At 40.7% G+C, this 72,089-nt stretch overlaps 1 protein-coding gene across 2 annotated transcripts; it reads left to right on the forward strand.

Annotated features, from left to right (window-relative positions):
• Window positions 1-8,442: 8,442 nt before the first annotated feature.
• On the forward strand, window positions 8,443-52,809 carry KDR (kinase insert domain receptor; the record flags this gene model as incomplete). 2 transcript variants are annotated; one of them, XM_079153738.1, is made up of 30 exons in its annotated part: window positions 8,738-8,819; window positions 12,553-12,646; window positions 14,628-14,824; window positions 17,554-17,684; window positions 17,946-18,114; window positions 19,460-19,599; window positions 20,148-20,325; window positions 21,751-21,865; window positions 21,956-22,119; window positions 24,022-24,178; window positions 25,092-25,215; window positions 25,724-25,832; window positions 26,678-27,013; window positions 29,589-29,735; window positions 30,061-30,192; window positions 32,597-32,703; window positions 33,142-33,277; window positions 33,634-33,738; window positions 34,986-35,099; window positions 35,631-35,719; window positions 36,278-36,431; window positions 38,327-38,424; window positions 41,500-41,622; window positions 41,777-41,888; window positions 42,134-42,233; window positions 42,619-42,724; window positions 43,761-43,912; window positions 48,580-48,679; window positions 49,125-49,210; window positions 50,957-52,809. In XM_079153738.1, the coding sequence occupies exons 1-30, from the start codon at window positions 8,753-8,755 to the stop codon at window positions 51,177-51,179; spliced, it is 4,065 nt and encodes a 1,354-aa protein (XP_079009864.1). In that variant the 5' UTR covers window positions 8,738-8,752. The 2 variants fall into 2 exon arrangements, with proteins under 2 accessions (XP_079009865.1, XP_079009864.1); XM_079153739.1 differs by lacking the exon at window positions 50,957-52,809 and having other exon boundaries at window positions 8,443-8,819; window positions 48,580-48,683; window positions 49,134-49,210.
• Between the last annotated feature and the right edge of the window lie 19,280 nt (window positions 52,810-72,089).

Consider the following 72,089-nt stretch of genomic DNA (forward strand, 5'->3'; position numbering starts at 1 on the left):
GTACCTTGCTGTTAAAAAGTAAGCTAACACTTTGATGAATGAATAGCAGTTTCTCAGCAGTTTACTACCTGAGCTGCAGCAGGTTCCTGGGTACAGAGTATTGGGTGAAGCTGCCTGGTGTTAATGTCTTAGGAAGACCCTGTTTCAGTCACATGGCAGGAGAAGTTCTTGTTGCCAAGTGTGGTTGTGGAGAATCTTTTCCAAGATCTCTTCAAGATGCAACAAGTCAAGCACCATCTTTAGTGGCTAATGGTTGTTGACTAAAGACAGAAACCTGGGTTGTGTCATCTCTAGAGGGTCCACACAGCTCCATGAGTTCTATCTGGGAGGATAAATGACCTCAGAGTCAAATGCCATGCTGGCCCATAAAAATTGTCACATGCAGCTCCAGATCCAACCTAGCCTTCACACCTTACATATAGTCTCATTCTTTTCTGATTGTGAGCAGAAAGCATCAGCTTTGAATATTGGATCTGGAAGAAGACTGTTGAAGCTAGCGAGATAGTTTTGGGTGAAGATATGATTGATTCTCAAATACATTCTTCTAGCAGTCTAGCCAACAGATGGTCAGAACTTGGTCAGCTTAAAGTCAGAACAAACTAGGAAGAGTAGATATGTTAGAAAGGAAGAATTGGCAAGATTGAGCAGCGCTCTGGGAAGACTGAAATACAAGAAGGAACTTTTTAGTGAATGTTTTCCAGGAGGTGTTTCTTCATTGAGAAAACCAATAAATATGAACCAGGACAGGAGTTTGCTCCAGTCAGCACAAGGGACTACTGCAGATTTTAGACTTTGAATTTACACTGCTTTGGCTTAAATCCCAATTCTACTGTACATAAGCAACATGGCATCGGGAAAGTTACTTCCCTCTGAAGCCTTAGTTTCTGCATCCAGGAAATGAGTAGGTTGGCAATGAGTCAACCCATGAAAGATACTTGCAACATGGCCTGACATGTGGTAAGTTAATATATGTTAGTTACTGTTCTGATGATATTGTTGGATGAAGGCAAAACAATTTAGAGGAAGAATGAAAAGTTTGTCTTTATTTGGAAGTTGAGAGAAAAAAATTGTGAAAACTATGCTAAATCTGTGCTTCACCTCACAATATGATGAGGGAGACAGATATACAGTCTTCAATCTGATAGAAGGCAGGATATCATACATGCTAAAACAGAGGTTGAGCAATAGGGAATACAGTGGTCACTGTTCAGTTATGTCCTTAACATTTACTTCCCCTCATGTCCTAAAAATATCTTCAGATTTTTCTTTGAGAACCAGTCCCTTCCACATTTTAATTATGTAGTTTTGGTGTTATTAACCCCCCTCTTTATTGCAAAGGTGAACTTTGATTGATATAAGTCTATTGAATCCTTCTTGATCATGGTAAATGGCTTAGGGATGAAGCAGTAAGATATTTGCTGAGGGTAAAGTTTTCTTCTTTATTTCTCAAGAATTACTAGCAAATATATTTTTTCCCTGTCTGTGGACTCTGTGGAATGAGGATGTGCAGCCATTTTTTCTCCTATGAAAAGAACATGAGGACGGAACTGAGAAAATTGCAGAGGAAAATAGTAAGATGGTACAGTGAGACTGGATGAGACTGTGTCTGAGGCCAGTTCATCATCAAATGGTGCCGTACATGCAAGTCAGCTTGAGTTGATGTTACCTCAGGAATCCTGATCATTGCAGATCCAGAAGAGCAAGTCAGATGGAGGAGGAGGGATGACAGACTTCTTGAGGCCAGATGTAAAAGGGAGGCTTCCTCTAATAGGCAGATATTGGAATAAAGCACATTCTAAGCAAAGAGTCTACACTAAGCAGGTAAAAGCATCTTCCGGAATTGGTCAGTGGACCCTATACGGTTGGACCATAGAATATACATGTGATATTCTGGAAGGTGGGTTGGATGAGCAGCAATCAAACAAAGAATGAAGGCTTTAAACACCAGCCTTAAGATTTGGGGATTTATTTTGCATGCAAACGTCATTGACCAAAGGATAGTTGAGCCTCAAGATTTAGGAAGATAATTTTGGTAGCAGAAAGAGGGAGGGATTAGCATATTTCAGGGAAAAAGGTAAAATGATTATGAATCAGCATTGTCAAACGAATGAAACAGGAGATGGATAGGAGTGATGTAAACAATATAGACAAGATTGGATTTGGGTGGAAAAGAAAAGGCAGGAGAATAATATTGGTTCTATGGTATGGAATATAATCATTTAGAAGGTCTCTGAGTTTGAGAAGGCTGAAGGAGGCAGTCTGGGAGTACAGACACAAAGAGTTCTGTTCTGGACACATGGAGTTTAAGAAGTTGGTGAAACATATCCATGGAAATGCCTGGGAAGAACTGGAGACAGGAATGTGAAGCTCAGATAAATCAGAGCAGGAGAGCGTGATTGTGCAAGATATCCCCAAAATGAAGGTAGTGGACAGCACAAGGGGGAAGGAGATCCCTGAGAGGACATGGTGAGAGGAATGGATTTGGAGTTTCCCAGTATTTAGGGTTGAGCAAAGGAGCCTAAGTCCATGAAAGGCGCTGGCTGGATCGATAAGTGTGTCAAACAAAGTCAAAACCCAAGAAGGGGTGGATAGTGGACGAAGGTGTGAACATACTGGGCAATGGAGACTGAGAAGGTATTGTATTGAAGCAGAGAAGCTGAGAAATTACCTCTTCTTTTTTAGAAAATTTTCCAAATGAAAGGTAAAATTACCAAACACTGAAACGGCTTTAGGCAGAAGCAAAGTCAAGTTTTCGTCGGATGAGAAGATACAGGTGTTACTGAACCCTCCAATGATCACTTTAGCATCTAATATTTTTGATGTGGTGCTTTGTTACTAGACTCATTTTCTCCACATCTGGAATTTCTATTTATATTATGTGGTCAGATGCATGAAATGGTTCCTTTACGGCTTTTCATCTGCTTGAAACCAGCCTGACTGATTTTTGGATGATTATCAATTAGATCTTGAGTTGTATTTTTCAATTTATCTTAAAATTTCCCCCTGTGTGAGGCATTCCTCTGTGAGTTGTTTGGTTTATTAAGTGTGTTAGAAACAAACGTTCGGAAACCCTGCTCAAAGAGAATTTTTATTTGTGCCTCTAGGGAATTTTCACCAATGTTTTGGAAACTCATGTTTTTGGACATCTATATACAAAGAACATAAAACTTCTCTGCTGTTGTTCACTACCTCTCAATGTGGGCGCAGCAATGTTACTGGGAAATGTTATCTTTTATTCTGTAAAAATGTGAGCAATGCCCCAAACTAGCACAACTAACCTGGAGTATGTGTACCCTTTTTTTCTAGAAAACAGAATATTGGGAATATTAGTTAGTTCTTTGAAAACTTGATAAGTTTTTTGAGGGAAGATGGTATTAATTCACTGGCAAATGATTATAATCTGCAAATGTCACAGACATGAATTCAAATCACACATTTCTCACATAGCACATGTAAATCTTATCAATGCTTTGTTCCTTTTTTTCTTTAAAAGTCAGAAATAAAACCTTCCATCTCCACGAATGAGTTAAGAACTAACTCTGTGACTAAGTTAACATTGCATAGTTAGAGTTACTTCAAAAAGTTGTTCTCTGTGAAGATCGTTGTGATGGATGCCCAAGAATCATGTGATTTCAAGTGCAAAAAAAGAGGAAAACCAAACAAAACAAACAAAAAATAGCAGCAGCAACAAGTAGTAGAAGTGAAAATGACAAAAAATAAAATTTGAATGTCATGTGCTGAGAGGTATTAGACACTAGTGATAAAGACTTGATTTAATCCCTTCTTTACAGGAAGAAACATTGGCATAAGTATATTACTATATTATCACATATCATGTAAGTGTTGTATAAGGAAATTAATTCTCTAGTTCTGTAGATAATGAAATGTCCATATTAATTTTTCTAGGATAAAGTATAAATTCAGTATAGCTCTGGATATATTTATTAAAGCAAAACACATTACATGGGTTGGACATTGAGCTGTGTATTGGAGGAAGTACAGGAAGACAAAAGACACACACAAACACAAAATTCATGGAAGAAAAGAAATGCACAAAATTTGCAAGTGAACATTTATATAGAAGCAGCTGTTTTTCTTTCTTTAGAGGGGAAGTTTCAGTGTGCCTGGGGTTCCTCAGGGTGTGCAGGAGGAGGTCTAATTACCTGCTTTTCATTCTTCCTTGGTTAGCTTTTCAGAGTGCCTTTTCTAAGTCTGTCTTGGCCTTCCATTTACTTAAGAAAATGGAAGTGATGGTTGTGGAGAGGCAGGGGAAGCTGGTGGCCTCAGTTCACAGCCTCATGTCTTGAATGAGAGATTGGACCTCAACAAGACACTGTATGTGCTCAGGGTGGGGGGACTCTATCTTGAAAGCTTAATGCATCTTTTAAATCTTGATCCCACCACTTTACAGTTGTCAGACTTTTGAAGCAGTTGCTTAAACCCCCTAAACCTCATGCCCATAGGCTTAGGGCTTTTGTGAGAATAATATAATTATAGTATCTTCTCTATTGAGATATTGTGAACATTAAATAAGGTCATCTGAAGAAAACACCTGGCATGTAATAAGTGATCCCCAAATCTGCTTCTTTTTATTATTACTTTAAAATACAGTGTCTCGACTTTCATCATACTAATAACTAACGGTGAGAACTGCATTCATTGTTTGCAAGGAGATACAACGCTTTCTCCTTTGCAAGACTTTTAAGAAAGCAAAGGAGTATATGCTTACATTAAAAATAAAGAATCTCTTCTCTTCTAAGGAGTACTGATAGTGCTTGCTACCCTCATGGGGTATTGTGGAGATAAAGTGAAGAAAGAAGCTAAGTGTTTGGAAGAGTGTCAGCTCAATTGATGTGCTCAGCTACGGAAGACCGCTGCTTCTTTGCCTGGCTTGCTCCAAGCGGCTCGGTGCTGCTTCTCGCGCTTACGGCCCAACCAGCAGGACAGAAGACACATACACTTCAGAGGTTCATGAAGCAGCTTCCCCTTTATTCAAATAACACCCTCAATATATAAGCAGTCTCATGCATAAGCAATTGTAACCAGATATGTCCATCCAATCCTGTTAAAGGTCAAGCGCGCTGGAGCATACATGTAAAGTATATCTGTCCACGTGCTAGGCGGCTGAACTGATTATCATGCAGCCAATTGTAAACGCGTCCTGCCGTTCTCCAGGCATAATTAGGATGCTGTTTGCTCTCTGCCAGTCGCCATCTTTAGATACACGTGGTGTAACCCTGGGCCCTGGTTTCGCCCGCCACACTCAGCAATTATCGGCTGCTCTTACTATTTTCCAGTATCCTTCTCTGGTGCTGTGTGAACTTTTGGTTGACTCTTTAAATTCCCTGCATCTTTTACAGTCTTTTAAATGATTACATTTATCCTTAACGTGAGATATTCCAAGAAACTGTATGAGAGTTTGGCTGGATTGGGCATCACTTTGATTATACTTAACAAAAACAGTAAGTTTTATTGTGGAAAATTTCAAACATATAAAATATAATAGAAGAATGAAACTTTATTGTAGCTATCATCCAACTCTCATAATCGTTAGCCTGTTGCCTATCCTTGTATGTTATTTGTTATGATATGAAGTCCAAAGTAGTGATGGTGATGAAACCAAATTCGGGGGGCACAGAGTGTAAAATATGCAGTGTGTTGGATGTGCATATTGTCTATTCTGTGTGCAAAGGTCCAAAGAAATAGCCGGGGATGCAAACAATTCTGTGATTCAATTAAATTTTCCTTGGGTGAAGTTGTTGTGATGACTGCTCATTTCTGCTCCTATTACTATTATTTTCATCACTGTAATCCCAGCTCCTAGTATACTACCTAACAGATAGTAAGTGCTCAAAAAGCAACGAGTAAGCCTTATCTGCAGTTTGATCTTGGCAGCTCAAGGAGTCCGTGCACTGTAGTAGTATAACCAAACTTTGCAGAATGTTTCTCAAGGTGTATCAAGGTGAACACCTTGTCTGGGAGTGCCAGCTGCTGAGTCCTATTCTAAGTGTTTTACATGTATTAATTCACTTAATTCTTGTAAAATCTGTATGAAGAGGATGCTATTATAATCCTTTGCATGTTTTATAGAAATGTAACCCATAAGTTAGTCAAGATCATGTAGAGACAGTAAGTGATATATCTGGGAGCCAAACCCAGGCAGCATGGCCCTGGAGACTGTGCACTTAGTCACTCCTCTGCAGTTTCTCTGAGTGCCATCTATGGAACACAGAATATACTTGGGGTGCTTTGCTAGGTGATGGCCATTTTATAACATCAAATTAGCTTACAAAAATCAATCCTTTGCAATGCCAGAAAATGGGAGGCATTGCACATGGGACATACTTTTTTTTTTTTTTTTTTTTTAACAGACCTTGCCATTTTCACAATCACAAGGCACTTCTAAGTGCTGTGTGAGAGGGAATGTGGTAGACTGATTTCATTGAGATCCTGCAAAATTCTGGTCCTGTGGCCATCAAAGATACATCATTTCCTCCAAGACTTCTAAAGGGGCTATTACCACGGGGCCTGCAGGTTCTGGTTTGCATTTAGAGGAGACACTATCTTCTTAAGTAAGACATGGAAGAGGAAGTGTCATGAATTGTAAATAAGGCTTCCAGAGAGAAAAACTGTTTGGGAATGAGATGGAGAAACATTGCCTTCTCCAAACCAGGATCCATCTCCCTTCTCTTTATCCAGTTCTGCCAGACCCCATCCTGGTTTATTTGCTAACTGTACTAGCAGAAAGAGTTTCTTTAAGGATCTTCCCCTCTCTTCCCAATAAATACCTAGAAAAATATTAGTAGATCTACACAGTAGAACACTATTTTTAATGGTGTTACAATAATGAGAAGGGCTGATGGAGAAAAATCTCCAAGATCTATTAAAATTCAAAAAACGTGAAGGCTCAAAACTGTTTACACCAAGCCACTATTTGTGAAAAGAAGGGTGGGAAATACCTATACCTATATGAACATAGAATTTCCTTGGGAAAAGGAAACATAAAATGTTTGACTGCAAAGGAAGATCTTTCCACTCCAAAACTTTTCGTATTTTTTCTCAAAAATTTAACCATCATATACATTATTGTGTTTCAGACACTGATAAAATATTTCTAATTGTCAACCTGGAAAAGTAGAAGAGTAAATACAGTAAATACTTTTAAACAGAGAAAGAGAAAAACATTCCATTTTCTGTGTACAAGTAATCTGATTTGGATTAGATATAGAAACAACAATTCTGTTTCTTCATCTTGCTGAACGATGTTCAGCTTGTCATTTAAATAGCACCTGCTTATATCTGGGAAGTAAAAGACTATATAATCAAGAGGACATCTGATGTCGCTCCTCAGGCGTGGGAAGAAATAGAAAAGAAGGGACAAATGACCTAAAGGAACCAGGATTCCCCTCCAAACAGTGCTACACGAAGTCAACACATGAGAAAGTGGTGAAATTTGGTCAGTGTCCGGGCCCCCAGGGTCTCGGAGGCTTGGCTTCATTGCTCCTTCAAAGACACTGACTGGCCAATACCTCCTTTCCGTGGGCCAGCCGATATCTTGGTTGGATATCTTGGTTGGGGAATCTCTGCTCTGAAAAGGGCCTGGTCAAAGTCATGCTAGGGTTCCTTGCCTGGGAACACAGTAGACAAAAGCCTCTCCACAAGGCCAGCCTCACTGGAAGAACCAGTCATCTCCCTGCGACTGCGACTGCGCTGGAGCCCTGAGCACCTCCAGTTCTTGGGAGCCCTTCTGTAGGTTTTTGGTCAGAACCAGGCAGGAGTCCTGAACTGAAATGCTTCCTGGGTCTAGGAAGGTAACTTCAAAATATTTGAGGCTACCGGGTAGGCGAAGAAATAGCGGGAATGTTGGCAAATTGGACAAGTGTATTTTCTAAATAAAGCCGTTCAGATTGGATTTTTAAAACAGTCGTGCTGGCCAAAGTTGTCTAAAACGAACACTCTAGTACAAAACTCAAAACTACTGGCTGAGTCACTGCCAGGTTGCGACTCCACGTATGTGTAGGCTCATTATCCACTTCTCACCGGTTGCCCCAAGCTGCTGCGGATCCTCTGCCACTTGGGACTCACGGAGCGACGAAGTAGGTCCCACTTTTTGACGCGCCTGGCGAGGGCGCAGTTTCCCTCGCTGCGCTTCTGCCGATGCTCCCCAGATCTCCTGGGTCAGCCACTGACTGTATCTGGGAGGGCTTAGCGCCGGTTACTGGCTACTGCTTATTTCCACCAGAAATGAAGTTCTAGCATCTGGACTTTCTACTCCAGGGCGATTCGTGGCACAGTCCGGGACAGGTGCGGTAACAGAAAGTAGTGCGCGCTGGGAGCAGGGGATCCAGGCCGGATACCCAGTGGTGGGCCGGGCTGGTCGCAGGGGAGCCCCGCCTCGTCCCGCCCACAAGGCCCTGCCCCCGCGATCTAGAGTTTCAGCCCGCGCTCGCACTGGGCACTGAGTCCCGGGACTCCGGGAGAGCAGGCTTGGACACTGCATTTCTTCTGCCCGAGCGGGACATTACTTGCGCACTAGAGTCCAGATCCCCTCCCACAGCCAGCATAACTTCTCCTACCCGCACCCGCAGAAGCCCCTGCAGCTGCGGCCGGAGCCAGGGCGTCCTCACCCTGAGTATCCTGGGGTCCTGCGCTGGGGAGCGCGTTCCACCTCTGCGTCCTCTTTGCACGCCAGGCGCGGACAGAAAGAGCCTGAGCTCGAGTTCTGGGCACTATGCCCCGCGCCAGGTGCAGAATGGAGGGCAAGGCGCTGCTGGCCATCGCTCTGTGGCTCTGCGTGGAGACCCGGGCCACCACTGTGGGTAAGGAACCCACTCAGTAGGAGAAGGCGGAGAGGTCGGGTGCGGGCGGTGAGATGGGCTGTGAGAAGATCTAACCTGGAATCAGACAGCCAGAGAAATTGGAAAGACTTGACACGTTGGGGTCTTTCACTTACCCATGAGGGAAACTGAGGCTCAGAGACTGGCCCAAGTTTACTCAGTTTCCTGAGCCCTAGTCCAGTTCCCTTTCCAGGACTATGGTATCTTACTGGGGCCTCGCCAAGAGCTTGTCCTGCGGAGCCGAAACACCCTCGGGCTCTGGGGAGGCAGGAGTGGGAAGGCGCCTTGGGCTGGCGGGCTGGAGGTGCTCCCGCAGGCAAGAACAGGCGGTGAAACCTTGTTTGTGCACGACATCCTGAGGGGAGCGCAAACCTGGCTGTCTGGATCTCACAGTGCTCTGCGGTCCCTGAGGGAGTGGAGCAAGGTCTCCGAGGCTGCTGCTCCCTTTGAGCTCGAATACACACGCGCACCTATCCGATGAGGTGGGGTCCAAACGGAGGGAGACTTTTTTTTCTTCCTTGGTGCAGGGTGACACTTTTCTAACACAGAGAAGGGTAGGACATTGGGGCTCGTCCGCAGGTCTGTGATAGGTTCCCTAAGTGTCTCCAAGAAACTATCAACTTTTTTTGTGCAAAACAACTTAACATCTTACGAAGTTCTTTAATCGTTTGCTTAAGAGAATCGTCAAAATTCAGGTCTGCAAACCTCTGCGGAACTTAGCACCTAGTTCTAGAAGGTGCTCTCCTTGTCCCGTAAAATTTCCTCTCCTTTAGATTAGAAACACACAGGCTCTTGGTGTTACAGCCCTCCCTTCCTCCTCCTCCTCCTTCCTCTCTCTCTTCTTGCTGTCCTCCTCTCCCTCTCCCTTTTCCTCCTCCTCTGTTCCCCTCTCCTCACTCTCATTCTTTTCTGTAGCTACAGCTTTCCAATTTCCAGATTTCCATCCTTTGGAGGGTGAGGAAGGGGACAGGGTGCAAGAAAGGAATAAAAACCAAAAAATTCCTTATATCAAAAGAAAAGAATACTTCGTCTTAAAAGACACTGGCACTCACATACAGTACCAAGATCATCTGTCAGCAGTTATTGAATTTTCTTAATAATGACTTGGTTCACTGGGGCCAGCTCCACCATGGACACTCATTTGTCCCTGACAAGACCTCCATGCCTCACTCTCCCCCTTTCTTGGAAGAGAATGAAGGTTTGGAACATGTGGTTGTTCTGTATTCCAAAAAAAAGTGAGTGGCTTTAAAGCCTGGGGTGTTTCCTAGTGCAGCAGTGGTAACTGTGATCTGGTTGCCCTGAATATAATGGTGAGGTTGCCCTTTTGGAGTGTGCAACTTGCTTAATTGGATTGGGCTATAATTGGTGCCATCGAATTCTAGAGACAGAGCCACTGTTGTTTTTCCTGCCTGTCTTTGAGCTGGAAGGGTAACAGTGCACAAATTAATTAATATTGGTTATGGGATTTGGACATAAAAGGGCTTTTTATTGAGTAGTAGCATATGTACCTCTTATAGTCATTTTATTTAGAACTTTCTGAAGAGTAAGACTCAAATTTGCCAATGAAAACAAATGAAGCTTAATGGAACCGGAAAAAAAAAAAAAAAAAAAAAGAAAAAAAAAAAAAGGAAGAAAGGAGTCTTGGTCTACAGAGATAAATCTGAATTTATTATTGATAGCTTTGTTGAATAGATTTTTTGTTGTAGATAGGGCTCTAGAAGAGTATGGTGATGTCTTGGCTGCCTATGAATGAAGAACATGTCTTTAAAAAAATTACATAGCTAATACGTCTGGAGTATGAAATGATCTGTGGCAGTAATTTATGAGAGAACCTAAAGAGTATCTTGGGGTTGGGAGTGCAGTGTGGTAGTAGGGTGTTTGCCTAGCATACATGAGGCCCTGGGTTTGATCTCCAAGACTACAAAAAACCAACAACAACAACAACAACAACGAAAAAGACCCCAAATCTTTTACTTTGGTGGTGGAGTGGGCATAACTTATTGAGCAGCCAGTCATTTTAAAGTGTTTAATTTCTCACACAAATGTATTTAATTAAAGGTTTCTTTCTCATTTGGATCCTTGTGTGAATTGTGTTAAGTTAGTGTGTCAAGGGGAACTCCCTTATTGGAAGATTTTCTTTTGCTCTTAAACACTTTGCTCTGTTTTGCTTATATTGGAGACAATTATTTCCTTCATGTTGCAGAATGTTATGCTAATTAACAGACTGTCCATGACTAGGTACATAGCTATCCAAGAGTGGTCCTTAGACCTTCTACGTTAGGATCAACTGAAATGCTTTTACAATGCAAATTTTATAAGTCTAGGAATATCATAACTCAGTATGAAGTTTAAGAATCACTGCCCCAAATACAGGTGAACACTGATGTCAATTAATTTCTGAGATTAATTGATCTAACTTAATTTCCAGTGCTTTTTTCAAAATGTTATTGTTCAATAAATCCACAGTGATGTCAGCAACCTATTTTGCACATCTGTATGGGTGTGAGAAAGTGTGCTATCAGTTGCCCATTTTACCTCCAGTTGTTCTTGTTGGGACCACAGATTCAGTGCACTGAATATTTCTACTGGCTGTTTACTTACACTCTCTTTATTCATACTGTTTCATACTTATTCATGTTTGTTCATCCTCACTTATTTTCCCATCAGTCAATGACAGCGTAGGCCTAGGGAGTCATTTGTCCTTAATTGATTTGAGTTAGAAAGCTGGGGTGCTTGCCCAGTGTCAGTTACTTTTTAAGCTGATACCTTAAAGATCTTGATATCCATTAAGCGCCTAGCAGGGCGGACAGTTTTTCTCTGATGCTTTTCAGCACCTGCTGGCTTTTCACCATTAATTGACAGAGAACTCAGTTACCTTGGTGTGAAGTGACCCACAGTGAAGAATATGTCCTGTGGTATTTTGCTGCCTCCTCAGCCTTTAGATAAATACAAGTTTACAGGTTTGAGTTCCAAACTTGGTGTCAGGGTAAGCTTAGAGCTTTGATTAATAAGTTAAGATTTCCCACTTAGAGTTTATTTGTATTCCATTAGTTTTAGTCCAGCTCTCTAAGGGAAATTATATTAATATGCATGTGTATGTGAAATTGGGAGATGTTTTCTCTTCCTGAATTCCTCTGCTTCCATTTTAATGTGTGATCTTCATGAGCCATTATTTCAACTTTTGAGGTCCAGTTACCAGAGGAAGTGCACTAAAAAATTGACAAAGGAGAATGTGATGGGGTCATAGACACTCTCCCACCCGCTTCAGGGTACGTAGATAAGCTATATAGAAATCCCTCCAAGTGGTTTTTCATTAATCAGCGATTTGGTCAAATGTGTACATCCTATGTTTTATAAGAAATGTCAGCGGGTCCTTTCCCAAGGGACTGAGATCATCCGATGAAGGTTCATTTGGTTTCAATGTCCCATATCCTTTTGTAAGACCTTGAAGTTGGCAGTGCAGGAAAACAGGAACTCCACCCTAGCTCCATGAATTGCAGAACTGTTGTGTTGGTTTATGACCATCTGCCCATTCTTCCTGTTATGACACAGCTTGTGAACTTTTACTGAGAATGGTGAAAAGCAAATCCCAGTTTCATACAATGAATTGCTGAAGAGGCCTTTTAAAGTGTAGAGTATGCATTGTTTATGGAAGGTGTTTCCTATTGGGTCTAACTCAATGGCACCTACATTCATTTATTTAATTTGTTTCTAGGTTTGCCTAGTGTTTCCCTTGATCCACCCAGGCTCAGCATACAAAAAGACATACTTACAATTATGGCTAACACAACTCTTCAAATCACTTGCAGGTAAGGATTCATTTTAGATTAAGATATCCTGTGTTGAAGAACTTATTGTTTATTGAGGGAAAAACAATTTCCATTATAGCAGAATTATAATAGCATTATAGTAATTGTTCATCAGTTATGAGGTTTCTAAGCAGTGACGTAATCATGAAACTATGACAAAGGTCTCTTCTCAAGAATTATGTACAATTTTGCTGGTATTTTTTCTACTACTCTTTAGCATGCACGTATACACCCCCGCCCCCCACACACAGAGGTCAAAAACCAATATAGCACCTGGCATACCGCATAAATGAGGTTTGAGGACATAACCTTATAGGATAGAATTGAAGAAGTAAGAGTCATTATTTATTTTACTCAGTATGGCTTTTGGATATCTTTTAGTTCTTTGTAGGAACTTTATTTCATGAAAAAATTCTGACTGTAGTATCAGTTTAACATTAAGCCAGTGATATTATTGAGTGCATGTCCTGCGCAGGTCACGGACTTCATGCTCTGGCTTGCTGTTCTGGAATGTCTCTCCTCCCACTTGCCAGCAAGAAGTCATGCTATTGATTTTTGATAACTGCAAAAACAGATCTCTTGGATAAGAAAGGGCTTTAAATTTTGTTTTCTAACTAGAAAGCAAGAAAAGAAAGCTAGAAGACCTTGGATTGAATGTAGTGATCATTTACCAAAGACCCAGAGGCTTCTCAGGACTAGTATGCTTTTGGCAGAGAACATGACAGATTAAGGCAAGGTTGCTCTCTGACAAAGAGTTCTGGGCTCCACAAAGGATCTTGGGCAGCTAATTGCCATTGCTCCATACTTGCAGAATACCAACCAGTCAACAGAATGACACACATCTGTTTTAGATTGCAGAGCAGCAAGGGTATCCCCCTTATTCAATGGAAGGTCCCTACTGCCCATTCTGTGGGAAAAAACATAGTAGCAGGTGCTGCTTCTTTAGCTTTGCTAATTCAAGACATTCTCCAGAAACAAAATTATTTAAAATCCACCAAGATTCTACACTCCTTTTTGCAACTCTGCTTGAAAATTCCTTAGAGTCTGAAAAAGCTGTGGAATATGTTAAAAGTAACTTCATTGATATAGCTGCAATCTCATGGGGTTTTATGGGGTTTTGGAGTTCTTTGAATAAGGTTATGTTCTTCTTGATGTTAACTATTTTCTGTGGGGTCTTGCAGAGAAATGCTATGATAAAATTAATCTATGCTTCAATGTAGTTTTTACTAGGTCCTTACTAAGGTCCTGATCAGCCCTCGGTTCCACCTCCGTCCTTCCTAAACTCATCTCTTACTTTCTGCTTTGCCCACTCTTAACTGGTTACTCTTTGCCAGTAAAGGTAACTTTACTGTTCCCTCTGCCTGAAATATCCTTCCTCTCAATTTTCATATGGTCAGTTTCATCAGGCCCCTTCCCTCCAGGACCCTTTGTGCTCTCTTGCTCTCTCTCTCTCTCTCTCTCCGCCCCCTAGTTTCTGTATTTTTTGGCATAATACTAATCCGTGTTTTATACGATAAACTTTATTTTTTAAAATTGACTATCTCCCACTAGACTAAGACTCTATAAAGACATTGATTTTCTTTTTCATGTTGCTGGGGTTTGGACCCAGAGGCTTATAGCCTTTAAGCAGGGACTTTACCACTGAGCTTCCCCCATCCCTGAAGGCACTGATTTTTGCCTGACTTATTTGCTGCTATAACCTCAGTCCTCAAAAAATGATTTACACATAGTAGATGTTCAATCAATATTTGTTTAAGGAATGAATGTTTGAACTAGTTGAAAACTCAGGACTCTTGATAGCTGATTCCTGAAGCTAAGTCTATGGCCTTTTGTCATATGTCAGTCCAACTTGTTATTGGTAGAAGGCTCTGAATCTGTCTGCAAGGAGTTTATGTAAATTTGAAGAATTTTTTTGTTGTCTTAGAAGCAGCCTCATGGTGTGACACTTCCCGTCAATATCTTCTTGGAATTAATTTTTCAGGGGACAGAGGGACTTGGACTGGCTTTGGCCCAACAGTCAGATTGTCTCTGAGGAAAGGGTGGAGGTGACCGAGTGCAGTGATGACTTCTTCTGTAAGACACTCACAATTCCAAAAGTGATCGGAAATGATACTGGGACCTACAAGTGCTTCTACCGGGACACTGACGCGGCCTCCGTCATCTACGTCTATGTTCAAGGTGAGTGATGGCACAGAATTCATTTCCCACGTTAATTTTCCAGTTATAAAACACAATAGGCACAAAGAAGAATTGAGTCCAACAAAGACTTGCTCCAAAGGCTGATTGCCAAGCGGAATCTACAAAATTCTTCTCTCCTGGGGCTTCCTTTGAGAAATGACTCACTGGTTGGGTCTGGAACTTGGGCCACGTTTCATTGCTTTTGCCCAATTAGTTCAACTCTGATCTCTGTTCCTATGGTAAATCTGTGTCCCCATTGTCTGTGGAGCCTCATAAAGAGCCTTCTGGTGTTTGAGGGAAAAAAAGCTGAAATCTTTGAAATCAAGAAAGCTTGGAGGGTGAATTGGAGCGAGGTTTCTGTGGTGAGATAGGTTATCTACAGCAGGGTAGGAGATTTTCACAAGAATGTATAGGAAAACAGCCGAAGATTCTGGAGTATTTTTGTACATAGGGGCTTTCTTTTTCCTACTTACACTTTATAAAATATAATTCACATACTGATGTGCAAACAATGACTCAGCCTCAAAGGGCCCTGTGAGGACAGCATTTCTTTTCTTTTGTCATGTGATCTGACAAAATTTGCACTTTGGAACCGACACCAGAGACTCACCTTAGTGTCCTTATAATGTAAAATACAATGTTTCGTGTATTTAGCATTTTAACACAAATTATGCTATCTTTTATGTTGTAAAAATCGGATACTACCTTAATTTTCTTGCGTCCTAACTAATGAGATACCTACGATACTGTATAATTTTGAAGAATGTAAGTGTTGCATCATATTTTGTTTGGCTATACTAAGTACTTTTTCTTTTCAGTGAAGGATGAATTTTACTTATCTGTGTATATGCAACTTTACATCCCAGGGGATCTGAGGCAGATGAACACGACTTACACTTTTTCCCAGAAGTGACTTTTACAGGACAGGAATTTCTCAGCTTTGGGAAACACTCTTGCATATCTTCACTTACATCTCTGTGGTGCAGTGTGATCAGTGCCATGGAAGAGTGGAGACCACATCAGAATAACCTAGGTCACTCCTGCATTGCACAATGTTTGAGAATGATTTTTTGCTCAGGGTAAACACAGTCCAAGATAGTGCCCTCCTCCTCCCCTCTGCAGGATTTGAAAGAGACAGGGCTCAGATCTTGGAGCATTTCTGGCTCCTTTTGATCTGGCAGTCTTGGGAGATGAGGCTCTCTCAGAAGATTGTAAGGATTTCCTGCTTTCGGCCTGTCTGGAAATACTACAAGACGAACCTCTCCCATTATATCTCGTTATTTCCTTCTCCCCAAGTCAGGAAACCTGGAGACATGTGAAGATGCATTTCATGAGTTACAGTAAATATTTTATTTTGAAAGGGTGGGTGGTTGTTTGGGTTTCTTTTGTTTACTTCCTATTTTTCAGTTACTGAAAATAGAATTGATTTACTGAATAGCTTTAGTCTTACATCAAAGAGTTAATTTAACTTCCAAAGGTTTGCAAGTCATGTAATAGTTTTCAACCTGTGGATGAAACGTAGGTGATATTGAAAAATATTGATTCCCAGCACTATTTTGATACTACTTGTCTTTGGGTATACCATTCAATTTCACTTCCTGTTTCAACTTAATGTTCCAAGTTGAGCTATCTAAGGTTTTGGTCATGAAGCTTAACAATGGGAGAGAATACACTGAATTTAGTATTCCCTATAGACAGGTCTTTAATGTGCCCTGTGGTCCCCACCTTACTTCCTTAGTCTTTTGACCCCATTCCTTCCAGCAGTGGATGGAGCCAGGAAGTAGGCCCTGGCCTCCTGAGATAATGGCTATGGCATGTGGTGGGCTAGATTGGCTGCTTTTCTGTGCTTTCCAGCTGGGAAGGAAATCAAACTTCTGCTGTTACACAGAATAAGCTGCTTTTCTTCCCTTTGGTTCAATTAACGCTTTCTTCACCTCTGAAAATGCTCAGTCAGATGTGTTGGGCATAGCAGGATGAAATGTTATCTTTGAGCTTTCAAGCATCATCGTTCTCTCTAGGGAATGGAGTAGGTTCCCTGTACAGCATTAACATCATATGAATAATGTCTGAGTGACATTAAAATCTTTTTTTTTTTTTCTCAGTCTCTGACATTGTGGCTTTTCAAGTATTTGTTATTGGAGATATTAATAACTGCTGAATCTTAAACTAAATGTAGTAACTATTAAGCATTATTTTATAAAGACTCACCTCTAATCTTCACAATCTTAAAATGCCATATAAAGTATTTTCATGAATAAAAATCACTACCTACTTTCTGTTAAAGATCTTAAGTTGTTTTCATGGCATTTACATTATTTGCCTAAAGAGAGAAGATAGATTTTTCTTGACATCAGTAAAATGTGTAGGTAAAGCATATAGATTTAGCTTTAAAATTTAAATTAAATAGCCTTCTTCATTTTGAAAAAAATTATAGTAGTCTGTCAAAATACAGAACTTATAAATTATATTCTACTTGTTGATGTTCCTTGTGAAAAGTCAATCTCATTTTTAGAGATTTCAGTTTTTTTACACATGAGCTTGTGCACATGCGCGCGCGCACACACTTATCTTTGGAGCCAGGTATCTCCCAGCAGATTAACGTGTGGACAGTGTTGCCAATGTGAAGTGTCATTTCCAATCATTCACTTACTTGGTTGGAGTTTATGAACCTGAAAAGTTTATGAGCTTTTCTTCCAGTCACTCACAGTTGAAATTGCATTTTCTTCTAGATTACAGGTCACCATTTATTGCTTCTGTTAGTGACCAGCATGGAGTTGTGTACATTACTGAAGACAAAAACAAAACTGTGGTGATTCCCTGTCGTGGATCCATTTCAAACCTCAACGTGTCTCTTTGTGCAGTAAGTTATGTCTTTTCTGATCATCTCTCAGGTTTTCATAATTTCAAGCTAATATTAAGATGGGTAACCCATTTCCAGTAGCATACCCACAAAGAATTTTAAATAATTTAAATTTAAAGAATTTAGAAAGAGTCAAAATGACAATGAATAACAAACTAACTTGTATTCTTAAAAATAAGATGAATTTAGTGATCACTGTCCACGGCTTTCACTTTGGGATTGCACTGAATTAAATATTTAATATTTCTCTTTGTTACCCAGAGGTATCCAGAAAAAAGGTTTGTTCCTGATGGCAACAGAATTTCCTGGGACAGCAAGAAAGGCTTCACCATTCCCAGTTACATGATCAGCTATGCTGGCATGGTCTTCTGTGAAGCAAAAATAAATGATGAAACTTACCAGTCTATTATGTACATAGTTGTGGTTGTAGGTAAGAAGACATTTCCTTCCCATGTTATTAATGTCAGACAATAACGAGTGGCTTTTTGCAGGAAGCTTCTGGAGATTAAGGTACAGGGTGAAGTACAGGGACATTGGCAAATATATTAACTCAGGATATGGAACTGGGCAATTCATTACAACTACCCTTCCCTATCCTATAAATTCTTGTGCAATTGAGTTCTTCTCCTTTCTTATCAACACCAAGAATGAAAAAGAACGCCAATTCAGAGCACATTTTATGAAAAATTCAGTATTTGAAGCATTGCTTGGCATTAGTTCTTTTAATTGTGTCTGTTTTATGGAAAATTCAACAGTTTACTAAAGCTGATCCCATTGGCCTAGATTTTTATTTTTTTATTTTTATTTATTTTATTTTTATTTTTTCATTGTAAACAAATGGGATACATGTTGTTTCTCTATTTGTACATGGAGTCAAGACATACCATTTGTGTAATCATAAATTTACATAGGGTAATGTTGTTTGATTCATTCTGTTATTTTTTCCTTCCCCCACCCCTCCCACCCCTCTTTTCCTTCTATACAGTCCTTCCTTCCTCCATCCTTACCACCCTCCTTATCCCTAACCCTAAACCTAACCCTAACCCTAATGCTAACCCCTTCCACACCCCATTATATGTCCTCATCCACTTATCAGCGAGATCATTCGTCCTCTCGTTTTTTGATATTCACTTGTCTCACTTAGCACGATATTCTCCAATTTCATCCATTTGCCTGCAAATGCCATAATTTTATCATTCTTCATGGCAGAGTAATATTCCATTGTATATATATGCCACAGTTTCTTTATCCATTCATCAATTGAAGGGCATCTAGGTTGGTTCCACAATCTGGCTATGGTGAATTGAGCAGCAATGAACATTGATGTGGCTGTATCTCTGTAGTATGCTGATTTTAAGTCCTTTGGGTATAGGCCAAGGAGTGGATAGCTGGGTCAAATGGTGGTTCCATTCCAAGCTTTCTAAGGAATCTCCATACTGCTTTCCAGAGTGGCTGCACTAATTTGCAACCCCACCAGCAATGTATGAGTGTACCTTTTTCCCCACATCCTCGTCAACACCTATTGTTGCTTGTGTTCTTGATAATCGCTGGCCTAGACTTTTATATCCACTGGATTACAACATACTTGAGATCCTTGAAGGTGGTGCTTTGTAAATCTCTGTAAGCCATTTTCCTGAGAGCGACCAAGTATTTATCGATGAGGCCCTTAGGGGAAAATGATGTCACACATTTTGCGTCACTTTCAAATAAATTTGGGCCAGGTTATAGGCATCTTTTCCCTCTCACTTTCTGTGTTTTTAATTTGCTTGCTCCAGGGTACAAGATTTATGATGTGGTTCTGAGTCCTCCTCATGAAGTGGAGCTATCTGTTGGAGAGAAGCTTGTCTTAAATTGTACAGCAAGAACTGAGCTAAACGTGGGGCTTGATTTCAACTGGGAATACCCTTCTTTGAAGGTAACACTAACAATCCAAAGCCAGACCTCTAAATACTTTGATAATAAACCCCAACAAAATCTCGTTAAGAGATAGGGCCCTCTCTGGCCAGATAAAATATGAGGACCTTAACACACACACACACACACACACACACACACACACTTTAAGTGCATTGCAGAACATAACAAACCACACAAAAAGATGCAGCACTAAAAATTCTGCTCCACTGTGCTGTAATCAGACTGAATATTCATTTTCGTTAGGTGGTTGCTTGCCTCCCGCTTTAAGGAATTCTCCTTAAAGAGACACTTCCCCTAAAACAATGGTCACTTTTACTTGTGTTTCTGCAATCCATGGGCATCTCCTTCTCCCGAGGTGGGATTTTTTACATCCTAATTCAGTTGCTTCCATTTATTTCTCCTGAATCCAAATGAATTTGCTGTCTACGTGATGTTAAAAGCCCCTTTACTAACATTAAATAGTTAAGCTTGATTTCTTGGGCCTCTTGCAGCTGTTGGTTAATGTTATGCTGGGCTTTTGAAGTTTAGGAAACTCCTTTTTTTCAGCATCAGCATAAGAAACTTATAAACCGAGACCTAAAAACCCAGTCTATGACTGTGATGAAGAAATTTTTGAGCACCTTGACCATAGATGGTGTCACCCGGAGTGACCAAGGGCTGTACACCTGTGCAGCATCCAGTGGGCTGATGACCAAAAAGAATAGCACATTTGTCAGAGTCCATGGTAAGTTGGCATCTCCTTGGGAATTATGCTCTAATGCTATACCTAGAACAGTGAGATAACTGAAATATATTTAGGTCACCTGAAGATTCCTCTTTTGTTCTTTTAGAAAATACTTTTGAGCTCTTGCCATGGAGGATATATGACCTAGAGGTCAAGAGCATAGTTTTAGAGTCAGGATTTTGGATTAAAATCCAAATTTTAAAATACAATGAGCTAATATTATAATTGCTTACTAAATATTGCTTGTTATAGTTAATTGTGATTATAATTATTACTACAACAGGCATAGTATTAGTGTCTAAGGCAGTTTTAAAAATTTTCATTTTACTATAAAGCTGAGAGGCCTGCTTGAGCGAGTATGAGCTTTGCAAATTGGGGCAACTCAGATTTAATTATTTACTGTGGAGTTCTGGGCAGAGATTCCGTGTGGCTCTGCTTTTCCTTGGAAATCATCTTAATTTTTCACTTATTCTCTTTCATGCATGTACATTTCTCAGTTTTAAATAATTTACATGGCTCCCTTTTTACAAACTTTGGAAAGGATTTCAGATTTAATATATGGAAATGCATCAGAGAAAGAGAGCTTTAGCTTCTGTTCTATAGGATTACTCTGTAGCTTGTAAGGAATACCAAGTAAGTAAGTAAGGGCAGGAGAAGGGACACCAGGCAGGGGCTCATTGCAGTAATTCAGATGAGAGAGGGTGAACGATGTGGGTAGTAGAGGTGAAGACAGTGAGAAGTGATCTGATTCTGCCCGTGTTTGAAGGTAGAGTCGACAGGGCCTGCTGATGGATTCTCTGACTGTGGGTGTAAGAGAAAAAGAGCAGAAGGTGACTTGAACTTCAGCTTGAGCAGCTGAGGCGATGGTGATGTTTTTTCTGAGACAGGGAAGATTGAGGAGGGAGTGTGGTTTGGGGAAACGGGTTGGGTATGATTATTCAGAGATGTCCATTAAACATCCAAGTGGAGATAGTTATTATGTAAACCTGGAGAAGTCCAGACAGGAGATGGGAATTTAGGATTATGTACCTGGTACTTCAAACCTGAGACGAAAGCAGGTGTAGAGAAAGAAGTAGGTCTGGGATCTGAGTCTTGGGGCACATAAACACAGGGAGGGCGTGCGGAAGTTGTCATGGGAGCCGAGGACCAGAAGTTCCCTTGGGTCCCTGGGAGACTTGGAGAAGCTGCACGAAGAAGTGACTAGTTTGGGATGGTGGAAGTGCACTGGAGGGGTGAGAAAAGTCAGTGCAGAGACTGGAGACAAACTGGCATGTGCCCTACAGAAAGACAGAGCAGGGAGAGGCAGAACTACAGCACTCAGACCCCAAAGGGCTTTCACTTTTCAGTTGAAATGAAAAACTAAACCAAATCACCATTCACAATACCTTGACATTTAAGAGAATAATTGTTTTCATTTTCTTCTAGCAAAACCCTTTGTTGCTTTTGATAGTGGCATGGAATCTTTGGTGGAAGCCACAGTGGGAGACCGTGTCAGAATCCCTGTGAAGTACCTCGGTTACCCAGCACCTGAAATCAAATGGTAACTATTGGAAGTAAGGGCAAAGCGTGCTTCCCGTGAGAGCACACCCTTCAGTTGCACTAATTTCTAGAATTTCTCTCCCTCCTACAGGTATAAAAATGGAAGACTCCTTGAGTCCAATCACACAATCAAAGTGGGGCATGCGCTGACGATTATGGAAGTGAGTGAAAAAGACACAGGGAATTACACTATCATCCTCACCAATCCCATTTCAAAGGAGAAGCAGAGCCACATGGTGTCTCTGGTTGTGAATGGTGAGTCCATTCAGTTTTCCCCTCTGCCCAAGATTTATTATGCAGAGTGTGACTGTGTCTTTCTAAACTGTCAACCCACACTCTGTTGCCTCCTGCTGCTCACTCACATTATGGCTGGGCCAGTGTGCAAAACTGAAGGAGGTGGAGTTGAGATGAAACATGGGTCAGTGTGCTCTGGCCTTGCTTCCTTAAGAAGTCATGGACACGAGCAGTTTGGTGGTTAAATGAGAGATTAATGCACTCAGTGGTCTGATACTGTGAAGTAAGAATGCCTGCAGGGCCAGTTTACTCCTGTCTTGGGGAATTGTGCACCTGGTCTGCAGATGGGGAAGACTCTTGAGTTTGGTGCCATGCATCTGTGATGCATGGGCAGACCCCACTCAGAAGGCTTTTTCAGGGTCACACTGACAGCCTGCCTGGAGTCCAGGATCTGACTCTGAGTTTGTAAAAGAAAGACAGTAAGCATTTAATTTAAGGAGGATTTAAAATTTGTTTCCTCACCTTGAAAGATATTAAATATTTGGAGTGGGGGAAAGAAAGGTACTATAGTCAAGTGACTATGGGGGCGTATAAAGTGATGTGAAAGAGTTTCCTTATTGCAGGACTTCTCAGGACCTTTACCAGGCTAATGAACATTACCATTCTCCAGGGGAAAGATGGACTATTCATGATTTAATAAACTTATCTGGCCAGTGCACTTTTTTCCCCTGAGTAAATCCAATAATGTCTCACTCCAAAAACAGTTAGAGAAATGCTTTTCTGTTGTAATTATTTGTGTTCCCTACTGACATGCCACATTAAAACTTTAAGATGCTCTCATGACGTTAAGGCACTTCCCCACATGTCCTGATACTCCTCTGTATGTCTGCTGAACTTGGCTTCATTTCTTTGTTCAGGGAGTATTTTACACGTAACAGGTTCTAGAAAGTTGCTTAGAATCAGCCTGGGTATAGGAGAAGGGGAAAAGAGAAAAATGGAAAACTGCAAAGAAGGACAGGAGAAGGAAATGAGCAAGCAAAAGCAAAAGAAAAACGAAGAGCAAATGACTCCCATATTATCAATTTATGAAGTCACGAGACACTTGATTCACCCCAGCATTTACCCTTCTTTTGAAAGTAGAGAGGAAGGTGTAAATCTTTATAGAATGCATCCCTGTGGCCATCAGCCTTGGTTTTCATCCTCTTTCTCTCTGAGACAGGATTTATGTTGACTGTGATAAGGTCATCGTTTTATACTAATGACTTTGGAACTGAAGAAGAATGAAAAGGGAGAAAAGGAGGGAAGGAGGAAGGAAGGAAGAAAAGAAGGAGGGAGGAAGGAGGGGGAGAGAGAGAGCAGGATGCTCTCTAAGGATTTACAACTTCCTTTCTAATGCCCTGATTTATCAGTGCTTGCTTTCAAAAGTGAGAGTGTCTGGATTTGTGCTGGGTTTTGCCTCATATTGACTGGGTGACCTTGGGCAAGTCTTTGAACTTTTCCATTTCATTTTCCTCAGATGTAAAGTGATTAACCAATGTCATGCACACACAACAATGCTTGGTGCATAATAAACATATTTACTGTATTATTCCAACTATTTCCTTCCGTAGCCATGCTCTGATGTCGTAAGATTGGGAAGACAGGGAGAATTATCTCTGAAACACAGATGAGGAAAACTGAGGCATACGATTGTGAATGTTGCAGAAAGTCATGCAGCTTCTTAGTTTTTATTATTCCTAGTTTAGTGTTATTAGTATGAGTACCACCAGAACTCGAAACTTCTGTTTTCAAATTTAGATGTTCTTTGGCAAAGAAAGTGGAGGCAAAAGCAAATGCTTAAAAAAACAGCTTCTGAGGCTGAAATTCTTTACTTTTATTCCCCAAAGATGATTGACAGTTCAAAATTGTTTCTCCCATCTCCAGTCCCACCCCAGATTGGTGAGAAGTCCCTGATTTCTCCCGTGGATTCCTACCAGTACGGCACCACGCAGACACTGACGTGTACGGTCTATGCTGTTCCTCCCCCGCGTCACATCAACTGGTATTGGCAGTTGGAGAGTGAGTGCTCCTACAAGCACAGGTGGGTAGGGCCACATGCCCTTTTTCCTGCCAGTTTGCCTTTCTTATAGCCATGCTATGCCATGCTTCATTCTGCACCAAGGAGACTGTCTCGAAGCAAGGTATCCCTCCAGAGGAACTTGGAATCTCCTTCTGTCTTTTTTTATCTTCAGTTTTAGCAGGTATTTTGGCTTGGGGTATCCCAACATGTGATTAGCTAGCTCTTTTTTCTTGGTCCTGGTACGCACTTCTGCAAATGCGGGTTATTTGCTCCATTCGCTAATTGCCAATCTTTGACTCTTCTTCTGACAGTCAATGGGAGACCACCACCTCACTCTCACTTATCTGAGAAGGTCCGTCTCTCAGAGGAAGTGCGGATGGATGGGAGGCAGTGATAAACCTCGTCCAGCCAGCTCCCAGAGTCTCAGGCCCAGCTTATCAAGTCCCAACACAAATCCAGACATCCTTAAGGAAAAACAACAACAACAACCAACCACCACCACTGAAAGCAGTCCACTTCCTGTTGTTGTTTTTGAAATGACCACTACTAGTTTCTTCCTCAGCTGCTGGCCATTTCCTACACAAAGGCCATGGTCCCAGAAAGAAATGACTTTAAGAAGCCCAATGGCTTCTAAGTTTCCTTACCTTCCTTTGAACTAAATTAGCCTGAATTGTCTTGTCGATCCAATTTATGAATGGAGGTTTGTTCCCAGAATAGCTGCTTCCCTCCTGTATCCTGAATGAACCTACCTAGGACCTTTTCCTTCAATACCGAGGCCTATTTTTAATTGGCGCCAAGTCTTGTAAAGTGGTAGGCTGCTTGGAAAGTTATTTCTAAGAACACAATCACCAAACTCTGACCCTTTTCCTCACTTATACTATTGATTTGAATAAAGAGGTTAAATCATAATGTATCTGTTATCTCTTTTGTGTAGCCAAGCTGCCTTAATGACAAACCAATATACCTGTAAAGAATGGAGAAATGTGGAGGAGTTCCAGGGAGGAAATAGAATTGAAGTCAACAAAAACCAATATGCCGTAATTGAAGGAAAAAATAAAGTGAGTTGGAAGTTCTTTAATTTGAAAATCTCCTTATTTCTCTTTATTGGAAGAACAATATGATAATATGTGAGGCACATTGGAGATTAATAATCCAATAGAGAGATTGATAAAATAATAGCATATTAAGTCAGTTTTAAAATACCATTGACTTTTAGTGCTGCCATTAGCTTACTAATAACTTATCAGAAAAAATTGAAATATGAATGCTATTTAATTTAGGCATCTATTGTAAAGTGATTTCAATTTTATAGCTATGAGAATGAGAAAATGCACCTGTTATATTAAAACACATCATTAACCTAATGATTTCCAAAACACTTTTGTATAATGTGTGAACTACACTCCTGCATAATTATAACTGCGTAAGTTTGAGAGTGGTCAGGGTGGTAGTGTGAATGGAGTGGGCTGGTCTTAGCAATTGTGAGGACTGCTGAGTTTTATTCTGAATACATGTGCACAAACACAGCCTGCATTGTTGATGGCCTGGGAATTGTTTTCCCCGCAGACTGTGAGTACTCTTGTCATCCAAGCTGCGAATGTGTCAGCTCTGTACAAATGTGAAGCCATCAACAAAGCTGGGAGAGGAGAGAGGGTTATCTCCTTCCACGTGACCAGTGAGTACTCCTCTTTGGAGGGTGGGTGGATCACTCACCACTCACCCGGGGCTACTGAGCTTGGAAATTCTCTTGTCCTTGCCATTCATGTGAGAGGGATGGAGGGCAGGAAGAAGACTTGGATCTAGAACTGGTGCTTTTGTTCACAAATTAAAACTCCCCAGGTAGCTCCTGGGCTTTGTGAAGTCAGTTCATACACCTTCACTGGAGAGAAGTTTCACGCGTGCTTTAAACCACAAGCTATGTGTCATACGTGGGTCATGTCTCATGCTCAGCAGAGTCTAACACAGTGTATGGCTTACTGAGGGTCAATAAATATTGGTGGGTTTGCTCTGAACAACTGCTGAAGTTGGGGCTTCTGGAAGCCATAGGAATGACATGGAAACAGTACTGTACAGTGCTTCTGATTTTTGCCTGTATATCCTAGTTTCTTGGATAAACCTTAGTTGACTGTACTGGATAAAATATTTTAGCCTGGGCTAATTAGTTGTAATAAATGTAGCTGTATTGTTGTGGAGTATTGTGTGTTAATAAGCAACTGATTTTTAGAATTCCATGATATATGATTAGATAACTTGCTTTGGATTTTTCTTTTTAAATCTTAAAAGCTGAATTTAGAGCTCCAAGTAGAGATGTGATATATATCTAGGGAGTTAATTTACATTTCCAGATAATAAATTTTGGTACCGGAGTCATTCAGTTTGGTTGTCTCTTTGTAGTAAATTGTCTGAGACTGCTAGAACTTAACTTCTCTTGGTACATCACAGTTTGAGGACAGCAAAAAGCTAGTAGAGTACTCTAACAAGTGAAGTCACAGTTCTCTAACTATGGGCTTTATATTTCAGAGGGTCTTGAAATTACTTTGCAACCTGCCAGCCAGCCCACCGAGCAGGAAAGCATGTCTCTGTGGTGCACTGCAGACAGAACCACATTTGAGAACCTCACGTGGTACAAGCTCCGCCCTCAGGCTATCCCCATGGGAGAGCTGCTCACGCCTGTTTGCAAGAACTTGGATGCTCTTTGGAAACTGAATGCCACCATGTTCTCTAATAGCACAAATGATGTTTTGATCATGGAGTTCCAGAATGTGTCCTTGCAGGACCAAGGAGACTATGTCTGCTCTGCTCAAGACAGGAAGACCAAGAAGAGACAATGTGTGGTCAGACAACTCATAGTCCTAGGTAAAGAGGCAGCTCTGGATCATTGTCCCAAGACAACTGGAATGCCATAAAAATAGTGCTTTCAGGTGCTGTGTGAAGATTATTGTCCTCTAGGAGCTTGTGAAGTAGACTGTATACACTGGGTCACTGAAAGACCTCAAGGCAGAACAAAGCTAGTAATGATGAAGTGACGCATTAAAAAGAGAAGATAATGTAGCTCTTTCTAGCCTTTATGATGGGGTAGCTTGCTAGGGTCTGCATGAGATTTACTTGAACCAGAGAACTTTCTGCATTCACTTATTTGAATCAAGACTTTTGTGGAATACTACTATGAGGCAAGAAAGTGCTATAAGTTGGTTTTGATGGCCAAGATGGACAAGATAGAATGTAGGCAACCATGGGCAGGCACAGCACAGTGAGCTCTCCAAGTCCATGAGGGTAGGAACTGGTCCTGTTTTGCATCCTCCTGGAGCTCTAGTCACAGAATACAGTAGCCTCTGCTAGCTGCTCAATGAGATTCCTGCTGTGTGGACAGTGACAATGGTTTGAGTTTAGACCTAGCGAAGTCCATGGGAGGGCCTCTCCATTCACTGTCAGGCCCTCTGGGGCATCTCACATGGCTCAGGACAGCTCAAGGTCAATAGATGATACTTTTGGTAACCAGAAAGCTTTGTAAATTCCTAGTTGGAGCTGCTCTCTCGGTGAAGCTTACCTGACCTAGTGCTTTGTACAGAAGCTGGGTAGTTATAGCTTTGTTTCTGGGGAAAACTGGGTGAATTTGGAGAATTTCTCTGTGCCATGTCCTTCTATTTTCTCCTTCTTATAGGGTCCCTTTCCAGTGCTTAGAATGAATGTGTTCTCTCTCTCTCTCACTGTTAGGAATGGGAACTTCCCAGGTAAACTAATCTATATGAAAGTTTTAAAGGAATAGTGTCTTGCTCAGAGAGTTGGTGTATTTTAGGAGGCATTTTCAGATAGACAGTTATATATGATTTGCTGGTTTTAAAAATCAGCTGAAAGAAGAAAAGATATTGTGGGATCAGATCATTCCCAGAGTCCTTGAAATTATACCACACACATGACCACATGACCTTGTATTTTCTGTTGGCATTAGTGGCTGTGCTGGTTTCAAGCTAATGGAAGAATTCAGAAAGAGCTCTGAAGGAGGCTCCTGGCTTTGCCCAAGGAAATATGAGCTCCCAGTTAGCTGGTTTGCTTCTCTAAGGATGTCTAAGTCACTGTTCTGAAATCTATTCTTAGAAATAGACTGGATGGAGTCCTGTACATTTGCCCCCATGTCCTGCACTGAGATTATCTTACTTTCTTAAATATTGGAGTGGATTCTTCCAACATGACTCTTTTTGATGTTCATTTGTTTTTTTGAGTGAGGGAGTACCAGGGATTGAACTCAGAGGCACTCAATCACTGAACCACATCCCCACCCCTATTTTGTATTTTATTTAAAGACAGGGTCTCACTGAGTTTTTTAGCACCTCACCATTGCTGAGGCTGACTGTGAACTCACTGTCCTCCTGCCTCAGCCTCCGGAGCTGCTGGGATTACAGGTGTGTGCCACCACACCCGGCTTGTTCATTTATTTTGGACAAGATAGTTCTATAGCACTGTGGATGATTTGCAGGGAAAGGTAAATCTAATTTTTCACACTAGAAAAAATTTTCTACACTAGAAGAATAATCAATCAAAGGAGAAACAAATTCAAATTAAGAACTGGAAATAAATCAAAATAACAGGGAAAAGTTATTTCTCAATAATAACATTGAATGTGAATGGCCTAAACTCATCAACCAAAAGACATAGACTGGCAGATTGGATATGCTTTTGTTGTACATTTAAATGAATACCAATAGACTTTGTGTACTTTAAATCCCTGACTTTCCTCAGGATATTATTCTTTTAGTTTCTGTTTTAGTGGAAATAGCACTGGACTTTTTAGGTTTACCAGGTCGTGTTATTACTTCAATTGTTTTCTTAGTTATAGAGACTAGAACAAGTTGTTCAAACCACTGAACTGTAGTTATTTCTTCTAAAAATAAGGCTACCCGTCCTGACCTGCTCATTCAAAAGACAGGTATTATAAACAAATATAGTTAGTTTATACCTTAGTATATATTATAGTTATAAACTATATATAGTTTGTATATAGTTACAAATAGTATAAGCAAATTTTGTAAAAATTACCAAATATTAGGCATTCATTGTGGAATTACACTGAAGTCTGGTAATTTCCAAGAGAAAACACTGCAGCATTCTAGGGTATCATTGGCTAGAAATTTTATGAGAGCAGAGTTTCACATGGGGGAAATCTCAAAACATGCCCCTGAGCCTTTATTGTGTGCTCTCCAGGAAGAATCACTAATGTGACTCTTCAGAGACATGCAGTGATCTGTCTGAACACTTTTATTTGACTTTATTTTTATTTTATTTGACTTTACTCAGTGACCAGCAGGGCTGTCATCAACTTCTTTGTGTTTTCAGCTTGGTAAATCAACAGGTTGCTGTTCAGCAGTTCATTGATACTAAAACCATTCCCAAAGTTACGACTGCAGGTTCTCTGATTTTATTTTTATGTGCACAGAGCGCATGGCACCCATGATCACAGGAATCCTTGAGAATCAGACAACGAGTATTGGTGAAACCATCGAAGTGGCCTGCACAGCATCTGGGAACCCTCCTCCACAGATAACGTGGTTTAAAGATAACGAGACCCTCGTAGAAGACTCAGGTGAACAGAACTTGTCTATTTCTTTGGTTGTAGAAATGTGCAGGAATGTTATCCAAGACCCACATTATATCTTGATTTAAGTTAGACAAAAAGGCAGAGTTAGTGTACGTCGTTCTGCTCATTTTAGAGTCATGGAAGCAGAGTACTGATGAATTCTCATGGAAGCCTCATGGGACATGGGTCAGCGGTGGTTCCTGTGGGAATCTTCAGAGTTAGAGAAGAGCCCAAGATGAAGGGCAGCATTTATATTTTTAAAATTTCTTACTGAAAAGCTCCATAGATCACACCATCAGAAGTAAGAATAACTATTTCTGTCCTCTCTTAGGCATTGTGTTGAAAGATGGGAACCGGAACCTGACTATTCGCAGAGTGAGGAAGGAGGACGAAGGCCTCTACACCTGCCAGGCCTGCAATATGCTTGGATGTATGAAAGGGGAGATGTTTTTCATCATAGAAGGTCAGTGTGGGGTCATGGACTCATTACCGGGTTTTGAAGATTGTATCTCTTATCCAAAATGCTTGGAACTAGAAGTGTTTCAGATTTTGGATTTTTTTCAGATTCTGGAATATTTGCATATATATTAGATCTTGGATGAGACCCAAGTCTGAAATCAAAATTCATTTCTGTTTCATGGAAACTTCATATAATACATAAGCTGAAGGCAATTTTATACAATCTATTTAATGTGCCTGTGTTTTGACTGAGACCCATCACATGAGATTGGGTGTGGAATTTTCCTTTCTTAGTGTCATGTCAATGCTCAGAAAGTTTCAGATTTTGGAGAATTTTGGAGTTTGGAGTTTTGGGTTAAGGATGGTCAACCTGTACTTTATAAATTTTTGTCAATAACCATATATCCTTTTAACAGAAAACATAATGTTTTTTTGAATTCTGCTTGTATCACATTTCCTGTCTGTGCAGATCTCATTGTGGAAAAAGTCTTAGCCAGGCAGGGTTAATGCATGGAAATGATACCTCTGCATTTATTTGGAAAAACATTAGAATTGCTGTTTAATCCTGAAGATCAATGCCGTCCAATGAGTTTCAAGGGTGCAGAGTTTTCATTAGACTAAGGATAGTCAAGATTCACTTGCAAACAATAGACCTTTGCTTTTCTGAAATGGAAAATTTTGGTTCTCATGTAAATCTGAATGGAAACCTGGGAGTGATGTGACATCTGGCATTTTCTCAGATAGGGAAAGCAATTTGTGACAGAATACTTTCTCTTAAGACGTGTATTCCTGTGTCTTTTTGGAACCCACTGGGGGAACATGAAACCATACTGTGTATGGGATGAAGAAATGGTGCCCAAGTGCAGAAGAGCAGGGTGGTGGTAGAAGAGGGACTAAGGGGTTTCTACGAACTCATCCTAACTTGTCTCTTGGTTTCCCTTTAATCTGTCATATCCAAGTTATTGCATCTAGACATATTGACATATTTTCAAATCTGTAGGTTTATTACTATTTCATAAACTGCACTTGTAAGTAAAGGATGTGGTGGCTTTGCTTCTTTCAAAGGAACTCATGTTCAAGGGTGAATCTTAGGGAGGCTCTTCCATGCTCTGCCTCCCTCTATCAGCTGTCTGCTTCTGGTTACTGATGCCTAAGAGGGACTATTGGGATAGAGATTACAGGGACTTCTTACCTGCAGAGAATGCCAAGAAAAGGAGAGGTCAATGTTTGATTCCCCTGGTAGGTTCCCAAATGTTCACATAGGAATACTGATACACATACTGCTACAGACAATCGAAATCTTTGAACTCTCTGCTCTCCCTGTAGAGATGAATCTTAACTCTCTCTCTCTATAAATGCAGAGTCACTTCCTTAGGACCACTAAGGAGAAGCAAAACCTACTCCCAGACACTTGGAATCGTGTCCTGTTAACTCTTATTTTGCCAACTAATTAATTGCGTGTCTCCTGTCTTCTGGAAGCTACGGGCCTTTCCCACAGCTTGTGGCCTGATTTGAGCCACATGGCACTCTTCCAATGGGAGACCCCATGATGAGCACTTCTTCATCATCGCTTGTAGTCCAGGGCCTCCTTCTCATTGATTTCTCCCACTGGGAGCTGTCCTCGGGAGCCCAGAACACCTGCCACTTTCCTGTCCACCTTGAGCTTCTCCTCTTCTCTTTCCGTTCATGAGTGGTTTTAAACTCCTGTTCCTAGGTCACGCATGATTGCTCATCTCAGTGCTGCCTTTTCCTCACTCAGGACCCTGCTATGTGGGGGCAGGGGAGTGTAATGGTCAGCTCATGTTGGACAGACCTAGTTTAAGTATTGACTGACTCACTCACTACCTGTGTGCATCCAATCAAGTAGCATAACCTCTCTGATCTTTTCTTTTTTCTTCTGGAACTTGCAGGTTGCTGAGAGAATTAAGTGGGACAGCATATTTAAAGTGCAGAGTAGGCGTATGGTCACAAGTAGCTCTCTGGTTAAAGGACTTGATTTATTTCCTATGCGGTTTCTTAAACAATCCTTTTTCAAACTCCACACATATCAAAACATTGACTGTCAGAATAAAACCAGACTTTGCTATCCCCCAACAGAAGTACCTTTCTTCTTTTTAGAATGTCGTCTGTTTTCTTCTCATCAAATAATACTTTCTCCAACCATATGCTATGTGCGTCTTTAAAGACATTTATACTTCTATCCTTCATTACTTTAGAATTTTATCCCTGGAAGTTTTCATGAGCAACATTTTTTAAGCTTTAAATTTTCCACAGAATGCTCTAGACTCCATGCAACTTCAGGGTGCATGGTTATTTCTAAGATTCTTTAGAGTGGATAAGCTTGAGATCTTGTCTTTTATTACTGAACCTGCCTCCAGCTGTGATGCTCATTCAATTGTATCTTCCAGGTGCTCAGGAAAAGACCAACTTGGAAGTCATCATCTTAGTAGGCACCGCAGTGATTGCCATGTTCTTCTGGCTACTTCTTGTCATTGTTCTACGGACCGTTAAGCGGGTAACAAAATAATTTCCCTTCTGTCCCATGCATGTTGGTTTTCATGATTAATGAAAGCTGACTGGGCTTCTTTGAGTTGTTTCTTCCCATTGTTATTGGCTCAATGGGCACATTTTTATTTCAATACAATAACATTCTTGCCCATTTTCTTTGGCTAGACCATTGGGCATTAATTGATAGAAGCCACTAGAGGAGAAAAGGGTTTGGACCGTCTAGTGTAATTAAGATTTAAAAACTTAATTCTGCCCTCATTTTGGGAGAGGAGGGGACACTGGAAGCAGTCTGATAATAGGACGACTCTCAGACTCCAAGAGTTTTATTGGACAATGAGACATCAGGAATGAGGCTCCTATTAAAAAACAACAATAAGTACACAAAACAAGGACCAAACAACAGAGTGTGTGTGTGTGTGTGACTGGAAGGATTGATGCTTTCCAGGCCAATGGAGGGGAACTGAAGACGGGCTACTTGTCCATTGTCATGGATCCAGATGAACTGCCCCTGGACGAACACTGTGAACGCCTGCCATACGATGCCAGCAAATGGGAGTTCCCTAGAGACCGGCTGAAATTAGGTGCCTTTTCAGTTGATATTAGTTTGATATTGGGTTTACCAAGCCATCTTTTCCTCCCTTAGAATGATGACAAACCTAGGCTATTTAAATGTAATCTAGTTCCAAAATACTAATTCCACCTCTTGAACTGGGTAATCATCCCTTTAGCCTCATAGAGGGAGGGTCCCTGTATAATCACCCAAAGCAGGTCATTTGGAGAGTAATAGTCTTAAATGTTTAATCCAGGACAAAGGAGTGAACTGTGTTGTCTGTATTAAGCTGGGATGTATGATCACACTATCCAGTTGGAATCTTTGCATATAGAGTTAGTGTTGTGATAATCCAAGTCCATTTTGTCATTGCCATTGTTGTTTTAGGTAAACCTCTTGGTCGTGGTGCTTTTGGCCAAGTGATTGAGGCTGATGCCTTTGGAATTGACAAGACAGCAACGTGTAAGACTGTGGCTGTCAAAATGTTGAAAGGTAAATGCAAAATTATATGGTGATGTATCTTTGGTGTCCTGTCATCCCATGTATCAGTGGCTCTGTGGACCCGCTAGCAAGCACGCAGCCAGTGTCTATAACGCCTTCATGTAAACTGGAAAAAGTTTCCCTCTTTGTAACCTCATTCCAGAGTGCATGGCCTAGCAAGCAAAGTTGGGAATGGATTTACCCACCATGCCTGCGCTTCTGTGCAAGGCTCTGCTTGCACAATTGTACTGATGGTTCTGGTTATGAGGAAAAAAATCCGTTTATATTAAAAAATTTTAATATGTTGTGGTGTAAGGTAAAATTATAGACCCTCTGAAACATGGAAAGGAATTTGATGTCAGTAAAAATAGTAGAATGCAAAAACCACATATTCTCTAGTATTGAAAATATGTAAAAGAACTTCACACATAAAACGTAATGTGCAAAATAAGAATGGTTATGCAAAGGAATAAAGGATTATAGGTTGTTCTTTTAAAATCAAAAGCTTTGTAAGGAATTGTTAGTCCTAATAGTAATGGAATTCTGGCTTGCCATTTTGATTTGGGGAGGGAATGCTTATGAAGTCTTATGCTCCAACTGTGACGTGCTTTCATTAATGAGGATGGTGCTACTTACTCTGTCAGAAGGTGCCATTTCTCTCTTATGCCTTTTCTCTCTAGTGGCGAGAGAGGTATATAGTTTTTGAGATGGCTTGCCAGGCTCTGAGGTGCAGACCATGCCTGTGAATTAAAGGGACGTGCAGCTGTCCGTCCAGGATCAAATGCTTAGTCTTAGCTCCATCAGCTTCATGTGCCAACTGGTCTTACCAGCTGGCCCTTGTTAAGTGGCCTATTGGCACAGGCTGGCTGGAACTTCAGAATACACAAGGGGAATATTTAATGCATGGCACCAGAATGATCAGGTCTTAAGAAGCATAGTAAACCTGGAATATCAAAATCTGGTTTTGTACAATTAAAGAATCTGGGCATGATTTTGCTGCAGGCAGTTTCTCTACTTCACAGAAAAATTTCACAATATCAAACATTCTGGGCTCACTTTAAAGTAAGAAATTGATTTCAAATTAGAAAATAGAATTTACACTTGATTTTTCAGAAAAATATTCCTAGTCTCTAAATTAGGTTACAATTATATTACCCAGAGGGGGTAAGTTGCACAGTCGTGTGCTCTGGGGAGGGAGCATCAGTTATCCCCAGGTATTACCCACATGGATAATTTTCCTTTTTATCCTGAATTTGTAGAAGGAGCAACACATAGTGAACACCGAGCTCTTATGTCTGAACTCAAGATCCTCATTCATATTGGCCACCATCTCAATGTGGTCAACCTTCTAGGTGCCTGTACCAAGCCAGGAGGTGAGTAGCGAAGGGTAGCTCTGGTTGCTTGATTTTGACACATGCTTCTCTGCTAGCATTTGAGGGAAATGATCACTGCCCACAGCCCTGATTTCCTTAATCTAGAGTACTTTGCAGATTCCTAGATGTACTTACATTTCACAAAAATTTCATGAGCACTATAATTAAAATATTCTAAAACTTCCTGTGCATTAAGGAATGTCCCATCACTATGATATAGTTAGTGCTTCTTGTGTACAGGTGTTCAGATAAGAAAAATAAACTCCTCCCAGAAGAGGTCACCTCTGGGCTTACATCCAAAAGGAAAAGGACAGGGTTTCATTGGAAATTTCGATTAATCTCTGTGCAGTTGATTTTTGGGAAAAGAAAATCTACAGCCTCAGAGGGATGGGACCAGCTGATTTCTGTAATTCTGTCCCAAGGAAAGGTTGTATGAAGGCTTCTTCTCTTGGGCTTATCAATATATTAAGAACTTAGGGAGAAGTAAGTGGAAATGGGTCTTCCTTTCCTGACATGCTGTGCCGTCTGCAGGGCCCCTCATGGTGATTGTGGAATTCTGCAAGTTTGGAAACCTGTCAACCTACTTACGAGGCAAGAGAAATGAATTTGTCCCTTACAAGGTACGTTGTTTCCTGACTCAACTTTGCCTTGTGGTAAAATGAAGGAAAACTCAACGTGGTACAGGTCAGGATTTTAGTTGAATTTCTGTGACGAGCTTGTGAGGAATCTCCTCACATGACCTCTTCCTTGTTGTAACATCCGCTCACATGTGACTTGAATCCTTGACCCAGTACAGAGGGTGCCACAGTTGGGAGAAGGCAGTTTGATTAACAAAAGGGAAGGGTGGAAGGAAGACAGCTCTGGGTTATACTCTCCCTGTATTTGGCCCTGTGAAGTTCATTCCCTCTGTCAAGGGCACACCAGGTTTGGAAATGTATCTGGGTGCAACTTGAAAGAGGTATTTATCTCTTTGAGCTAAAGAAGCAGCTTGGTTTTATGGAAGAAACCCTATTATATACAAAATATGCCCCAAATTTCTGCCCAGCAATAGCATAATCCTAAAATTGATGTTTGTCTTGTCTGCTTTTATAGAGTTTCAGTTGTTTCTACAGTTTTTTACATTTTAGGGACCTATTTTGTATTCCAAGAATTTGTTTTCTTCATTTGTTTCTTTATAGACCAAAGGGGCACGGTTCCGTCAAGGGAAAGACTATGTTGGGGAAATCTCTGTGGATCTGAAGCGCCGCTTGGACAGCATCACCAGTAGCCAGAGCTCAGCCAGTTCTGGGTTTGTTGAGGAGAGGTCCCTCAGTGATGTGGAGGGAGAAGAAGGTACATGTCTTTGCTAGCTCCAAGCCTGACCCCTGCTCTCATAGGATCAGAAAAGGTGGCAGGTGTTACTAGGACTTTGGTTATGGCAAAAGGTTCATGTTGGAAAGAGATCTGATTTCCTAGGCAGCTTCTATTCAGTCTCTTCAAATTTGAAGCGTGAAAGCCCTAAATAAATACTGGGCTATGTACAGTGGCAAAACAGGGCCATGCTGAGAAATCTGGGTGGCCCAAGTAAGTACTTGCTAGCAATCAGACCCAATATTGTTAAAATCCTGGATCAGCCTTTCTTGGCAGGAAGTCTCAGTAGGAAGGAGTAAGGGGCTCCCTGGGGCCTGAGTGGCCTCCCCATTGCTTTAAAAGATTAGCCCCACGTTGCACACTTCATGAGCAACTTGGAAACCCTTTAATCCATCCTATGCGATTTTCCCGAAAGCAGTTTAGGAGCCAGTTTTTGTGTCTGCGCCACCCCGAGTGGCTTTTCACGTCTTGTTCCAGCCATTCTTCCTCAATGGATTCTTAGTAAATATTCAGATATGTTCCCAGTGATATTTTAGTGCTCTTTGTGGGTGGAGCTGTGGCCTCAGCCTTATCTCCAGGACTTCAGTCAGCTCCAGAACAAACTGTGTATATGCTTTCCTCAGAAGGAGCAGAGACAGCCCCATGGATGTAGACATGGGACTTCCTGATGTCTGGTCCTCTTAAGGTGTGGGTTTAAAAGAAGCCAGTCACAAAACAGTGGAATAGATTCACTTCCATTTTCTTTGACATACGTCTACAGGTAGAACTTAAATCTAACTTATTCCCCTTAGAAGCTGAGCAGGCAGTATGAGTTCAGACCTTGGGCTAGAAGAGAGTGGGGAGATTGTCTTGACCTCATCTAATGTGGGCTCACAACCAAGCCCTGCTCTCTGTCTGTCACAAAATGGTGGCCAATGAGCTGGAAACCTCAGGGGATTAAGGTAGGGTGTTGAGGTAGAAGGGGTGTTGGCTTGGAATTTTGTCTCCATTTCTTCATTAGGAAAACAAAGGGGTCTCACTAATTGTCCTTGAAGAGCCCCTTAGCCTTAAGTATAAAAGTCATTGAGGAAAAGGTTATAGCCTTTTTAATACTTACGAGGTTAGAGGTTATTATTACAACTAAGATTGTGTTTACTCTGGTATTTGTGTCCAGGAAAGAGGTCATAAGTCTTATCTTATCTGACCAAAGTTAGAAGATCATTTTGAAACCCCATTAATGTCCCAGTGTTTATTTGTATCAGTTGTACCAATTTACGTAAATTCATCTTTCTGTCATGCTCCTGTTATCTCTCATTTGTATCCTTGGAGGAAAAAACATCCTCACAGGGGAGATTTAGTGTATTGACAGCACTTTTTAAGTGTGAAAGTGAGAGAAGTAAGTCTGTTTCTGGCATTTTAAATTATTCATCGTAGATTATAGTTTGACCTTTGGTCTTTGTCCCAGGACAAAACCTGGAAAGAAAAAAAAAAATTTGATGACCCTGAATATTGTTATTTTATTTTTAGAGTTTTTGATATGAAACTATTGTTTAGCCCTCTGGGTAGATGAAAAAAGCAATTGCTTAAAACAGCAAATTTGAGAAGGTCCTTTTTTGCTCCCTGTTCTCTAGGCCAATTTTACCTCTATTCTACTTCCTGTATTTACTAGTTCAATTTGACTAAAATGGAAAAACCAATACTTTCCCTAAGGGTATGATGAAGGTTAATAATACTGGGATTTAGCAAATTGACAGATGATAGAAGTATTTTCTCTCTGCTTCTATTCTCTGAAATTTACCTCCCAAGTCTTAAAAAGATCATTTACTCTAGCAGATTTAGAAACAAAATGTACTGACTGGTGGGAATCCTCACTTCTGTCCTTCTGCCTCTTCTGGCAGCTTCTGAAGATCTGTACAAGGACTTTCTGACCTTGGAGCATCTCATCTGCTACAGCTTCCAAGTGGCTAAGGGCATGGAGTTCTTGGCATCACGGAAGGTAAGATGGATCCAGGGCAGGAGACTTCTCCCTTCAGATCACAGGCGCGCAAAGAAGGTGTCTACAACCAGTCACTGTGTCTGTTTGGGACAGAAATTCCTACATCACTTGAAGGATTCATAAAAGACCTCTGCTGGGGAAGCTCTTTTTCTGTTAATAAGGGTTGGCTAGAGATTTCACGAAATTAATTCATGAAGTACTTGCTGAGCATGTACTAGATGCCAGGCAGTCTTCTAAGCACCACTGTGGTGTACCAACCAGCAAAGTGCGTCATGGAGTTTCCTTTCTAGTGGATGAAACCAACCATAGCGATATTCATAAATTACGTAGCAGGTTGGAGTATTGGTTGTTGGGGGAAGGAAGCAGGAAGGACCCACAGTGTATACAGGAGAGGTATGTTTGTGTGTGTTTCTATGTGTTTGTATTTTGATTTTAAACAAGGTGGAAGAGGAGGGCTTTACTAAGAATGTGACATTTAAGCAATGACCTAGATGAAGTGAGGAGCTGGGCCTTGCAGATATCTCGGTATAAGACAGTCTATTTTTAGTTTATTTTACATTCATCACCATCTACCAAGAAGTATTTGTAGTAGTATAATTAGAAACCAGGAAGGACGGGCTTCAGATGAAAGCGATTAAAAGAGCTAAAATTAGAAAAGTAGGGCAAACAAAGGCTTAGGTGGGGACGTGACAAGTTACAAATATTCCAGAGGTTGTAAACACAGGGTGAGGAGAGGGAAGTTGGCGGAAGTCACCACCAACCCTGGAAAGGGTCAGATGTCTAGTTCCCCATTCGATGGGAAAATTTTTTAAAAATTCTAATTAATGTTCAGGAAAAGCTGTCTGTTGACAAAATGTATGTGCTCTGCTCTTACCAGGGAAGGAAAGACTTAAGTATTTTGTTTTCCAAATTACATTGAAATTCCTAACCCATTTTCTCCACTGAGGGTTAAAGCTCAATCACAGTATCTAAAGCTTCAGGATCTCAGATGTCTCTGATGGGGAGCTCTGGTGTCCTCTCTCACAGGGGCAAGGGAGAAAACCAGGGCCTTTCAGGGTGTTCCCAGAGATGGCCTTTTTCATTTATTGCAGATTATGATTTATTATTATTAATGTTATTATTGTTATTTAAGGCCGAAGCTCACCATTTAGTCAGGCTTCCTTTTGGCAACTAGGAAGGGAATGGGATTGGGAGATGTGGGAGTGAGAGGCCTTTGACTTCTCTTGAATCTACCAGATGATTTCTTGATTACTACCTGGTTGCTGCCCTTAAAAAAGGAAGTTCTTTGTGACTGGGTAATATTCCATTGTGTATACATAGCACATTTTTTTTTTTTTTTTATCAGTTCAGCTGTTGAAGGGCACTTAGGTTGATTTCATAGCTTCGCTATTGCAAATTGAGCTGCTATAAACATCAATGTGGCTGTGTCACTGTTGTATGCTGATTTTAAGTCCTTTGGGTATAAACTGAGGAGTGGGATAACTGAGTCAAATGGTGGTTCCATTCCAAGCTTTCTGAGGAATCTCCATACTGCTTTCCATGGTGGTTGTACCAACTTGCAGGAGAATTTCATCCCCTAAAACCGGTACCTGAATGTTCTCTCTGATATGTGGATGCTAACCCACAATAAGGAAAGGTGGGGAGGGGAAGATTAGAAGTTCAGTGGATTAGACAAAGGGGAATGAAGTGAAAGGAGCGAGGTTGGGAATAAGAAAGACAGTAAAATTAATTGGACATAACTTTCTTATGTTCATATATGAATATACCACCAGTGAAACTCCACATCATGTACAGCTACAAGAAAGGGATTCTAATTAGAGTAAGTTATACTCCATGTATGTATAATATGTCAAAATACACTCTACTATTACATATATCTAAAAAGAACAAATAATAAAAAAAAAAAAAAAGGGAAGTTCTTTGGTTGGAAAGAGAGTAGGAAGTACTGAGTTTTTAGGAATTTCCGGTGTTGCTCAGTCATGCTAGACAAGGTGTTCTGAATGTACCTTGTTCTGGGAGAGAGCTGTATGCACTCCAGATGCAGGGTGGCAAGGGTGAGTAGCGCCTGGCCCCCGTAACCATGCCTACATTGACTTCAGATTCTCATCTAGGGTTTTCATTCATTTCTCCAAGATTCTTAATCCCTCACAACTTTATCCTGTAATCTTAGAGAAGAATCGTGATAGTAATTATGAGAAGTGTTTAGTTGTAGGAAGTTAGATGAAATTAGGAAATAGAAAAGAAAAATCGAGAAGCTGAAAAGAATAGAAGGTTTAAAGCCAAGGTGAGTTCATCTTGCTTTTCAGTGCATTAGAGAATCACCTTGACTTATGATAGGCTGAAATTGCTATAACAGACTCTTTTTTTGGGAGGGGGTACCTGGGTTTGAACTCAGGAGTACTTAGCCACTGAGCCATATCCCCAGCCCTTTTTTATGTTTTATTTAGAGAGGGTCTCACTGAGTTGCTTAGGGCCTTGCTAAGTTGCTGAGGCTGGCTTTGAACTTGCCATCCTCCCGCCTCAGCCTCCCAAGCTGCTGTGTGATAGACTCTTATGGTAAAACCTAACACTTTGGAAACAGGATGGGCCCCTCTGAGAACTGCCTGCCACAGCCAGTCCAGCTTTGGTCCATGTGGAATAGGGAGCTCAACAGAGAGCGCCAAATAGGAGCCCTTGTTTTGGACTTCCGTGCATTAATTCAAAATAAATCCATTCAGGGACCTCCTTAGAATAGTACATTTTTAACTGTATACAGCACCATGCAAAAGGGATGTGTGGATGTGACCAGAAACACATTTTTTAATTGTGTCCGAGAGAGGTCTATTTATGACCCCATCATCACACTATGACTGAATTATTCAACTCCAAAGGCTGGGGCTGTTTATGGAATAAACAGATGTGTGTCTCAACGAAGCTCACAGACTTCTTTCCTGAAGTGTTGATAAAAGATACTAGCCTAGTCCTTGTTAATCAGTTGGTTCTCTGATGTGGGATTGTTTTGAAGCATGAGGTCACAACAGATGTAGAAGAGATCAACTGTGCAGAGACCTAATATATATACAATTCTCTTTGCAGTGTATCCACAGGGACCTGGCAGCACGAAATATCCTCTTGTCAGAGAAGAACGTGGTTAAAATCTGTGACTTTGGCTTGGCCCGGGATATTTACAAAGACCCAGATTATGTCCGAAAAGGAGATGTAAGTTCCAAAAAGATGAGCCCTGTGATCTGTTAAAATGCAGAATTCAGACGCCTCACAGTAAACTTCAGGACCTGTGTTCAAGAACAAAGGGAACTTTTCCTTCAGTTAATTGCTAATTTGGGTTCTGATTTCTTGTCTCCCATCCTCTTAGGCCCGCCTCCCTCTGAAATGGATGGCCCCGGAAACAATTTTTGACAGAGTGTACACAATTCAGAGTGATGTGTGGTCTTTTGGTGTCTTGCTCTGGGAAATATTTTCCTTAGGTAAGTCGCTTCTCTTTGTCCCTCCCCCCAGACTCCCAATAGGATGGTAAAAGTTGGTAACATCAGTCCGTCTTTTTCTTTCCCATAATCTGCGTCAGTCATGTGGAATTTCCCGGAAGCTTTGGGTTGTAAAATTCAGAAGGAAAAAAAGATACAGGGGCGATGAGGATGTTCAAGAATCAGGCTCAGGGCCTCCTGCAAGGGAAAATGAAATCCCCTCATGCCCCTCTCCTGTTTTGTTCTAGGTGCTTCTCCATATCCGGGGGTAAAGATTGATGAAGAATTTTGTAGGCGATTGAAAGAAGGGACTAGAATGAGGGCCCCTGATTATACCACACCGGAAATGTAAGGCTTTAAAAAGTACCCTCTGTTCTCTCTTTTGTCTTGCAAATCTCCCCGCCTAAAGGACTTTCCATGATGGACACCTTCCTCTGGGCCTAGTCATGTCTTTCCTCTGTAGCTTTCTATAATCTCAAGCACAGAATCATTGCTTCTTTAAACAACAGTGTATTATTATCCATACTGAACAGTTTTTATTAAATGAAAGGTGCTTCCTTTTCTATACTTGGACCTCCAAGAATAGGACTCCAAGTTATAGAGATACAGCATCTCAGCTCATGGTGGGCTTTTTATAAATGTTCACCATTCTGCTGTTTTTTCTGAGCCTCAAATGTGGGGGTGGGGCATGGGGGGAGAAGCAGATAATGCAATCAATGTTTTGCTCTTCTAGGTACCAGACCATGCTTGACTGCTGGCATGAGGAGCCCAATCAGAGACCCACGTTTTCAGAGTTGGTGGAACATTTGGGAAATCTTCTCCAAGCTAATGCTCAGCAGGTTGGTAAGCCTCCATCTGAGAAACTTCTTCAAAGAGTGCTCAGATACAAGGACTCCTCTACTGCTTGAACTTTCTTAAGGCTACCATTCTCTCTCAGCCACTGAATGAGGAACCTTGGTCTCCAGATGTGAGCAATGGCACCTTTAGACTTTAGATTAGATGAGATCCTAATTCATAATTGGGGGCAGACCACTTTTATTCCTACTTACTTATCTTTTTGTTACATCTTCAAATATTCTTCCAAAGTTTAAAAAAAAAATCTGGTTGATCCACAGAATATCAACAAAGGAAGAAAATTTAAAGAATTTTAAATAAAATTCTGCAGGCAAAACTACATCCTAGCTATGCAAAACAGAAGGATTTTTCCCTCTTGGTAAAATCTCAGACCACACAACTCCCCTATAACACATAGGTGTGACCTTTACCATTATAAAGTTACTCTCCAGTCAACATCTCTTATGACTATGAAGCCAGCTTCCTTCTTTTCTTTTGACCACTGGGGGACAATGGGTCAAATCTGTTTTTATCAATAAACCGTCTAAGCATTGAAACATATCGAATTACCTTTTCTTTCTTTCTCTTGAGAAATACCGTTAAATAGTGTCATCTTTTTTTCAGAAGACCTGTTTTCCTGCCTGTTTCTTGTTTTTCTTCGGTCTGTCATCCCTTTCATTGCCTTGAAATGCAGAGGCTAAAACTGGATGCTATGTCTTTTTGAAGGACCTGAAGGTGGAGAAATGATTTCTCTCCTTCTCTACAACTATGGCCGGCCTCCTGGACTATGTAATCAGGTTCTCCGTGGCCCCTAAACCCACCTTGTGGTTACTTTACTCCTTGAGTATACCTTCACCTGCACATCCCTTCCAAGTGCCCTTTGGCTTTGACAAATTGTTTTTAATATTGTCTTGAAAGTCAGTTCAGTTGTTATGAGATCAACACACCCATACTGAAGAAGCCCCCCTGGCCTTTGTTTTCATGAAAAGGCCCTTGAAGGACTGAAGCCATAACAATAGTGCTCTGTGTTTATTGTTTCAGGATGGCAAAGACTACATTGTTCTTCCAATATCAGAGACTCTGAGCATGGAAGAGGATTCTGGACTGTCTCTGCCTACCTCACCTGTTTCCTGTATGGAGGAAGAGGAAGCGTGTGACCCCAAATTCCATTATGACAACACAGCAGGAATCAGGTACAGTATATGGCCAGCTTCCTCTGGGGGGCTTCAAGGCCATCTCTGGGAGGGGGCATGGAAGGAAGACATTTTATAAGGCTGCCACATGCATCACACTCCAGGGACCTCGAGCCCTGACTCTCACATAACGGGCCATGCTCCTTGAGGAGGTTCTGGGGAGGTGAGCGACTGCCCATCTGTAGCCCACGCTGCTGCCACGGCTCTTTAAGAATTCTAAGCCCCGCAGCTGCAAATAGCTGGAATGCCACAGTTTGTTAATCTCTAGAGAGAGACAGTTTTACCAAGACATCTGTATTGAAATCATCCCCATGTCTGCTTTTATTAATGTGAATTAAGTAGCTTAGGAGAGACTTAGGGAGGAAGAGTTCTCTGCATATATGAAAACACATGTGTGGCTCCCTGGCGAAGACACAGCATGCCACGGGGCTCTGTCCCGAATGAGGCTGGACACCGCATCAGAAGCCTCTCCACGTCTGATTTTCGGCATTTTATTTGCATAATGGGACGTCTGGGCTTATTTAAAACACATGTGCCGCAGTCCTGTTCTGAGCCATAAAGGGGCTCCTCAGGCGGCTTCCTTTTTTCTGTCTCCTAGCACCTGTGCGTCAGGAAAGAGTTGATGCGGTTTTCTCTAATATAATATTAAAATTGCCTTTACTAAGTCTGGGGCCACTTCACTTTGCTTTTGATACTTTCCTCTTCTAATTGGAACCCCTGATAGCTGGGGCCTGGCCTGCCCTCCTGTGTGCCCAGGAAAGCTGAGGAGGCCTTGGGGACAGTTTGCCTCATGGGATCCGCAGGGCAGCAGGAGCCCTGGATATAGAGAAGAGAGCCTAGAATGATTAGAAGCCAGCCTGTTCCATTTGTGTCAAGAGCATTCTGCATTTTTTGATAACTTTTTCATGTTTTATCAAATTTTGCCCACATGACCACTCAGAGTCAGGCAAGGTAGAAACTGTGATCTTTTCTGGATGTTGATATTGAAAGTGGGGCTCAGCCCCATGGCCTGCGGGCAGTTCAGGGTCGTGGTTAAAGATCCAGGCCTCAGAGTCAGAGGTAGCAATCCCAAGGCTGCCTTTTAGTACTCTGTGATGTGTGGCAAATAATACAACCTCTCCCTCAGTTTCTTTATCTGGAAAATGAGGTGAGATCACTGGTGCTGTTTGAAAACGGTTGTTGGGAGAATCACATGCTATAATGTATTCCTAAGTGCCCGGGGCTCCAGGGGATGTATTAAGGACAATGATTGAGTTGCTTACTGTGACATTCTTGAGATGGACCTGGTTCCTCTGCTACCTAACTCTGCCGTTTTCTCGTGTACAAGGAGGGGACCTCAAAGAGAAAGATTTTTCTAAGACAACTACTTTTAAATCATCCCCACGTATTCTTTTCCTACTGTGAAATTAAATGGCTCAGGAGAGACTGGTTTCACTCCCACATGTATGAATTCCTAGTTCAAGTTCATCTGGCCTTCTAGCCTGATCCCCGTTCCTGCAACACTGTTATTGCTTTCTCCTTCATCCGAGAGTCATTTGATGGGTGAACTGTATTCCAAGTGTTTCTGTGACCAAGTAGAGTGGAGATCCAAGCTGGCAGCCTCTTGGCTCTCCTGGGCGCTTTGCATACGGCGCAGAACAGGAGATGAAGTCATGTGGTTGTGATGGAAGTGCCAAATGCAATGCTGGATCTAAAAAAGGGCTGCTAACATTTATCCCCAGAAGCGTGGACAAATGTGACACCACCCTCCAGCACAGGCCTGGCTCCTATTTTCTGCCTGTGAGTCTTGAATTGGTCTTCCCACTCTCGTTTGTCTTTAAGCCGGCCACAGTTTGAAAAATAAAATGAAAATTGGAATCTTTTGTCTGCATCCCCTCCCGACTCCCTCTACCTCTTTTTCTTTCATACAAATAAAACTCGTGCTTACCTTGTAATCATCTCTGACGCATCTGCACACATTGCACTTCACCGTGGGGTGCTGCTTCTTTGGAGGGAGTGCAATGAGGCTGGGGTACCTCTCCGGGGACTTGTTCTGTCCTCTTTCCAGTCAAGTAGGAAAGCTGATTTCTCACTTGCTTTCTTCTTATAATTTTCAACTCTATCACATTATAAATAGAGCTGGACAGAGACATCGCTGCGGGAGCCCGCCTCCTAGTTTGATGCCCCTTTAAACTCTCTTAAAAATATTTGTTCAGCATTTATTTAGAGAAGAGGCTGAGAAGTGTATAGGGAAAGGACCACTTATGTCTAGACTTAGCTTTGTCTCTAATTTCCCCTGTAGGTCAGCTCTGGCCCCAAATTTGCATGCTTCCTGCAAAAAACACATATTCATTGGATTCATCTCTTTGAGGTCAGTTTGGGGACCATCTGTGGTTACCTCTGTCATTTCCTCTGGGAGTTTCATCTCCCACTCCCAGCAGTTTATCAAAGATGTCTTTGCAGTTCTCCCCCAAAGATAGGCTTTGGTGCACGCTATTTTCTTCATTCTGTTAATTGCTGGTGGTGATTAAATGCCTCTGGTAGATTGATGTCTGGGACAGCCGGCAGGGCTGGATTTGGCTCTGATGTTAGTCTGCTTGAAGTGGGACTGTCCTTTGTCCACTTTTCGTCTGTTCCACACCCCACACTCACCCTTCCCTCAGCCCGCACACGATCAGTTTACACAAGAGCATGAGAACAGGGCTGTACACATACTAGGTGCTTAATAAAGACCCGAATGGTCTTGTCTTCCACTCTCTTCTTCCTTTTCCTTTCTCTTTCTTCCAAGGGAGTCAGTGTGGAGTAGGGGAAGAAAGAACCCACTTTCTTTCTTTGGCGTGTGCAAACCTCAGTTTGAATCTCAGTTCTACTATTTTTTAGCCATTTTCTCCCTGACCCTTGGCTTCCTCACTTCCAAATGGGAATCAGAGGTTCTATTTCATAGTGTTGTGAAGAGTGGATGCAATAATGCCTGTGAAAATGCCTTGCCAACTGTGAAGGACCTTGCCACTTTTTAAATTAGTGGGCTTGGCATTCAAGGAACGGAAGGCAACTGCATCATTTCCCAAGCCTTCTGATGCTGGCTGGTTCTACACCCAGGTCTCTCTGGAATCTCTTCACTTCTCCAAAGCCACTGGACATCCCTTTCTTTAATCAGGCTGCCCTTCTTTCTCCCAGACAAATGCAATATCCCTTAACTGGTCTCACTACCTCGGGTCTTACCTTCCTAAAGGGCATATCTGACCTTGTCATTCTCAGGCTTACCATCCTTGTCCTCAAAATAATATTCCAGACATTTCGGTTGTTGTATTTTGGACAAGTTCTTTAACCTTTCTAGCCTCAATTTTCTCATCTGGAAAGTTGAGTTGATAATACCCACCTCTGAGGTATTTACCCACCACCATTGTGAGATACCATGAGATGATGTTTGGAGAGCATTCGGAGCAGTGTCTGGCCTGTGCTGGATTCGCAATAAGGGCTTCCTGAATGGTTGACTGTGGTACCAGTAGTTTTTGGCAGTCACTATTTTTTGGAACTGGACTTGGAGAACATGGGCGTACTTGCTCCCTGTACCCCATGTCCCCTTTCTTGTGGAATTCCCACAGGGATGATGTCACTGGTAGACTTCATTCTCCCCTCACTAAGGGGAGGAACCAGCATCCTGGGGAAGAGGAGACTCAGCTTCTATTCTCCTTTGGCCCAGAATCTGTGCAACATGTTTCAGAGGCCGCTCATGATGAGAAGTAGGTGGAGAGGAGGGAAGACTTGTTCTCCATTCTTGTGACAAGCTCTTTCCTTCTCTCCACTTGGGGGCTGTATGTGGTTTTACTAGAACGGCCTAGACTTATCCAAAGCCATGTGTCAGGGGAGGAATGTCTCCCAGGGAAGAGGTGATCTGCTGCCTGACGAGTCTCATTCTTTGGGCTCCCGAGGGAAACTGTCATGCTTTGGAATTCAAAAGAAAAAACAAACTTTGGTTGATAGAGTGTTATTCTTTCTACCAACACCAGGCCCAGCATTTTCCATGTTATTCATCAATGATACACTCTGAAATACACATATCTTAAGATTCTCAATCTACTGCCCTTTCCTGAGACATGCTATTGTGGGGAAGAATAAAAACAGCAGGTGGTGAGACTCAGCCCACCTTCCCCTCTGCACACTAGACCCCTGTCACCTGCAAGGGTCTAGAAGGGGTTCTCTTCAGATCATTCCTGAGTCAGTATCCTTTAAGGAGAACTACAGGTGTTTCTTCTGCCCAGGTTGCTCTATGAACATTATCCAGAACAGCTTTCTAGGAGATGTGTGGAAAGATGTGAAATACTTGGTAAAATATCTGGAGCTCAGTGGAAGAACTGCATACTGTCAGGGCCAAGAAGAAGGTAGCTGATCACTAACTCTGCTGTTGTTGTCTAGAGTCCAGTCCTGGACCTCAGAAGCAAGATTCAAAGAACAGGGTCTCCTCTAGGCTCTGCAGTTATATTATACTTTTAAATGAACTTTCACAGGAAATTAAGCCTTCAGTGTGTGCTAGCAAAGAAAGATTTTGTTTTGTTTTTCTTTTTCTAAAGGATGTTTTGAAGGTTGCTATTAAACTTGTGGTCGAAAGATAATGAACTTAGGTATCGCTTGTGGTATCTGCAGCCAAATATACCACCGCTCAAATATAAATATTTGTTCTTTTGCAGTCAGTATCTGCAGAACAGTAAGCGAAAGAGCCGGCCAGTAAGTGTAAAAACATTTGAAGATATCCCATTGGAAGAACCAGAAGTAAAAGTAATCCCAGATGTAAGTACATCTTTTAAAAATAGTCTTAGAAATAATACCAACGATGAAACACTAGCTAGACAAATATTAGCCTAAGCATTAGAGTCTTGGAGCCTTATTATAAGACTGTTCTTGAGAGTATGTGTCATGGGGTCATTATGGAGATGGAACTTGGGTGTTTTCATAAGAACAGTGCCTGGTCTGAAGTTCAAGGTAGTCTAGCTTTATACTTAATTTCACTGAAGTGCAAAGGGATCCTTGTGAAAGAGGGATGGAAGCAGGAATCCTCAGCTTCTTCCTACATTTTATCTTCTCCTGGGTGTAGCAGTGGCCTCCTTTTGTATCCTGCACAGTTTCTAGCTAGGGTACCTTCCTTGGCAAGATGTTGGAGCATACTGTCTGAAAGATGGGTTAAGAAATCAGAATACACTCAATCAACTGTGCCATCTCAATGTCTCTTAAAAAGGACAACCAGACGGACAGTGGTATGGTTCTTGCATCAGAAGAGCTGAAAACTTTGGAAGACAGAACCAAATTAGCTCCATCTTTTAGGTAAGACACAGTCAAATAAAAAAAACAATTTTCAATCAGAAGTTTTGGAAGGAATTTAGGACTTCCAATGTAAGTGTAGCTTTTCATTTTAGTGTCTTTGATGGCTGAGGAAATTAGCATCCTAAATTAGCAACCTAACAAAGAACCGACAAACCAAACAATGAAATTTAACTGACAAGTTGAAAGTATATCCAAAAAAAAATTAAGATTTGGTCACTTTCTATGACAAATTGTGCAAACACTAGGGAGTTTCTGAGCATGTGTACTGTGGCCAGTAGTTTGTATGGTACTGGCTAAATAATAAAAAGGTCATTGGATGTGACCCCTGAGAGATGATTAAAATCTTTGTGGACTCTGAAGAATTTTGAAACTGGTATATAAATGAATGCATCTGTTCTTAAGAATTATGGCATATAAACAGATACAAATCTATTTGATTAAGGTGCTTAAATGCTATCATCTGAATTATTAAGCATTTAACTGTGGGGAAAGTATAAAATTTGATTTTGAATATAATCTTACCCATATAGTTCAGTAGGAATTTGTTGTTGTTTAATAGGTATATCTGCTTTTGGTATAAAAAATTAATGAAAATCTATATTTTTTAAAGTAATAGAATAAGAGTAGTTATTCATTTACTAGAGGGTTCATTCTGGGTAAGAACAGAAAAAGATTTTAATCTACATAACTGCTGTATAAAATGGGAACACCCGTGGGTTTTTGAGTGATGCTTATTGCAATAATAGTAATGACAAATGTGTCACTGTGTGATTTTATTGTTTTCTTTAATGCCTAATAAGAAATTGTGAGAGCCAATCATATGTTTCACATATCGATTTAACACATTTATTGAGCAGCTGCTATGTGCCAGGCACCATACCATTGCTTGAGACACTTAAACTAGTTTTACCGTGATTGAATTGAAAGAAAAATTGTATTTCTAGTTCTTTGAAATAACTTTTAAAACATATGTGAACACAGAGTTAATAAAATCCATTTTTTGCAGTTTTGAACATGAATAATTTAGGTAGAGCATCTATTAAGGAGAAAAGACATCTTAGAATGACTTGAGAAAGTGTAAATCCTGAAGTTTTGGATCCACACAGCCTACATTTATAAGCTTTGACCTGATTACCATGCCATTGAAAACATTCTCCAGTTGCTGCTGAGTGATCGGGGCCTGAGTCCATCCAAGGAATGTGGTTTTGATGAGTAAAGAGCAGTTTTTGACATGTCTGGCTTGATTGCACACACGCTTGAAGTTATTAAAGTTTAAAGTTGCTCAAGAACTTTATTAACACCCTACCCATGCCTTGTGGCCCCCTAATTGACAGAATGGGGAAAACCCAAGTGAACTTGCAGAACATCCCAGTTTCCTTTCATATCATGAAAGAGGCCCATTGGCTGCTATCATTGTATACAAACTTGTCAATCTGCAAGGCCATAAAAATGTTCCATTGGTTGGAGTCTGTGCATAACTCAGCAGAACTGCCTTTCATCTCATCCCGGGCTTGAAAGACTTGGACCAGAACAAGAGGACTTATCTGCATCTACTAATTCATGCTAGTACCTGAAAATAGACATTGTCTGAGCAAACCCGATATGCTGATTAACAAGTGAGAGAGATAGGGAGCTTGTGTCTCCTGGGAGATTACAGCCCACGGAGAGCTGGGAGTGGGGTTAGGGTGAAAAGCCAAAGAGCTGTCCTCTCTCCTCCAACTCACTCGGTTGCCATTTCTTCCACAGTGGAATGATACCCAGCAAGAGCAGGGAGTCGGTGGCATCTGAAGGCTCAAACCAGACGAGCGGCTATCAGTCTGGGTACCACTCTGACGACACAGACACCACGGTGTACTCCAGCGAGGAGGCAGAACTTTTAAAGCTGGTGGAGGTTGGAATGCAAGGTGGCAGCATAGCCCAGATGCTCCAGCCTGACTCTGGGACCATGTTGAGCTGTCCTCCTGTTTAAAAGGAGGTTCCCATGCTCCCCCACTCCTGTAAATCACATGAGAGGTGCTGCTCAGATTGTCAAGTGTTGTTCTTTCCACCGCCCGGAAGTAGCCACATTTGATTTTCATTTCAGAAAAGGACCTCGGACTGCAGGGCTAGTCCTCTAGGCATTTCCTGAGAGGTTGCTTGTGACCTAAGAATGTGTTTGCCTAAGAATGTCTTCTCCTGGTATTGACTGTATTCTCTTTTTCATTCATTTAAAAACATGTACAGTGCACCCCACTGTGGGTCTCACCATGGGTTAGGACAAGAATGACCCTCCTAAAGAAGTGGCAATACCTGGGGAGTGGACACAGCTGTAAACTAGAAGATAAAGCAAGCAGTGTTAGTGCATTAGGTGTTGAAGATGGGAAAGATTTGCAGGGCTGAGTCCAGCTTTGTCGAGCACTTGGGCTGCGAGTCCATCTTTTCTTAAGTGTGGGGTTTGGACTGAAGGAAAGGAAGACTCGAGCTTGCCTTGGAGAGAGCGCCGGAGCCTGCGGATGCTCTGTGTGGGCTCTGGGGAAGTGGCGTGTGGTCCGTTGGGAAATGTAAAGGCTTCAGATGAGGTTTCTGGTTTTAGAAGGTTGCGTGCACTTCACAGTTGGGCTAAAGGCAAGTTCCTGGTGCTGTTTCCGACTCCTGATGAGAGTTCCTTCCGGACCCTTACGTGTCTCCTGGCCGAGCCCCAGGAAGGAAATGATGCAGCTCTGGCTCCTTGTCTCCCAGGCTGATCCTTTATTCAGAGTGCCACAAAGAAGGGACATTCAGCCTGAGGCTCCCTGTCGTGTTGAAGGATGCGGACTGTACCAACCAGTTTCTGGCTTCTTCTGGATGAATGCCCACATGTGTCCTGATGTGAGTGTCCAAGACTGAATGCCGCCTGTTCAGTGTCCAGCTGTGGTGGCAAAGCTGCAGGAAGGGTCTTACCCTTTGTTCCCCCATCCTCACCCCCAGCCCATCAGTATTATAGTTATTTGACTTCTCTACACTCCAGAAAACCTGATTTGGTTTGTTCACTCACTGAATGATTATTAGCCAGATTTCAAAATGACCTTATAGCCAAAGTTATAACAACTTCTATTGTATTATTTAGACTTTTAACACATAAAGCTATTTCTACTGATTTTTTTGCCCTTGTTCTTTCCTTAAAAAAAAAAAAAAAAAAAAAAAAGAAAATGTATTTTTTTTTCATTTGGTACCATAGTGTGAGATGCTGGGAACAATGACTAAAAAACATGCTATGGCACATATATTTATAGTCCGTTAAGTAGAACAAATGTAATATATTAAAACTTTATATTATATATAATGATATTTGTACTTTTCACATTTTGTATCAGTATTATGTAGCATAACAAAAGATGTGATGCTTTCGGCAACTGACATCATTTTATTAAAAAAAAAAATTGAAACTCTTGAAGGAATCCTTTTCAAGGTCACATATGCCACCATATCATTTACCTCATTGCCAAAATGAAGGAGGAATTAGACATAACGAGGTTGTTTTCTATATTTACTTGTTCCTTTATTCTCCCTATAAAGAATATTTCCGCAAAATGTTTATATACTTTAAAATCCAATAAATGTATTCATAGTAAAAAATATAATGGTATACTCTCCTCACAACCATTTTGCGGATGAGCACTTCTGTTCGGAGGCTGATTGCGTCTTCCTCCCTCTTCTTCCCTCTACAAAGAATTCAAAGTCACATTCTCGCCATGTTCTGACAACCTTTGAGAATGTCAACATGAGGAACAAGAGGTATGTGATTCGGTGGCCTCCAGTGAGCCCTGTGTCTAGCCGACCTCAAAACTCAGGGGGTGAGAGATCCTGAGACAGGTAGCCAGAGCTCAGGGAAGCATGGACCAGGTGTATGGTGCCCAATAACATTTTACTCCAGACTTAGAGAGTCAGAACATCAGGTTCCTTGTTGCCATTTTGAATGATTACCTTTGTCTGAATTTAGTTAGCAGTTATTTAACTAATCATTGGCACTATGAAGAGACTATAGCTTTTGTAGATTTATTTTAACATAAGATTTTGAAGTATTTATCTAGTCAAATATGCCTCTTACATTTAAAAAAAATGGCTTCAGGCTTTTTATTTTCAGGAAGTTTTTCTTAATTCTAAAAAAAACCCCAAATTCTAAATTTTCTGGTTTTTTTTCTTCTGCATTTAAATACACTTAGTATATATTTTATACATGGAGTGAGATAGGGTCTAACTTTATTAAGATTTTTTTCCAAGCAGATTGTGAAACATGGCACCATTGCTGGGAAAAATATCCCTCTTCTCCCTGTGGTTGGAGAAATGTGTATGTTGTATAATTTTTCACTCCGTATTACCTCATGGAGACATTCTGCACAGCTTGCTGGTGAAGAAGATGGTTGTGCCTGTGTGTGGTTCCTGGGGACAGCACTTAGCAGATTGTGCGACTGACCGGGATTAGCGGGTTAGGTAGAGTCCTCTGCCAACCTGCGTTAAACCAGGTGTTAGGAGGCCTGAAAAGAGTTCCTCCTCTGTTCCTATTATTACAGCCTCTTCCAGCAAATGAATGGAAGAAGAGTCGAGGCTCTTCACGACGAAAAAGACCTCATATAAAAACACAGGATTTTCTTCACCTTAGGAAAAAGAAAAGATTGTGTTTCTCCTAAGTGGCTCCTGGCTTTGTTTCCAAAGTAAGGAATTTGGATTCAGCTGAAACTTCACACTTTATTAAGAAATGCTTCCTGCACCTTGGACAGAATGATTAGGGGAGCGGTTCAGCCTTCTCCCCGCTCACTCTGTTTTCCACGTGTCTTATTCTTGGCTCTTTTTTCTTTCTTCACTTGCCCCTGTAATGAAGAAAACGTTGTGGCTTTTTAAAGAGCTTCCTGCATGGTCTTGCTTTCAAAGCTTTAACTGGAGTCATTTGGTGTGTGTTAGGCGAGGGGACACTCTTTCCTTGGGGCTTCAGCCTCCCTCCATCTCCCTCTTCTCAACACCTTCTGTCACCTCGTCCTCCTCTTCTCTTTCTACTGACCTTCTCCTCTGCACCCCACCCTGGAAGCCCTCCTCCTCAGCATCAAAGGAGAGGGGCGAGTTGTGGGGAGGTTCAAGTTTGTTACCCCAGGACCAGAGTTACCCATCATTGCATATTCCTTTATCCTTTTCAAGGACAGGAAAGAAGAAAAGTACAAAATCTCAAACCCACAACTTTGTGTTTGCTAACTTAATCCGATTATACTGTCTCTCCTTAGCACATCTTTCTACCTCTGACTCAGATATGCATCACCGGATGATAAAATGTAGGAAAACCCAGAAAGCTGAAGTCTTTGGTTTGGGGTGGGGGCAATGCTTTTCCTATATTTCTTTCCACATGCGCATGTCCTTCTCCTCTTAAGGATAGTGGGCTTGTCCATGCATTCTTGGGTAGGCAGTGAGCACAGCCCAAAGTGGTATCTAATTACTTTTGATACAATTGCATTTTAAGTGAATTCTCCATGTTAAGGTTTAGACGTAAGTAAAAATCTGTACAGTTTTTTTTCAAAAAGTAATTTTAAATCAAATTCTTGGAAAAGATGCAGAATGCTCCTAGGTGATAAAATTATTTATTTTGTTTTTGATTGGAATGGATAGAAGTGGTAGAATCTGGGAGGAGCACCCCAGGAAGAACTTTAATAGGTTGGCCTGAAGTTCTGGAGCTAAAGTAGTAGATAGAGCATACCAACCCAGAAGTCTAACTCAGAGATAAGGGCTCTGAGTCAGGACAACATATTCTAATGAACACCACTGATAAGACAAGGATTACAGTAAACTGTAGTTGACATCAAGTGAATGTTAGTGAGAAAACATCAAATTGTACCTTAGATTCTTCTTTATGACACATGATTTTTATGTAACTTTTTAATGCTTCTAAAATAACATCAAATTAAGTGGTTTCACTATTTTTTTTTGTTTCAGTTTAAAAAATAAAAGGGTGAAGAGAAAATATGCAATTTGATTTTTTTTTCATTATAACCTCACCATTTTATACCCGGAACGTATAATAATGTACTTATCAAAAAATGATGTCAGCATACCCTTATACCTTAATTGCTTGAAGCTCTCAACTTTTAGATCATTGAAATAGAAAAAGGGCAAGGAGACTGGCTTTTGCCCTAGTTTAATTCCATTTTAAATTCTGCTTGTCTTTTCATTTCTTTGGAAAGTGATATTTTGGGGGACTTCTTAATCTGTTGTCTGTTACTGTAACTGAATACCTCAGACTGAGAGATTTATAAAGAAGAGAGGTTTACTTAGCTTATGATTCAGGAGGCTGGGAAGTCTAATATCAAGGTTTTGGCTCCTTGTGAGAGCCTTCTTGCTGCATCGTGGTAAGTCAGAGCAAGTGTACTAGGCTGGGGCCTCTTCCTCTTTCTACAAAGACACTAATTCCATCAAGAGGGCCCCAATCTTCTGACCTCATCTAATCCTAACTATCTCCCGAAAGTTCCACCTCCAAATATCATTAATATACGATTTGGGAGATTAAGTTTCTAGCTTATGAACTTTTAGGGCAAATATTAAAACCACAGCAAGGTGAATAAATTCAGGAAAGTAGGTGGAGTTCTTTAGTTAAAGGCACTTTTCCAATATCTGACTTTGGGTCCATGTGTAGCTCACAGGACATGGGGAATGGACTGATTCATCAAGAGTCCTCTGAACTGGCATTACTAGAAGATTAAGGGGATCCTGGTGCTATACATGGGGGGATCCTTTCAAGATCAAGTGACTTATCCCAACAAGAGGGATTGAAGACATTCCACATTCTATTTTTGCCATGGAAAGAATGAAAATTCAGATACAAAGCAGAGGATTCAGGACAGATAGAAGATAAACAGAAACATCCTATGTGCATTCCCCAGGTTAAGAGGAAAAATGGCAGACGGTGTCCTGCAGCATATACTGGGGAAAATCAAGATCTTCCATAGATAGCAGATGTCAAAGTTTCATACTAAATTTGACATAAGTAATTTTTTGGGGGGGGCGGGGTCGGGAAGTTGGGTACCAGGGATTGAACTCAGGGTCACTCAACCACTGAGTCACATCCGCAGCTGTATTTTGTATTTTATTTAGAGACAGGGTCTCACTGAGTTGCTTAGCACCTCACTTTTGCTGAGGCTGGCTTTGAATTTGTGATCCTCCTTCCTCAGCCTCCGGAGCCTCTGGAATTATGGGTGTGTGCCATGGGGCCCAGTTTATAAGGAATCTTTCATTTCTTTGTTTCCATTTGATTCTATCTATAAAATGCTTACAATGTGCCATATAATCTTTGCAAAAGTTTACTAATATTAACTCATTTAAGTGGTAGGAACCTAAAAGTTAAATGTGTCCCAGCATAGCTCAGTTGGGTAAACCAGAGCAAAACATACAAAAGGACCCTCATTAACAGCTTCCACAAGTGTTTTTAAGGATTTAGAATATGCCAGACATCCTACAGCTGGTGGTAAGAATTATTTGCTTAGTTGCATGGTCCAAGAGTTATTAAAAAAAAAAAAAAAAAAAAAAAAAAAAAAAACACACCATAGGAAGGGGGAACTCTGTTCTTCATCCAAAATTCTCTGTGAATTTTTATGGTCTTGCCTTAATGAATTGAGCATAGTTTTCTTATTGGTTCAGTCATTCTTTATCAGTCATTCTTGATTAGGTCCAGGAACCTTGTTAAGTATTATAATACACAGATGCACCTTGGAGGCAGCCAGTCTGATTTTAGAGTCTGGAGTCACATGGGAACAACCAGGTAAGAACTTTCTTACTGAAGGCTGAGTAAATTAGGCTAATCTTTGTTCTCTTTGTGTAGCAAGATTTGTATTTCACTTGTAAATCAAGGGGGGATTCTGTTCCACAAGAATTTTGTTTTGGACAGCCAAATAATACAGGAGTGCTGTATTGCTTATTAAGCTTCAGTTCTGCATTTTAAACTTTTCCTATAGGTGAAAATCCAGAGTACTGAAAGAATTAATTTTATTATTGTCATTAGTGCTACTAGAAATTATTCAATAGGAATTGTTTCATGTAATGATTTCCCCTTGAGCATGTCAAAATATCATCAGGTTACATGAAACATTTACTAAACACATCAGTTTTGCAAAACAAAGTGAACTTCTGTATGAATCACTCTGAGAATTCTTTAAGTACTCAACAATCAGAGTCAATAGAAATGAATTTTTTGTCAATTTAGTCACTGTGGATAGATCATGATATATTGCTACATTAACACCTGCCCTGTCTACTATGATTGGCAAATTACTTTGAAAATTTGTCATGAAGAGAGACAAAGATCCTTTTGTACTGAAGGAGAGCTCTTTTCTGCTTAGCCAAGGAACAAGGCAGGAGGATGTTATGCCAGAATCCCTTCCTGAGTCAGATCCCATAGAATTTGTTAATAATGCTCACTTAAAAAAATGTTCCACTGAGTATTAATTTTGAGTGACATATATGTTGGAGCAAATTTAATCATGGAGTAATAGAACTTCTAGATACGTAGGTATTGGGGATTTAACTTTCATTAATTTTTATTTCATGGTGATGAACATTTAAGTATCTCTGAGTAGTTCACTCAGGCCTGAACAGCTTGAAGGGTGAACTAAGGTTGATCATCTACCATATGCTAGGCATTGAGTCTCATATATTATCTCATTAAATCTTTGCAACGGATTCTTGTGTTACAGTGAAGATTGGCGGTTAAGGTTCAAAACCTCCAGTAGTATACACTGTCATATCAGGATTGAATCCAGTCTAGTGAAGATCTTGGGCACATGTTCTTATTTGAGATAAGAATCAGGATAGGATCTTCTCTCTTGATGGAAGGCAGTGAACTGATTCATCCTATAATAAATCAACCCACCCCATGAAAGTAACATGTTAGGAGACCTGGTACCATTAACCGTCTTAGCGGGCGTTGGCTTCAGCATTCCCATCTTTAAGACAGTTTATCTACAAGATAAACCCAGTAGGCTGTGACTAAGCATAAAAGCTCAATGTCATAATAAACATCTAACTTCCAAAGAAAAGAAAGTGTGTTACTTACTAGCTGTGTGGCCATGGGTAAGTTGCTTAACCTCTTTGAGCCTCTTTCTCTGGACCAGGATTAAATGAGATGTCATATTCTACCTGATGGGTAGAAGGTATTCAATAAAGATTAGCTATTATTATATTATCATGATGGGGTTGATGATAGTGAAGTTAGGTATATTTATACCTTGTTGAATTATAGTGCTCAAAGATTGTGAGTTAACTTACAATTAACTCTTTATCTTTCGTCTCCAACGGATCGTACTGCTCTCTCTCTGGTCCACATGATTTACAGACTTGCACAAGGACTCCTGCAATGTGAAGAAGAAACTTCTGGTGACATGTGCCTGGGAAGGCTACAGTATGACACAGTTGAGGTTTGGAGAGAGACACAGCTCAGGATTTGAAGGCTGAATCAAAAAAGTTAATTTGATTTTCTGCATAAATTGTGAAATAAAAGACCATAGCTTAGGAGCAGCTTTGAATTGGTTAACAAGTATCAGTTTGTCAGGAATCAATTCAGCAGTGATCAATGTACTAAAAAACCAGTTTGTCAGATGGTGAATCTGCCGAATGAATAACTCATCAAATTAAATTTATTAATAAACCTGAATCCTTAAGAACTGCCTAAAAATTTACAGCAATTTGTACTAAAGATGTCTGCAAAGTTTTAATGGACTGATTTTTACTCTGCCTCCATAGCACAATTTTATGAAAGGTGCAATTTTTCCAAAGTTGAGGGACATAGGCTTAAACCTCCCATGAATATATTTAGTCATTTTTAGTGATTCATACTTATTGATTTCAGTTTAAGATTGTATTATTTTCCATTAATATAAAAATCCTATGGAAAGAACCACAGTAGTCACATTAATATGTAATGCTGATTTTTTTCTCACCAATTGCTAGAATTGCAAAACTAAGGCATACATGACAGTCAGGCATCCCTGAAAGGATGTGAAAAACGTCCCAATATTGAAAAATTTAAAATGACATCCAAAAGGAATGAACTCGGAAAAGACCAGATCTCTTCCATTATGCTGGAATGTTTTCTTCCCCATTTTGTTGCCTGCGTTATCTAGAAAGGTGCCTGACAATACAGGTACCCGATAAATAAATAGGTCAATAAATGGAATACAAGGGTAAAAATCAGTCTTTCAGTGACTAGAATCTTACTGATGGCCCTCAGGAAGTTGATTTCTTTTCTTTTTTTTTTTTTTTTGTCATTTGTTGTCATTATCTCCAGTAAGTGCAAAAAATCTTGAGAGGCTTCTGTTGACTGTTTTCAGGGTGCTGGGGTTTCCAATCAAGTGAGGCTAATTTTAAGCTGTGTAACTAGATAGACATGTGGAGACAGGCAGGGGTTGTCCTACAGTCCTCAGGCTGGTCAGACACACTTGGACTCTGACACTCAGTGCTTGTAAACCACATTTAAGAGGCAAGGACAAACTGTAGCAGACCCAGAGGAAGCCAACCAGAGTGGCTTTATCTAAGGAATAGCTAGGAAACAAAATAGACTGGACAAGTTTTAAGGGATACGCAAGGGCTCTCTTTCAATATACCAAGAGGTTTCCATGGAAAGTACTGTGGTTTTCTTTTGTCGTCTCAAAGGGCAAAGTTAGACCAATGAATAGAAACCATGAGAGTGGGAGACCCTGGGTCAACCATGTGCCCCTTCCTTGTGCCTCTTGGATTCTCCCCTCCCTGCAGTAGGTGGCGGCTGTTCTGTAAGATTGTTGGACAGAAGTCAAGACACTGTGTAGAGAGTTAAGAAATCAGAATGACAGGTGGACAAGGAGATCTCCAGGTTCCCTGTCAGCCCAGCACATTAGAGTCGAGTGAGGCAGGCCTGTGTTTGGATCCTGGCTGCACCGCTTTTTAGCTGTATGATCATGTGGAAGTTATTCGACCTCTCTTAGCTTTGGTTTCCTCATTCACAAAGTGGAGATAATATGACTAATGCATTTATGACAAGGTGATTATAAGAATAATACAGTAATGGATATAAAGTGCTTAGTACAGTGTCTGGTACATAATAAACACTCAGTAAATGCCTTAAGTATGAATCAATGTAAAGGAATGCATTGTGCCTACCTCTCATTTTTCAAGAACTGACAAGGTTTCGGTCTCAAATGGTTCAAATATGCACTTCTAAGAGCTCACCAAGATCTTCTGAGGGCAGGGAAGTTATTTTTTGTTGTTGTTGTTTTGAAAATAGCTGCTTCCACAGATGACGCCCAAATACATACGCAACACTTCAGTCTTTGCAGTGGACTCCAGACTTCTGCTTTGTTTAGGGGTCTGAGCGGAATGGAGACAGGAAGAGGAGTTGAGACACAGTGGCCAAGGAGTGGAGGCCAGGCTGGGTTCAGCAGGGAAGTGGGCCTATGAGTCACAGACTGGAAAGCGACAGCACCGTCCCTCCGGATCCTGGGCTCTTCACATAGGGAGACATTTCCTGCTCTTTGCATTCTAAGGGCACCCCACCCACCCAGAGTTTCTTAAGACAAGGTCTTTAACTGAATTGTTATAACCCAAGGGAAGGAGCGCTCTTAGTGTCTGCCAAGGCTGGGAAACTCCCAAGTCCTGAGAAAATTGTGTGTGAGGCAAGCTGGCTCCCCTGCCGGGCCTCCCTTGCCATCATGGTGAAAGGGAACATTGACTGGTTTCCTCCAGGGTTGGAGAAGCTTGGCTAGCTTGGGAGTTAAAAGACTGAAGACATGTCCTTTGAACACCAGGGTCACTACAAAAATAGCCCTTCCACAGCACCCCTGGAAATGGGAAGACTTCACTTTGACTTTGGCAGAAGGTTCCCCCCCTGCCCAATCTGCTGGGATTTGGACATTCAAGGTCCACACTGCATGAATGTTGGAAAAGGAAGTGCTGGTCACCTGGGGAGTGAGGCTGATGTGGGGTCATCTTGGTCCAGATCCTGGACCCTTGACAGGTTTATGGAGGATAGAAGGCAGGGAGGAATCTTCCGCTTGGCTGTGACCTCCTTCCCCCCCACTTCAGGTTGGGACCCTGTTCAGGCTCCTTCTCTGACCTACAGACTGATTAGGTCCCAGAAGGCTTTCCTGGGGTCACTTGGAAACTGCACAGGCCCTGGAACATATGGCGCTGATAAGGATCTCACGCTCCAAGATAAGAAACTGTTTCAGGGAATCTGAGGAAGCCCGGGATTGTTTCCATAAAGCTGGACAATGTAAAGTATAATCCCTACACAGATGTAATTAGCTGTTAAGCATATTAAGTCAGTGAGGAAGGGGTACTCGGCTGGCTCATAAATCACCAAGAGCCTGCCCCAGGGGAGCCGAGTAGAGAGCAGGTATCTTTCCAGCGATTGTTAGAGTGGCACCTGATGATGGATTAGGAGACTGAACTTATAGTAGTTTCAGCAACTCCTGGGGTCTTGAGGAAGCAGGACCTGGGGGAACCAAAGCCATGAGAGACCAAAGGTTCTTGAGTCTTTTGTTTCCACCAAGGAGGCTTTGAAGAAGTCATGTTAAGGCTCAATATGGCGGCTCCCTCAGTGTTTCCAACTAGTTTAAGGGTTTGTCACTTTGATGTTAGGTTTCCTAGGAGGGCCAGGCAATCCTAGTGAGGGCTGCTTCCCCTCCAGAACTACCAAGTGGATGCTAGGCAAGGCGACTAAAGCTATAGTTTTGAATGGGGTTAACATTCTATCAAAAGGAAGGAGACTTGGTCTCATTTCTGGCCAAGTAAGCTACTGAATGGCTCTTACCTCATAAGCTCATGGCACTTAGGTATTACTTCCATCAACTGAGTGTAAATAAAAACAATGAAAATAACAATTATTAAGAATCTACTCTGTGCTAAGCAGTGATAAACCTGTTCTCTGATGTATTTCTCACCACAACCCTATGAGCTTGAGTCTAATACCATTGTCAATTTATCGATGAAGAAATTGAGGTTTAGATAGGTTAATTTATTTGTTCAAAGCTATACAATGAGTAGGTAGAAAATCCAGGTTTAGATCCCAGAAGCTAATTCTAGAGCTTATGCTTCTACTAATTCAGTATTCATCAGCAACGTTTCTCAATGGAGAATTTGTCATTCCTCAAACTCCAATTGGTATCAAGATCAACCTAGAATAAATTTAAAAAGTTCTTCTAGTTATCCTCTCTTGCCTGGCCCAGCCTGATCTTTTGAAATTCATTGGGATTGTTCTGTCATAGTTAGTGCTATGTCGTTTGGGAACTTTTCAAGATGGTGAAAGAACAGGACAAAAGTGAAAAGCACTTGCAATTCTATCTTTGGATTTCTTTAGTTTTCCAGGGACGGACTTTACAGGCAAAGAAGCAACAGTGGGGATGAGATGATAGGGAGGTTGTTGCAAGTTTGGGACTTTAAAGTCAAATGTTTCCAAAGGTTTTTTTCCCTTGGAACTGGCTAGCTAGTGCTGTGGTAGAAGAGTTTGCCTTTCCATGCTTGGGCAGCCTGCAACGCTCCATATGGCTGGCTCCCTTTCTGTGAGTTGACGTTCTCCTCTTCTGTTCTCTTCTAGGCATCCTCCAATCAGAAATATGCAAACACTAAGAATGTCTACCCCGAAAATCCAATTTGCATTCATTGCATAGACAAGATGTGACAGCACAGCTCACTTAAACATGATAGATAGATCTTTCATCCACTGACATGAGAGGGAAAACTTCTAGAAACTCAATCACTCTAAGCAGCAACTTTAATGATTTCTCTTAAATGACCAAAGTTTCTCCCACCAGGCACTTAATTAAAAGTTAGTCTCTGCTGACTTCTGCAACCTACTGGTGGGATTCTTGGTGCACAAGAATTAGATCCTGCATTATAAAGCACTGAGTGTGTATGAGGGATGGCAGGCACATTCAACACACCAGGTAATGGAGTTTGTTCAGTCGATGTAGGTTAACAGGAAAGCCCGTGGCCTCGTGGTCAGCAAGGATCAGGTAGGACTGGGGCACAGAGTGCTCAGGTCAATCGCACTATGCTGAGAATAAAACACAGTTCCCCATATCTTATCAATTGCCATTTTGTGTGATTTAAGACAGCCCAGTGCTAATTTTTAAAAAAGGGTCTGTGGGAGTGGTGTGGGACAGGCGTGGGCGGAAATCTCCTGAATGCCAAGGCACTCCGGGGTTTCCAGAGCTTTCAGGAGATAATGTTCCACGAGGAGCTGTGTGGGGGCACTTAAGAGTAGCTTTGCCCTAAGGCATAATAACAATCTCAAAGCATCTTTACATTTTCTGATAAAGCTCTCCCTCTTGCCTACTGGCAGAAGCTGATCAACATTACATTTGAGTTAAGCACTAAAAGCAGCAGGGAGCATTGAGATAAACTGCTGCAATTATTAACTTACTTGCTGTTTAATGGCACGAAAACCATCAGAAGTGTGGCAGGCCTGACCAGGTTCCCACAGTGAGCTTGCATCTTTGGGGGGCTGGCTTATTATGTTTTATTGGTAGCCTGCAGCTTGTGTTAATTGTTAGAACCAAGAATGGGAAGGGTTAGTGGCTGAAAGGTGCACAGTTGTCTCCTCAGCCCAGTGTGCTCCTCAGGCCTGGGTAGATAGAATGGTGGGTCAGTTTGAAATTGTCGTTCTTATTTGGGGTTCTCTGATTTCATGTACTTTTGATCTCAAAAGAGGGCTGTGTTACCCCATTGCACCCCCAGCTACTCAGATATGTGCTTTCCATGGTCTGGGCTGGGAGCTGCTGCTGTAGCTGATACCAAGAGCTTGCAGAACACCCCCTTTAAGCAGGTGCTATTTAAAGGCTTCTTGCTAAAAACGACTTAGAATACACTTGCACCAAACTTTTCTGAGCCCGTTGGTATTTTCTAAAATCCCAGTGAGTGAAGGTTTTAGAGCTCTGTACAAAAAAACAAAACCTCAAGATATTTCAATTCCGTAGTCCATTGATATCATACCTCAACTCAACATATACTGAAATAAAGTAAAATTGTTGTATTAAAGGTAACTCTTTACAAAGTATTTTTTAAAACAATCAATGAGCACTTTTATAAAATAATTGAGCAGGTTTATCTATATATTTGATCCTTAACATGTAACAAATATCCAAAGTCATCTGCAAGTGGCCTTGGGAGGGTTTTGCTATAAACACTCAAGAAACGGAAGTAATAGTGGATCACTTTAGATGCCAAGAGTTCGGTCCCAGGAGGAATCTGGGGGCAAACCCAAAGCAAATCCCTGCCTTGAAGGTTTAAGAAAAACAATAATGGAGATGTCCACGAAGGTGTCCCTGTCCATCAGAGCACTTCTAGATGTACCTAACAGAAGACCCATCTTGTAAGAGTTTGCCTCTGATCTGACTTCCCGTTTCAATAACCTGGGAATCAGTACTACTTAAATTTTCTCAGGGATTCTGAGACATAGTGAAAGTTAGGAATCACTGGTTTAAACAAGAAGAGAATTTGCTACCTCATATTTAAAAATCATAACCAGGTAGAGAGCCACGTTATGTGTGCTTTCCAGATCAGTGAGAAGATTATTTCCAGATATACACAAGGTAAGCTTTTCTGTGCTCTGACTTTCTACAGAAGCCCAGGCCTTTCTCCCAGATACGCAAGCAATTTACCTGTCCTGGTAAGACCTTCACGTCCCAGGCTGAAGGCTCTTTAGTTCAGAACACCTGTTACCTACTAAGCTTCAGTTACCTGTTAGGGCTTTCGTACCTAGAGATTTCTCGTGCTTCCTTTTGAACTTCTGCTATGGATACCTTATTTTCTAACTTCTTATTCTCATGTGTCAGATAAGTAACAGAAACTGTCTAAATCTGCTTAGCACATCATATTAACCATATTTTTGTTGCAGAAAAATATTTATTTCTATCTGTAGGGCAACTTCAATATTAAATACTAAGGGTTCTTTTAAAATTTCATAGTTTTCACTGTGGGAAAGATTTGAATGGAAAGTAGCTGAGACCATTTCCATGTGGGGTGTAACCTCTCAACCACCAAAACCCTCAGTGGCCACCTGAGAGCAGAAATAAAATCACTGCTGGCCAACTCTGTTGACATTACATGAATTCAGGCAACAGAGATGAGAAGGAGTAGCTTCATTTGTAACATGTAATACTCTTTCTGTGAATGATTTGAAGCAGTGAATTCAAATGCCTTTATACCAAGAGATTTTAGCAGAGATGTCATTTCTCTTTTACCAGTGGTAAGGCATCAAAGAAAGAAGTGATCTTGAGCAAAATGTGGTTTGATGGACATTAGGCATTTCATTAGTCTTAGGCATTGTGTTGGTTGGCTTGTGGTGCTATAGCATGCTTCGACAACAGAAATAAGTGTTTTACGGTTCTGGAGGCTGGAAGTCCAAGATCATGTTTCAAACCTGTTTGATTTCTGGTGAGGGCTTGCTTCTCTTGTAAATGGCTGTCTTCTTGCTGTGTCTTGTGACAGAATTTCATGAATTCTACATTGTGTGGAGGCAAGGAAAGAGAGAGAGAGAGAGAGAGAGAGAGAGAGAGAGAGAGAGAGAGAGAGAGAGAGAGAGAGAGAGAGAGAAAGAGAGAGAGGATGCCTGTTTAAAATTCTTATGGTTGAAATCTGTTGCAAATTCCAATTATATTTTTTTGGGACACACATAGACACATATAAACTGTAAATAACAACCTTTTGTAAACATTAAGAGGATTTTTTTATCACTAGAGATTGGTGACTAGTGGTCTCGTCTGATAAAGAAGCAGGAGAAAGTGAGGGGGAGGATCATGTGGGGTCTTCTGGGACACTAGCTGTGTTCTATTTCTTGAATCAGAGAATTGTTCTCAGGAGTGAACTTTTTTAGGGGTTTGATTATTAAGCTGGGTATTCTTTGTAATTATTATTTTAACTGCACATGTAAGTCTTATATATTTTTCCAGGCTATGGCATATCTTATAATAAAGAGAAAATATATAGGAATTTTATTTTATTTTCCCTTTCTGTTCAATTTTCTTATCTAATCCTATGACATGTGTTTGCAGGAGTAACTGTGGTTATAACACTGGGTGTGTTGAACAAGAGAGCACTTGTAACTGAGGCCTGCTAACCACCTGTCCTAGGACGGGCCTGTGTATTAGTGGGTGTTTTTTTCTAATCAAGGTTCCAACTAGATGGGGAAGTTTTCAACCCGGAGAAGAGGGACATGAATGAGAGCAGCAGGCGACCCTGGAGACCCACCTCGGGTGCTCTGGATTTGGGCAGGATTTAGGCTTCTTCCCCAGGTGGAGGTGCCTGTGCTCTCACAGTGATGCTTCTTGTGTGGTTGTTTAGGGATGGTCGGGATGTCCAGTGTCTAGACACAGCTTCCTTGGGGAGAGGAACAGGGCTCTGCAGTGTCCATTAAAGAAGGGCATGAAGAAACAACAAACTCAGGAGAGGGTGGTCTCATGAGAACAGCTATGTAAACAGAGCACTGACACCCCCAAACCTGGGCTGCCTGGAGAAGAATAATGCTGGGGCCTCCACTTCTATTAGAAGTAGGAAGAGCCCTCTGGTTTGGATGGACTTGCATTGACTAGAGGGTGAGGAAGGGAGAGGCCAAAGGCCAGAGAGGATGTGCTTCCTTCCTCCTTTTAATTGTTTAGGCTGTTACTGCACACACACACACACACACACACACACACACACACACACACACACACGTCTGCAGTAGGTGTTTGCCAGGAGTGGACTCTCCATGTATGCACATGGAGAAAAGCAACCTAACTAGATAATAGCTTTTCTATATTTATTCCTGTGTTTTACTGCACAGAGCACATGTACCTTCTACTATGATAGATGTTTGTGGCAAACAAGCTTTGGAGTCAGGGAGCTTATAGTGAAATGTGTTAGGTCTTACTAGCAGTATATTCTTTGGAGAATTATCTTGGATATGCACTGGTTTTCTCAGCTCTTCCTTACCTTTTAGGCTTATTGTAGGAATTGGTAACAAGTTTAGGTGCCCAACATGGTTTCTAGCATTTATATTAGCTGCTCAATAAATGGCGATAGCAATAGTAATTGTTGTTTTGGGTTTTCTCTTGTTGAAAAGATATATTAACCATTCAGATAAAGATGAAAATTCTATATTTTGTCAATGCTTTAATGGCATGTTATTTCTATTGATCCAGAATAGTGGGGGCAGTCAAAATATGTGGATCATTTATTCCAAAATTTGCCCAAAGATTTCTAATAGGAGGGATTATCATGCATTCATTTATATGGTCAACAAATATTTAACAGGGCTTTGCTTTGTGCTAGATTCTGTACTAAGTACATGAATAAAATGATGAGCAAGAAAATTGTTCCTGCCTTCACAGAATTCAGAGTACAGGGAATTCTTTTTCTCTTGTGTCTTTTCTAGGACTCCATGGGAAGCATTCTTTGGCCTATTATAAAATGATAAGATCCTTTGAAAGGTATAGACCTTGTCCTTTCAATAGGTCTCTCAGCCAGAGTGTTTCTGGAAGCAAAAGCTTACTGCACTGGGAATCTCTAGTTCAATTCCAAACAGGTCACCAGTGATGAAGAGGCCATGGCAAATCCAGGCAAGGAAATCTCCTGCAACTTCAGGAACCTGGGCATTTCCGACACATTCTGAAAGGATTTAAAAACTACTTAATATAGATACCCTGTAAAATTCCACTCTATTGGGATTCTTGTTCACTCAGTTTTTATAGAAGTGTTTTCTTCTGTCTATAAAGAACCACGGAAAAGACAAAGGAACAACTCCCTGACCACTCACTCCCTGTCTGGACCCTCCCCCTTGATTAAATCATTTTTTGGTTTTAAAAAAATCTTTGTAGCATTTTACACAGCACAGTTGAATTAACAGTGAACACCTGTATACCTAGTGCCTATTGACATATAATTGTATATACTTTATCATTATTCATCTATTTATCCTTCTATCCATTCATTAATTCATCTTTTCTTTATTGCTTTCTAAGGTACATTGTAGACAGCAGTATGCTTCTCTTTAAATATGTCAGTTTGCATAACATTAAGTAGTGGTTAGTATTTGTTGTATTTTTTTTCTTTTGATGTAAAATTTATAAATAAGGAAAAGCACACAACTGAAGTGTGTATATGCTGATTTTGACAATTCATGCACCTATAAAACCCAAATCACTTTAGGTTATGAAACAGTTCCATCGGGTCCAGCAATTTATTTTATGTCCTTCCAATTGACCTCTGCCAACTTCCTACCCCACCAAAGACAGCCACAATCCTGATTTATTTTTTTCCACCATAGATGAGTTTTCCTGGTTCTAGAATTTTAAATGAATGAAATTATATACTCTACTCTCTTTGTACAAGGCTTTTTAAAAAACTCAGCATTGTTTTTAAGATTCATCTACATTGTGGTGTATAGTAGCAATGTATTTTTATTACTGACTAGTATTCCATTTTATAAATATTTCACAGTTTGTTTTTCTCTTTTCCCAATGATGGATACCTGGACTGGTTCCAGTTTGGGTTGTGTTAGCAAAGGCACTGTGAACACTCTTGTATAAGTCCTCTGTGAACATACATTTTATTTCTTTGGAGTAAACATGGATGGAATTACTGAGTCAAAGTTATGTACATGTTAACTGTATAAAATATTGCCAAACTGTTTTCCAAGGACAACATCTTACACTCCCTCAATAAATGTGTGAGAGCTGTAGTTGATCCAGACTGGGGGTTGGTAAAGGCCAGATAGTAAATATTTTGGGTTTTGCCAGTCATATGATCTTTGCTACAATTTTTCAAACTTATTAATCTCTTAAAAAAACAACTTTTGCTTTTTTTTTTTTTTTTTGGCTGGTATTTGTCTCTTTCCTATTTCATAGTTTTTCACATCTGTCTTTATTAAACCTGTTTGGGGTTTAATTTGCTCTTCTTCAGGTGTGTAAGGAAGAAATTTAGCTCACTTATTTTAACTTTTCTTATTCTTAGTATTTTAAGCTACAAATATTTTCCTAAGCCTTACTTTACCCACCCTCCATGAATTTGGGTATATTTTCATTACAACTTAGTTGAACTCTTCTCTAGTTTGTTCTGAAATTTAATTCTCTAGTTTAGGGTTATTTAGAAACATGTTGCTTAACTACTAAATATGTGAGACATTTTCCCTATATATTTTTGTATTGATTTCAAATTAAATTTCACTGTAGTTAGATACTTGATAATTTTCAGTTCTTTGGGTTTTATTAAAATTTGTTTTATGGCCAAGATATACTCCATTGTAGTAAATATTACATAGGCATTTGAAAGGATATATACTCCAAATTGTGTGTTACATGTTCTATGAAGTTGGTTAGTAATGTTAATCAAATATCATATATCTATACTAATTTTTATCCACTTGTTCTGTCAATTATTAAGGATTTTTAAAATTTCCACCTATAATAGTAATTTTATTTCTTTCTTCCTTTAATTTCATCAATGTTTTCTTTATCATTATAAAGCACATTTAAGATTTGTATTCTTCATGAATCATTTCTTCAGTGTCAAATGTCTTTCTTTATATCTAATTATACTCCCTGTCTTGAAATCTACTTTGATTGATACTAATATTTATACAAAACTATTTATACATTTTCCCATTCTTTACTTTTACCTCATCTATCTTTTTTTATTCAAAGAATTTCTCTTGTAAATAGTATATGTATTTTGGGAACTACATTATAGTACATCTAATAATCTCTGTCTTTATTTGAAGTGTTTGGTTAATTTATATTTAATATAATTATTGATATGGTTTTCTATTGCTGCATAACAAACCATTTCAAAAATTAATGGCATAGAACTTGGCTGAGAATCTGTCTGGTCCTGAGCAATTCTTAGCAAGAAAAGTGAAGTAGGAGGCATCACAATAACAGACCTCAAACTATACTACAGAGCTATAGTAATAAAAACAGCATGGTATTGACACCAAAACAGATACATAGACCAATGGTACAGAATAGAAGACATAGAGACAAACCCACATAAATACAGTTATCTCATATTAGACAAAAGTGCCAAAAACATTCACTGGAGAAAAGAGAGACTATTCAACACATGGTGCTGGGAAAAATGGAAAGTCACCTGTAACAAAATGAAATTAAACCTCTATCTCTCACCCTGCATGAAACTCAACTAATAAGTGGATCAAAGACTTAGGCAGTAGAATAGAGACTGTGCACCTAATAGAAGAAAAAGTAGGCCCAAATCTTCACCATGTCAGCCTAGGATCTGACTTCCTTAACAAGATCCCTAAAGTGCAAGAAGTTAAATCAAGAATTAAAAAATAAGATGAATTCAAACTAAAAAGCTCTTCTCAGCAAAAGAAACAATCAATAATGTGAAGAGAGAGTCTATAGATTGGGCAAAAAATCTTTACAACACGCACCTCAGATAAAGCATTAATCTCCAGGATATATAAAGAACTCAAAAAACTTAACACCAAAATACCAATAACCCAATCAATAAGTGGGCTAAGGAACTGAACAGACACTTCACAGAAGGTATACAATCAATCAACAAATATATTAAAAAATGTTCAACATTTCTAGCAATTAGAGAAATGCAAATCAAAGAGTGAGATTCCATCTCACTCTAGTCAGAATGGCAACTATCAAGAATACAAGCAACACCTTAGAAGATGGAAAGATCTTCCATGTTCTTGGATAGGAAGAATTAATATTGTCAAAATGGCCATACTACCTAAAGTGCTATACAAATTCAATGCAATTCCAATTAAAATCCCAATGACGTACCTTACAGAAATAGAGCAAGCAATTATGAAATTCATCTGGAAGAATAAGAAACCCAGAATAGCTAAAGCAATCCTTAGCAGGAAGAGTGAAACAGGGGGTATTGCAATACCAGATCTTCAACTCTACTACAAAGCAATAGTAACAAAAACGGCATGGTATTGGTACCAAAATAGAAAGGTAGATCAATGGTACAGAATAGAGGACACGGACACAAACCCAAAGAAATACAATTTTCTCATACTAGACAAAGGTGCCAAAAATATGCAATGGAGAAAAGATAGCCTCTTCAACAAATGGTGCTGGGAGAATTGGAAATCCATATGCAACAGAATGAAACTAAACCCATATCTCTCACCATGCACGAAACTAAACTCAAAATGGATTAAGGACTTCGGAATCAGACCAGAGACCCTGCAGATTATAGAAGAAAAAGTAGGTCCAAATCTTCACCTTGTTGGTCTAGGACCAGACTTCCTTAACAGGACTCCCATAGCACAAGAAATAAAAGCTAGAATCAACCACTGGGATAGATTCAAACTAAAAAGCTTTCTCTCAGCAAAGGAAACTATCAGTAATGTGAAGAGAGAGCCTACAGAGTGGGAGAATATCTTTGCCAATCATACTTCAGATAGAGCACTAATCTCCAGAATCTATAAAGAACTCAAAAAACTCTACTCCAAGAATTCAAATAATCCAGTCAACAAATGGGCTAAGGAAATGAATAGACACTTCACAGAAGAAGATCTACAAGCAATCAACAAACATATGGAAAAATGCTCAACATCTCTAGTAATAAGAGAAATGCAAATCAAAACCACCCTAAGATTCCATCTCACCCCAATTAGAATGGCGATTATCAAGAATACGAGCAACAACAGGTGTTGGCGAGGATGTGGGGAGAAAGGTACACTCATACACTGCTGGTGGGGCTGCAAATTAGTGCAGCCACTCTGGAAAGCAGTGTGGAGATTCCTTAGAAAACTTGGAATGGACCCTCCATTTGACCCAGCTATCCCACTCCTTGGCCTATACCCAAAGGACTTAAAATCAGCATACTACAGAGATACAGCTACATCAATGTTCATAGCTGCTCAATTCACAATAGCCAGACTGTGGAACCAACC

This window comes from Sciurus vulgaris (assembly GCF_902686455.1).
Source record: "Sciurus vulgaris genome assembly, chromosome: 9".
NCBI classification, from domain to species: Eukaryota; Metazoa; Chordata; class Mammalia; order Rodentia; family Sciuridae; genus Sciurus; species Sciurus vulgaris.